Source organism: Echiichthys vipera (genome assembly GCF_963691815.1).
Source record: "Echiichthys vipera genome assembly, chromosome: 2".
Lineage (NCBI taxonomy): Eukaryota > Metazoa > Chordata > Actinopteri > Perciformes > Trachinidae > Echiichthys > Echiichthys vipera.
In genome coordinates this window covers 16,078,941-16,142,099 of record NC_139827.1, presented here as the reverse complement: position 1 = coordinate 16,142,099, position 63,159 = coordinate 16,078,941, and the positions used below count along the sequence as shown (strand labels likewise).

At 40.9% G+C, this 63,159-nt stretch overlaps 1 protein-coding gene across 1 annotated transcript; it reads right to left on the bottom strand.

Moving 5' to 3' along the window:
- Positions 1–5,327: 5,327 nt before the first annotated feature.
- On the bottom strand, positions 5,328–51,294 carry plppr2b (phospholipid phosphatase related 2b; the record flags this gene model as incomplete). The annotated part of the gene is made up of 7 exons (XM_083935715.1): positions 5,328–5,436; positions 6,591–6,721; positions 7,820–7,996; positions 9,543–9,793; positions 10,342–10,462; positions 35,045–35,233; positions 51,184–51,294. The coding sequence occupies 7 exons, from the start codon at positions 51,292–51,294 to the stop codon at positions 5,328–5,330; spliced, it is 1,089 nt and encodes a 362-aa protein (XP_083791841.1).
- Positions 51,295–63,159: the final 11,865 nt, after the last annotated feature.

Genomic DNA, 63,159 nt, shown 5'->3' with positions numbered 1-63,159 from the left:
TCATTTTATACGTTTAATCTTGATTGGTTATTTGATGCTATAAAAAAGGGGTTGAAACGTGATGATTGACTGTGACTGACTTGGGCGATTGGTCGGGAGGGTTTTTGGATGTCACTCTTATGATGTGACTCCACTGGCCATCCCTTCTGCAGCGCCCATATCTGGGATATTTTGGCTTCACTTTTGTAGGAGTGGAAGGAAGTGCAGCCTCTTCACCCATCATTATACAGTCTATGGTTCTACCTTACATAATCCTATATGTTTTTTTCTAAAAGATATGTACGTACTGGCATAAGTTCATGTGATACACATTACAGTAAGCTTTGTCATGTCTCTCTAATTTAATGATTTTGACTGTAAAAATAAAGGATTAGTGTGATCCAAATAACTGACATTGTGAATAATGCACATTGCTCTTTTTTGGCAGAATAGTTAATGAATGTAGCAAACTTTTACACTTATTGCCACAGACTTTTGCACAGTAATTTAAAAAGGGTAAGATTAGTGAACAGTAGAGAATTCGGAGTGATTTGTGATCCAGAACCTGCCTAACTCTGAGTAATGCAGAAATGCTTTTTTTTCCATCATCCATTTTAACCTCAAGAAATGTATCTTCATGGACTTGTTTAAAGTGTACCGGTTGTGACGTCTCTATGTCATCACATTTAAAAATGTTAACGCCCTCTACTCTGAGGTGGGCAGCTCACCCTCCCCTTGCCCTCTCTCTGCACACTTTGTTGCATTTTTCAAAATGATGCAGTGGGCGGAGTTCTGATCTGTCCTGATGGTGAAGTTACACTTCAATGTGAAGGCAACCAAAGCAAACACAAATCTCTTCTTTGAACATTTAAAGTATCAAATGAAGAAAACATTAAATCACTAGCAGCAGAGGCAGAATTTATAATTAAAAGCTAACTATACTCAAATTTAGGTAAACATTGTATGAACCACCAAAATGAATTTCTCATTCGTCTCTGACAAAAGTAAACCCGGCCTGTTCACTTCAGTGACATGGCATTTATGAAATATCTTGTTTTCCCTGTGTGTAGCTTTGAGAGAGAAATACTCATGTCCAAAACACTGATTTACAAGAAACAAGCCATTAGAATAACACACATAAATTATTAAATTGAGTGGGTTTGCACTCTGATGCAGAACTTTAAAATGTCAGTGATTCATACTCTAACGCGAGTGGAAGGATGCTTGTGCTGCTTAGTAGACGGTTTGTGGGATTGAGAACGGGTAAGCTGGCAATCAGGATGGAGAAACTGTGTGTGTGTGTTAACAAGAGATACAAATAGGACACACAAATAGGAACAGAGAGAGAGAGAGAGAAAGAGAGAGAGAGAGAGAGAGAAGAGAGAGAGAGAGAGAGAGAGAGAGAGAGAGAGAGAGAGAGAGAGAGAGAGAGAGAGAGAGAGAGAGAGAGAGAGAGAGAGAGAGAGCAGGTGCATCACTAATGGCTTTTTAAAAAGGTTACAGCGTAGAGCTCTTCTTTTCTAATGGGGCTCCGGCTGTGCTTGAGAAGCAATTTCCGGAAAAGATAATGTTGTCAAGAGAGTGCAGAGAGTTCTCTGTGTGTGTGTGTGTGTGTGTGTGTGTGTGTGTGTGTGTGTGTGTGTGTGTGTGTGTGTGTGTGTGTGTGTGTGTGTGTGTGTGTGTGTGTGTGTGTGCGCCTCATCGTTAACAAGACTGACAAACACAAACTCAAAGGAACACAAAGAGGGGGCGGGGAGACACTGGGGCAATTGAGAGAGAAACGAGAGAGAGAAATTGCCTGTGTCTACATTTCAAAGTAATCGTGCCATTACATTACATTTATTAGCTTGATGAATAATACCTAATGTGGGCCAACGGAGGTCTCGAGTGAAATATATTTTAAAACCCTCTTTTCTGTTTTAGCATATTTTTACATTCCTAATGTGCCGTTCCATTTCATAAATATCATAACTGGGGATTTCTGAAATAAAAGCCCTTCTTTCAGTTTCCCTTGTCTTCAGGTTAACATGGTAAACACTGACACCTGGTGTCCACAACACATTACTACAACCTTGACGAGGTTTTCATGGAGTCTCTCCAAAATCATATTGAGTACATTTTTTTCACAGCTTTCCATCACTGAATCCATTTCAAATGTCCATGTCAAAATAAATTATACATATTAATTTTTTCCACACTTCATCTTGAAGAAGAATCTGGCCATTAACAGGCAGTACCTTCCCATTAGTGTGTCTCAGTTCCTGATTCTACAGTAGCGTGTCTACGTTGAATACAGACTTGAATACAGTGTTCATGGCTACTGTATGTTGATGATTTGGGCATAAAGAAACAGAACTGGTATACTTTTCTGAAGTGTGTGACAACAAATCAAGGAAAAATAAATAAATAAAAAACATAACTAATGCAGTGATGTGTTAATTGGAATTTATTTTGGTAAATAAATACAAAACAGAGACATTTTGACATGAAAATAATATTATTTGGATAGTTATCGTGTTCTCCACCTCTTCAGTTGTTTACAAAAAAATTCAGACTGAAAAGTTTTACTGTAGGTAAACTCAGAGCTATAATGAGCACCTTCTGCTATAACAGGCATTGTTAGGACGCCTTGGCAAGGGTCCTTTGAAGGCCTGTAGTTACACACAAGCACAAGTGTGTAATTATAGCAGCTACTTTTGACAGTTTAACTTAAGAAAACAGATTGCCAAATTAACAGTTATGCTGCCATATGATGTGCTCATTATAAACAAACACACAAAAACCAAATCTGCACACGCACACGCACGCACACACACACACGCACACACACACGCACACACACACGCTTAATAAGACCATAGCAATGTCTTCTTTATATAACCCATTGTGTACTCTCCTAGAATAACCTGCCTGCAGTGTCCTTTTGAACTGAGCAGAACCAAAGCGAGTTGTGAGCCAAACACACCGGATGCTGTTAGATTTCACACACTTCTTTACCGCGCTACATTCCTGCTTTAGACCAGGCAACTACTCATGTTCCTACAAGACAGCTTCAGGTAGCTTCACATTGATCACACAATTTAAACATAATGATAATGTAGTATATACTGTATAAATAAACCTATATACTGTACAAAACTATACAAAACTCAGAGATCTTACCTCTGTGTAACACACTGGTCTGTGCCATTGGTTTCCTAAAGTCGGTGTGAAGAAAGGATGGTGGACCGAAGCAGGAAATAACTGAACAGGACAGATGGATAAACAGTAGCATCAACAACTGACGCCAAACTACTCATTTGGAGTGGTTTTTGGAAAGCAACAGGAGTAAATACATTAACATCTAGATACAGGTCATTTAAAAGGGACCTATTGAGTCCTTCACATACCAGGGGTGTGACAAATAAACTGCGACATGGGAATATTCAAACCAGGGATTTTCTCAGCCTGCCAAATTGGCTCAACAGTGAAGCAGTCTAGGGCTTTTATTGTGAAAGGTAAGACTAAAGAGTGAAAGAGTGGAGAAGCTTCAGTGTTGTTGTTTTATAACCCTCATGTCTGTATTTCAGTGAGAAATCTCAGGAAATCAACCTTTTTCCAGAAAATAATTAGTTTTTTTATCACCACATAATAATCGTGTTCTGCGTAAAAGCACTCATGACAAAAACAACAGTTCGAAAAAATATATGGACGTGAAAATTAATTGGATGAAAAAGTGCCCCCAGTGTGTAGAAGCCTTTGTGCTCATTTTCAGGTTCATGTTTGTATTTTGGGTTTCTACGAGAACATGTTTAAATGCTTTAATTTTCAAAAAACACATTCTTTTTCTTGTACTGCTCATGGCTGCTGCACCTGTATTCACCCTCTGAATCAAATGCTTTGTTTTAGCGCCTGTCTATTTTAACTCCTCTCCCAAAAAAGCTCAGTCATGCTTTGATTGGACAGCGTTTCCAAATGCTCTGGCCATTTCTGTTACTGTCTGTCATTGCAGCCTTGGACTGACTGTACTGTACTGTGGAAAATATAGCGGTACTGTCTACTGTGAAAAATCACCAGTAATGGCTTTTAAAGCAAACACTACACAACCGGACATGTTCCAGCAGGAATGGGATCACAAACTGGGGAGAATTGACCACATCTGCACCAAGACAGGGTTTTGTATGTAGCAGTATGTAGCACATGTAGCAGTGTATGTAAAATATTATGATATTATAATATATAATATAATGTAAACACTGCAGTAACGGACAGATGATCATATACAGAAATCCAGCACGGGTTGAATAAAACTGTTAAAAACAGAGCGTTTAGAACTGTATGAAATCTAAGGTTTTCGATCACAAGATTTGCTTACTTTTATGAACGTCCAACATTTTATAGATATGACAGAAAATAAGGAAAAGCATAATAGGCCCCCTTTAAATAAAAAACAAAGAAAAGGCAAAAAAGTGTTAAAGGGAGTATTGGAAAAAGAAAGTGAGACATTTATGCAAAGAATTTAACATGGGAATAGGAAGTAAGTCAAAATATATAACCTTCCAAATATTTCACAGCATGGAGATACAGACCAACAGACAGCTGAATATTAAGTAGATAAAAGATACTTGGAAAGTTGAAACAAATGCGGTATCACAAACACAGTTCTCATGTATCTCTCTTCTGCCTCTTCACACAATATACAGCACAATGTTATATCCCCCCAAAACAATGGGTAAAACAGTTTAGTGAACACTAAATTGGTTCATCTGTGCTATAATTTACAAAGGTGCTTTCCTCTTTGACTGCATCTCTACTAAAATAAAAATGTGTACCGTAATAATACTAGAGGGTACCTGCATTTTGATTACATAAAGGTCTTTGTTTTTAATCTTGTCCCTTTTTCCATCGTATTGTCCTGAGAGTTGCACAATGTTCTGTGGGGAAGATCCACCACTGAATTTTCTTCAGTCCCCAAACCTTTTTTTTGATCTAGTGTTTTATCAAGTCATCACCAGCCAACAGTCTGTAGAGTCACTGTCAAGTCTTTGTGGAAATCAGGACAAGGAAAGAGGACACAGTATTGCTTCAACAGCTCTGGCCTTGGCAGTTCTTTCATTGGGTCAATTACACCTGAAAGAAAAAGGAGGCCATCCCAGAGGATGCACAGGACAGAAAAGAGAATGACATGTATCTGTCTCCTATTGGTCCTTAGCAGATGACAGGTTTCAGCCATGATTGCCAGGCCCCCGTGTTGCTGCTCTGCCTCCTGTGACTGGCTGACCCTCAGACCTGCGTGGATTTGACTCGTCTGAGAGCATGTCGTCCTACTGGATGGGCAGGGCAGAGCGGGGGGCATTCAGCGGGCAGGTCTAAACTGCGCTGGTGAGGCAACGCCGGGAGGGGAGGAGCACATCGGGAGGGGTGGGGGACGGGATTGGCTGATGGTCATGTGATCTCAGAATACGGTAGCCCTGGAGCCTAACAAGAGGGAAAAGGACAGAGAGAAAATTAGGAGAGATAGAGGGGGCTTGTTGTCGCCAATCCATACAGGAAACTGATTTGTTCAGGCCCTATACCCTGACCAATGGGCTATCCTTTGTTTTTAAAACAATATGTTTATTGTTTTTCACTAAGGGGTAGCAATACTCATTCCTCAAGGCATTTATATGCTAGCATATATATATATATATATACATATATATACACTTACCATTTGACCCCAATGTCTAACCTCTACCATCTACTCACATCTGTAGAACAAATTGGGTTTCCGCTAAGTGGGAAAAGTCGAGTATAAAACATTTCAAAACATGATGGGATGTTAAAACCTTGGGGAACAGAGCCGATAAACCTTACTTGACTGAGACAGCGAGAGACAAGACTGTAAAATGATGATGTCTAGACAAGAGATAAGATGTACATATATCAGAAAGAAAGAAGTATAAATCCAGATACAATGATACAATCAAGATTATCAGTTAGGGCAAAAAAGAATCAAAGAGATATGCATACACATTTAAAAACAAATCTGAAGGTCTACAGTCATGCTAGTGGCTCTGAGAGGCTGTACTTCAGGTAACATCCTTATGATAACATGGTCAGTTTATCATGTTAACATGCTATAACCAAAATCTAACAGCCACGTCACCACCACGGCAGTTAGGCTACTGATATTTCAGAGCCATGGTAGGGGCCATAGATTCTAATTTTGTACAAACCTCAGTCAGATAAAGGATCAATGAATAAGGCAGATTAGACTAAAATATTAATCAAAACAACTCCTCTGCCCTGCAGGCCTTTCTGCTATTAGGGGATGGAGAGGGGCGTGGCAGGTTAACAAGGGCTAGTTGAAATATTTTACTCAATACCACAAATGTCAACCTAGGGTAAAAGTCAGGCAATCACCAAAGTCAGAAGGATTAATCTTCTGAGGAACACAAATGTCCAGTAGAGATATTTCATTTTGGACCAAAGTGGTGAACATATTGAAATAGTATTTGCTCAAGATAATACGCTTTTCAGTCAAAGACAAATACATCATGGACACAATATGCTCCTATAGCTTATTTAAACTATTTTATCAACGTTTTACCATAATTTTCCCCCCAACCCTTACCTGGGGGCCACTTAACTTTTCAAGTGGACTCTCCACGCGGGGCAGGCTGAGGAGAGGAATCCCTATCAGGGGTTCTGTGCGCTGTGGAGGTGGAGGAGTCGGCATTCCTATCTGTGTTTGCTGGAAATTGTTGATAACACATGACACCTGATGGAGAGCATAGAAAAGGTAAAGGAGGGGAGACAGTCACAGCACTGCAGTACAAAGATGTTTTTGTGGTGCATGGGGTAATGAAGAGGACACAAAATCAAAGGAGAGGAGGCAATGAAAGAAAGTGATTAACCACAGGGAGCACTTAAGAGTTAACACAGAGTTTTTCAAGAAAATCTGATTTAGGCCAAGAGGTCCCAAGACCAAATGACACCGTATGAATGTGCCCCGGTACATTCACATTCATATGTGTGACAGTGTGTGTGTGTGTTTGTGTGTGTGTATGTGTCATCTATCAAACAGACAGTAAAGCTCTTTCAAGCCTGCTTTAATCATCAGTTCATCCGCCCACCATCTCTCCTGCACCCACGTCACACCAACACATTCTTCCCTGATACAATCCTTCTCTTCTTCTCTCCTCTTCATCTATCATGCAATATGAAGCCAAAACACAGTACATGTAGCTAATATTTGGCAGAGTTGGATTAAGAGTTCACTTTTTGGTGTCTGTTTAAGAATATAATGACGTAAAAATGAATCACTTCCATGAAAACAGCATGAAAAATTTAGCAGTAGCTTAAACTCTTCGTCACATAGCTAAAGCAAATTCAAGCTAGCTGGTCAGATAGCGACAACTAGACTAAACTAGTTTCCTTATTGATTTGCCCCAGCTGTTATCTGTAATAGAAAAAATATCCATTTTAATTCATTAAAATTGGTCAGTTAATCCTCATGATGGAGAGAAACCCCAGCTAAACTCCCAGTACAACTGGTATCTCAGCTTTTGACTCGAGTGAAATACATGCCAATTGGTGTTATTAAGCTATTTATTTGTAATATTTACAATAACACCAAATGTATTATATTGACTTATAAATATTAAGTGTATAGAGGCAGACACCTAACACAACATATATCCTGATAAAGGGTGACCAGACGACCTCATTCTCCAGGTATAGTTCCCGTTTTTGGCTCCCGGAAATGTCCCCATTTTTTCTGTTTTCTATCCATTTACCCACAACCCACTATCTCCCCCTTTCCTCCTTTTTTTCTGTTTCCACCTTCCTTTCCCTCCCTCCATCCTCTCCTTCTCACCAGGAAGGCAGCGATGGCTCCTCCAGTGACAAACCCAGCCAGGACATCGTTCCAGTGGTTTCTGTGTTCAGTCACCCGCACAACCCCCACCAGCACGGCTAGAGACAGCAGCACAAGACACAGGGTAGGCTTGGTCAGACGGGTCCCTTTGGTCCGGAACACTAGGGTCACATACATCTGTAAGACAGAAATATATTTATAAATGTATTAAAAAAAAAAAAGTCTTGTTACTTGTTCATGGTGAGCTAAGCCAGGTGTTGCATCCACAGGTCTTTAGTCAGCCATCTGAGATTAGTCAGTGAACAGCTTGAATATCTTAAGAGGTTGAACAGCTTGAATAAGCCACAAGAGGCCGCACTCTGCAGTGATTTCAGAGCAGCTGAAGGGTTTGATGATGAGGTATAAAAGAAAGCACCATAAAAACCCTGCCATGTTTGTTTAATGATTCTAAAAATGACAGGAACACGGCACAGTAATTAAAAAGAGAACAAAGGCTCCAAGCAGCAGTACTTTAATCACAGCTAAATGTTTCTACTGATGTCATAATAGAGACTCACATGGACACGTTTAAAGGAGGAAAGGTGAGAAGGTGATGACTGCCACACACATAATTGTAAAAGTCAGTATCCACATACTACAGTACTACATTAAAGCAGATGTGTATTTCAGTATGTAAAAATGTGTAAATCTTTGTAATGATTTAAAATGTTAAGCTTTTATTCCATTTAAGAGAATGTATAGAGATCAGATAATTATGACGCCATTAACTTAATGAGTCTTGTGTTTACATGTTTTTAAAGATTGTTCATTTTATTTATTTATTAGGAGAAGGGGGCAGGTACTGAAATGTATGATTTTTCTACTTCATGCTTCTTTTTGATCATGAAATTAGTATGATTTTGATACAAATTAAATCTGTACTAACTCCTATTTTGTATGTCTTTATTAGTGCCTTACATTCATCATTTATATGTATGACGTAAACTGCCCAATAAGAAATCACCAAGCTGTGGGGCTAGAAGCGGTCAGTCGAAAGAAAGCACTTTTAGCACTTTCACATTCTGCCCTTTCTTCATTTGAGGATCTAATAATGTCACATTATAAAGTGCTGGTAAGCTGTACATTATATTTTGATGAATGGTAAATAAATAATTTAAAAATATGGTTTATAAATCAGTTGAGAAGAAAGGGCTCTAATGTTGTGTGTGCTTTGGCCATGCAAAGGGATTTCAGTTTCTTTTAATGACACTGTACTCAATAGTCAGAGCATTAATATATTAGCAAATAACTATTTTCTATGTAAAGATATGGAGGAGTAATGGCCTCCTGAGCAGAGAATGAAGTCCCTCTCCCTCTGTGTGTTGTAATCCATGTTTCTCCTTTACTTGTTGTGATAGATGGAGCCGTGTGAAGGCAATTCTAACCAGTATTTCGAGTAGAGCTCCTTTAAGGTTGTTCTTCTCTTGACTATAAAGCAGTAGTAAATGATTTATTAACCATTAACAAACCAGCTTATAACCCCTTTATAAAGGTTTAATTATTTCAAAGTACTATCAAAACATTTGTTTTAAGTTATTTTACTTCTGCTCTGGTAAAATCTTAGCCAAGTAAATGGATGCTTAGCGGCATCCAGTATGAATATTTGTTTGACCAACACAACAGTCAGGCATCAACAAACACATCAGTATATCCATTACCCATTGCCGCCCCAAAAGTTCCCTACCACTGTGTAGATGGCTGAGTAAAAACTGAGCGCTGCATCTTTGGAGGGAAAGGATTTGCGGGCGGACGCCACTACGTATGGGTTTCCTGTGCAGGCTCTGCGCTCTGCGATGTAGTGCAGAGGAGACTGGCAGCCCAGAGCCGTGTAGTTTGGCCTGCAGGCGGACAGGAAGTGAGGCGTCTGGTTTCCTGTCACCACTTGACCTGCATTAGCAAAGATGGTGGTGGTGAAGAGGCCGAAGGAGTAGACACCTGGGTCATAAAAAAGAGAGAGAAAGTGAGAAAGAGGCAGAGTGTGCGTATGTAAACTCAAAATAAGTGAATCAGTGAGACTGGTAAGAGTCAGAAACATGTAAATTAGAATTAAATGTGTGGGAGTGAAAGGCCAGACAGACATAGCCTGTGCTTTTATGCTTTATATCTACAGTCCTTCACTCTGAAATATTCATAATGTAGATAAATCGAGGCTACAGAGAAGATGGAAAAAATCACACAACATCAACAGGACATGGAGAGAGAGGAAATTAAACTAAGTGTAGTAAGTTTGTTTGGATTCCCAACAAGTGAGTAGGTCACTGGTCTGCCTTGACTTTTTAACCAAATCAGTCCTAACCTCCATACTTTCAGGCCCAAAACAATGCATAACTCATGTTATTATTGATCTTGGGATGACTGCACAAGGGCTCTTTCTGGCCTCACGATAAGAGGAGTACTGGTGTAAGTTCAAATGAGCCTTGGTCCCCCAGACGCTCTATTTAGTCAAAGTTAAAGAACCTCTGATCTTTAGGACTATCACTGACCCAGAAAGCGTACGATCCTTCGGAGGAGAGGATTGAAATAACAGCAGTCGGCAGTCACTATGGTCTTCTCCTGAGCTCCCTCTGTCTTCACAAAGAAACTGGTCACTTCCCCGATCAGAATCTGGGACAGAAAGAGAGACAGAGAGAAACCACAGACAAGTGTCAACATAAAGCTCAAACTGTGTGATTAAGGATTGATCAGCTTCACTAAATATTCTGTCAGTAAAATATGGTGCGCAGCAAAAATATAAATATTCATGAGTGTTTCTCCCTCAGCCTCGCAACCATTACATTTTTTCTTGGCCAGCCTGCTTTTTAATTCCCTCACCATTTGGCTGATTTTTATGCAGCTTTAGTAAATCCCAACATTAACACCTCCCATTCAGTCTCATCAGTGGGAGTTTGTCGACCTCCATGTCTCATAGACCTTCCATCTCTCAGTTCTCTATTTTTTTTTTTTTTACTGCAGCGCTATAAAGCCGTGACTACACTTTGATTAACAATGCCATGCGAGTTAATAGCCTCAAAAGTGAACATTGCCAGATAGCATAAATCAAAACACATCTTATACTGTTTTCATGAAATATTTAACAGGTATTTACTAATGTTTTACCACACCTCCATAAAACCTCCATTATATTATAGCCTCAACACATTTTGAACACCCATTTAACCCCCCTCCCCAAGCCTCTGGCAGCCGTTTGAAAAGGACTTTTAAGAGTTTAAAAAGCAAGTCAAATCAGCAGGACATTGATCCCTTTTGACGAGGGAATGAATCCACTAAACACTCCTGGACACCGTTGCTCAATTCATACTGAACCTGTCTGATCAGGGGACCCCTGCTGATAGAACCAGGGTAGATGTAGGTTACATGCTCATACAATATGCATGGCCCGGAGCCAACAGCGTGGGACGGCGCTAATGCACCAAAGCTTGCTATGTTTGGTGTGACAGATGAAGGCTGAGGTTTACGCTAGCGTTGATGTTATGGACTAAGACCTACTGATGGACGGTTCAGTGAGAGTTGTTGGGGCTTGTGTGTCAACATAAATTATGTCTTTGGAGTATGATGCAACCTGACTGCTGCAAAGCTATGCAGCCCTGAAGTTGTGTGTGTGTTAGCGAATGAGGTTCTGCGTTTCCTTCAGATGTTATCACAAGGTTGTGTTTGCAATGCTCTGCTCACCTTCGAGCATTTGCATAGATTCATAGTAACACACAGTTCTTGCACTCCAAAAAGTCTTATATACAGGTGCATTGGATCATTCACTGACTCCGAAAACACACTGATTCTTGGGATATTTCATATAAATACACAGTGAAAGCCTGACCAGCCATATATTGCTGATGTTGCTGGGTTTGCTTAAAAGGCTTACAAGTAATACTACTATATGTGGGATCCTTGCAAGATGGAGGGGGTATGGGTATTTTTTTATTATTTATTCTTATCTGGAATTGTATGTTAGTGTTGATGCTAAAATGAGTCTTCAACAGTTGAAAAAAAAATGTTTAATCTCTTTATGTAATGACAAGTCTAGAGCAGCTGACACTCAGTGGACAAATGCACAACATAAACACTACATAGAAAATATAATTTTATTGTTGTATCACTTTTTTCAGTCATTTCTTGGGTCACTCTTGTTTTTTTAAAGTTTTTTTTTTTACTTCTGTTGGGCAGGGACTCGTAACGGTTACCTTGCCAGGTTGGTTTCTATAGGATAGATTTTTTTGTCAATTCATCTTCTTGTGCATTGCCTCCTACTGGGGCTCAGGTAGTAGAGCAGGGTGTCCCCTGATTTCAGAGATGGCTGCTCAATCCGCAGCTCCTCCTGTCCTTGGGCTAGACACTGAACCCGGTGATTGGCCAGCACCATGCACAGCACCATGGTAGCATGCTGCCATCAGTATGTGAGAGTGTGGGAATGGGTGCATGTAAAACTGTAAAGCGCTTTAGATACAAATGCATGGATTTGGATAAATGCAGTCCATTTACCGGAGAGTGATGCCTATCAGTCCCACAGTTTCCTGTAGTATTACATGAGTAGTACATGAAAGCCTTATATCTACCCCTTACCCAGCAGTTACTGTGAATAAATGGCTCTTGTCCCAGTTAGCATATGCAAATCTGAGTAGGCTGCTCAAACCTAAATAGAGACTTTGATTGCTTTCTCTCAGTGATAATAGAAGTGTGGTCACAATGAATTCCATTGAGAAAGAAACTCTACAGAGGTTGGTCTGGCAACACATGATTTCTGAAGGCCACAGATTGTGGAGGCTGTTTCAGAGCTTTGGGCTTCATGAAACGTGGGCAGAGTTCCCTCGGTTCTTGAGTTGGTTTTAGGTATGGTTTGAAATTGGACAAGACCATAAAAAGAGAACACCATGAGTAAAGTATAACTGCAGTGTCTCTACAGCAGAAAACTATGTGGAAAGCAAACTTTAACAAAAGAGTGATGTGCGCTCTCATCTTGACTCAAGATAAAACTCTGGCAAGAGTGTTATGAAGATATTTTTGCCGTTGTATTTCTGGGAGATGCTCTTTTGAAGTGAATGTGGGGGAGAAGAAGAGGAAGAAGAATCTGATCTAAGATTACAGATTAAAGAACAGAGGATGACTGCAACATTATTAAAACTATCAAAACTCTTCTTTAAACCTTCCCAAACTGACGTCAACATCTGCAACAGAAAGGTGCCTACAGTCAAAGAGCTTGAGAGTTACCACTAGCATAACCTAAAAATGGAAAAAAGAAAAGGTTTGTTGGGTTTGTTAAATGACAAAATCTTTTCATGAACAAGCCGGCATTCATGCTTTTCACTAGGGTTGGACGAATGGATGAATATATTGGCTATCTGTGATTGGGTGAACCACCAGTTGTTGTTTTGTTAGGTGACTTTTGGGGCAATTTTGTTTACTGCTAAAACAAAATATGGAAATAGGGCTGGCTATGTGAGACTACGCAGCTCGCTCTGCTAGCACAAAGAGGCCTTCAGTAGAAAGAGACATTGGAGAAAGCAACATGTAGAGCCAGCATATTTTCCAATGATTCAGCCATTATATCAAATTGAAGCAGCTACATCGACCACGGCACACCTGTGCACGGCTTAGCTTGGTAATTTTTTCTTGCTGTGCGTGCGGCTATGAAGCCCTGAAACGCGTAAAAACAACTCAAAACTGTGTAAAAAAAGATTAAGACACACACCTCATTGTACCAGAGGGTAATGTGAGGCAGCACAGAATCCAAACCTGTAGAACCAACTGCATTACAACTCAGTGGCACACAGAGAAGCTGGCAGCTACTGTACCAACAGAGTCTCTGCAGCAGGTAAAAATCCCTGCTGCTCCCCGCCTACAGATGCTGCGCAGCTGTTCTTCATGTAGTCTGGCTATCTTAAGCTCTCTTAAAGCTATTCTTACCTTTCTGGCATGTTAACGCTTTTCTTTTGTAATCTATAAATGTTCCTAATAAGCGTATGGCACACTATTTTTTAATTTAAAAGAAATCCACCAGGTGTTAAAACTCATCAATATTCAATTCTCATATATTTCTGATAAAAGTCTGACCAATCATTTTATTTGGTCCGAATAAAATCATTTGCCAAGGTTATTGCCTGTCATCCGTCGCTCCATTTCACTTGTGCTGCTCATGCTGCATTCAAGTGCCAGGGGAAGTCCAACTAGGCAAAGTGGACTGAAATGCCTGTCAAAGTGGAACCTCCTATTAGTGAATGCGGGGGAGATCGACCTACCCCAAATTCACTGATAGGAGGTTCCACTTCCACTTTCAATCCCACTTACACATGAAGGCAACATTTCTCTCTCAATGCATGTGTCTGGGGAAGAGGGAGCATCAAAGGTATGGCAGGGGGAAGAGGGTGGGTCTTGGGACTGGAGGGAAGCGCAGAGTGCTCTAACTGAGACATACAAGAAAGATAAGAATTGGGAGAGACATTTCACAGTGATATACAGTGGAAGCTTCTGCATGACGCCGACTTGTTGAAACATGCATGTTAGGGTTTACATTTTAATGCATAATTTATTTTGCTTTAAGCTTGTATGAAGCTACGGACAATAATCCTTCTTGGCTATGTTCTATACTGTGATTGAGAATGAAGTTGACGCCTCCATTAAGGACGCGGTTGTCTTGTCTTTAAAATTTGCTCAACTTTTATCAACGACTCCAAAGCCGTCGTATTCACATCGACATCCGGTTGTGGTGGGATCCCACTGAGCTGTTATATGCTATATTTTTCCCACAGCCATGTAGTCAGAAGTATCCAGTGTCAATACTAATCCTTTTTTATACTGATCTCACTAAAAGGTTACTTCCTGCAGCTCCACTTTAATCACAATAAAAGGTCCATAATGGAAAGACATATAAAATGTATTGATGGCACCGGGCTTTGAAGGAACCTCGGCTGTCTCCAGCAGCTTGTAATTCAGAAATCTCTGTGCAGGAATCAATATTCATGCAAAGAATACACAACAGCAACAGTCTTTTGGCCTTTTGCTAAAATATTATAGACTTGCAGATAGGGCTGGTTGATACAGTATGACCAAAATCTCCAGATACAGGTCGTTTCAGGGTTGTGATATAGGCCTGATAGAGGTGATTTTGTATCCAATTATTATATCTGTATGACGACATGGTTATCACAATATGTTTCTTGTAATCTAATAAATAATCTTTTAATAATCACATGGTAAAGCTTTTTTTGTATACTTTAATAAGATAGAAAAGATACTGAATATTTTCTCATTTTACTGAGAAAGTCAGTATTTGCCTGTTATTATCACTTTAGATGACGTAATTGTGTATCACTGTATATAGATACTGTATATTACGATCATAGACTTTATAAAAAAAATGGACGAAGCCTCTCGGTCGGGGCACGTTCTCTCAACTTGATCCAGCGGATATTACAAAGGCTGCGCGAGTTGAGGCAGGCAATCCCGTGTCAGTCTAGTGGAAAACACATCGACTGGGGGAGTGAAGTGCAGGCAGCCAGCATTTATGATCTATGATTTAAACTGATATTTAACACAGTACCATGCCCATAGACTGTAAAACACTGACCCACACAGCCCAAATCCTCCCGATGCTCCAGATTATTGCGAGTCATGGTGCAAGTGCAGCTTTTTAATTAGCATATTCAGTTCCTAAACCATCTGTTTGTACAGTCGATCGAAAAGTAAATCATCTTGTCACTTATGGTAACACCACCACACGAATAACCGCAGTCCAGGTCGAGATGACGGAGTTAGCAGCTAATCCTGAGGAGATGTGAGGGCCAGCAGCTAGCTGTCACTCAATAAGCCGTGCCCCTAATTATTCATAAACTTTAACCTCCAATAAAATAAAAACTAGCCTGGTATAAAAAGATTCACCCCCCTAAGTGTTGTCATGGAGATATGACCTGAACATATAGACTGGAATGATTTTTTGTACCAGACCTTAAGTAGGTTTAATTATGCTGTGAACACGGCCTGTTGAACATGGGGATCAATGAGAAACTGCTCTATTGTGCAAACTACTCCTAGTGGACATTCGGCGAACTGCAGTTTTTGGCACTTCCGTATTGGATCAAACAGGAAGTTGCTGTGGTGGGGGCTTGTTCTGAATACGATTTCCCTGAAAGACAATAAATAAGCATATCGAATTATTGCCCAGCTCTACTTGCATATGTTTAAGAGATACTTTTATCGCACCTCTGTAGTTAATTTGATATCTTAATAACAGTCAGGTCAGATTTTCACGTTCTGCACCTGATGCTTACAGTTTTCTGAAAGTTAAGACGGGAAGACTGTCCCTCTGTCATCTAATCTCATATCTCTCCCTCGTCCTGTCACTTTTCTTCCCAGGTACATTAAGCTGTCAGCTAATTGTGGGTGGGTCACCACTTCAATCTAACATTGATGGCCTCAGTCAATCAGGCTGTAGCTGTCAAAAGTTTAAAAGTGGTCTCTCCTTGATGTCAGCTGTCATTCCAGGTTGACAGACGATGGCAAGCACCCGCCTCCACCCCATTCACCTCCAAGTCTTCAGCAGCATCTCCATCATCAGGACTTCTCTCCAGTTTCAGTCATCTCCTCTTCACCACCGGTGTCTAGACTTCATCGGGGGTATTCTGCTCTACCCTTGGTTCCACTACCCCTCTAACATGATGTCACAATGGGGTCTAATCGCCAAGGACTCTTATGCAATCAATATTTAACTGTCACACATTTGTAATAAATCTTTATTTTCACATCTAAAACTGGAATCTCTCCCCCGATTGAAATACCTTGAATTCATATTGTTCATGCACACTTCTACATGTTGTCTAAGCCATCTAAATAAAGTTGAAAAGACAACAAATAACACAGGGTATGAATCCTATTCTTTCACTTTTTAAACAGAAATCTCGACAATGTGTTACTGAACAGTTCTCCAGCCTAGCCAGTGAAAATGTGTAAATAGGCAACGACTTAACATTTTCACCAAACCAGCTTTATGTGGTGGATGTAAAAAGGATGTAATCCTGTGGTCTTTTGGCCTTTTGCAACATGCAGTCAACATTTTGTTTCAAGTATTGATTCTGTAGATTTTAAGGCATCAGCTTGTTTACTTTTACATTTTACTTTACTATACAAAGTCTGTGTAATGTTCAACTGAGCCCATGTGAATAGAGTAGGTCACTGTCTGGAGAATTCACAACAAGTGGATGGGCATGTTGATTAAATTCAATTCAATTCAATTTTATTTATAGTGCCAAATCTCAGGACACTTTACAGAGTAGGTATAGACCCCACTCTATGACTTATTTATAGGGTTTAATTGTGTTGATGATGCTTCTATTATACGGCTGGTGCAAAACTGGAAGAAAAAAAAAATCCAAGGGTGAAGAAGAAGGGTCATCTACACAAAGACACCAACAAAAATGTCTTGTTGGAGAGATGACGAGATTCTGGAACTTCTGTTGGTAAGGGCCAATGCTGAAGTCATCAGAAGAAGAAAGAGACATTCGGACGTTTATAACCAAACTTTGAACCTGCTCCATCACAGCTGTGTGATCAGCGTTATGTTCTGCCACCTGTAAGCTCTACTCAGGCCCTACCTTCGCCTCACCTACAACACAGTATTTCCAGTAAGTGAACACAGACGATCTCCTGTTGTGTGCGCCATGTGTGAAAGGGCAACTTCAGACTATGTCCAGACATCACTCTCAAGACATTGTCCGGAGCTCATGTCCGGCTATACTGAGATGTGACTAACAAGAGGAAGTGAAACTACACAAATTTAATGCAATACACTTGGCAGAGAAACACAAAGCAAAGAAAGGTCTGGCATACAAACAAAGGGTTGTATGTACTAATAGAAAGTTAATGAAAAAAAGGTATGAGTTTTTGTGAATGTGTGAGAAAAGGAAGAATTATTAAGAGACAAGAGAATCAGACAAAAAGTGGACAGAGATTGGAAAACATGCCACAATTTTGAGGTGGAAGATGGATAGACTTTAAGCAATGCTGAAATAGAAAACATATTTCCTCTGCTACAATAGCAATAGGCTGCCTCTAATGGAGGAGAGGATGTTAATTTGAGTATTTTTCAGGGCCAGAGGAGTGCAGAGTGGGGACTGTCAGTGTGCCAGCGTGTAGCCCACACAGCTGAAATACACTCTTCTGTCCATGTCCATGAGGTGCCTGCTGTCATCCACTTGTATTGCATTGTATGATATTTGTATCATTAGACCCCACCATTCAGGCTGTGGGTATCACTTTTAAAACAGCGCATGGTCCAACTGTTGTCACAACACAATCTTCAACCAAAAAAACAACAACACAGCTCACACTTGTTATTGACTAAATAAATGTTATGCTGTACAAATGTTAATGTTGTTGTGTCAGTTATATTTTTTAGAATCTGGAATTAAATTAACAAATTACACAAACAACTAACAATACTTACAAAACAAAACGGACCTGCCTGTAGCTGATTAACTTTAGTGTAAGACGATAGAATAGCGTAGCCTACGTGTTATCAGATGATTGAAGTGCTTCTGCCACTGCCAGTGAGTTTTATTCTTGTTTTCCTCAAACTATGATTATACCTCCTTTGGTGACGTGAATGTACTTAGTGGGTTATTGAGTTTATAAAAGACAGCCCTAATTTGCCCTTGTTTGCTTTAGAACACATCATGCATATTGCATTTGCAGTCAATATTTTTATTTGTGTGTGCAATGTTGAATAAATATTACATTTTTAGATCTTAGTGCTATGCAATAGTGCAATGCCTTATGTTGTATTTATTATTTGTTTTTTTTCCTCACTTGTTTAAAATTAGTTTTTCATTTTTTGGATCCTTTTTAATCTAAACAAAAAAAAATCTCAAAGACAGACCAAATAATTTTTTCTTTAAGTAATAGGCCTATTTGTAATGTAGAAAGAATCAGAATTGTGGCGGATAGTTACTGCTTTTTAATTACAGAGTGACGAGCTTCATCCATGTTCTTTTGCATTAGCTCACTGTACTATCTTTGGCATAATATTAATATTGAATTCAATTGAATTCAATTCAAATTCAATTCAAAAAACGTTATTTGTCCCCGGGGGGCAATTCAGGGCAATTGAAACATATAACTGCCCACACAACAATATGAACATTTTGATGCGAGGGGGGCTCTCGCCAAACTCTCGTCTAGGGCGCCAAATTGGTCAGGGCCGGCACCTTCTGTTATGATACTTATCCACTGCACGGTACGGCTCAACTTACTTTTTTTTGGTTTTCTGTTAGCAAAAGTAGTGGATAGCACCGGGTACCTGGTAGTACTACCTGTTCTACTACTTTAGCACTACCTCGGTCATGATTCCAAGATGAGTCGATACAAAAGTGGAGTTAAGAGTGTGTTGTTAGATTCAACCTATGTCTTTGCAGGAAACACGAGAAAAAGACCTTTTAAAAGTGTTAAGCTACCGAGGATGAAATCTATCCATGACAGCAACAGCAGCCCTCAAGACGCTAAACCCAGAGCTTTTTAGAAAATAGTGACAAAATCAAAATGGGTCATGATCCTAGTTCTGTTTGAATTCCCTGATAGCAAAAAACAAAAATATTCTAGTCATCAGATTGTGAACTAAAACACTGAAAGTCAATGTTGACAGATCAACTACCTCCTTGTTGTTGCTATGGCGCCGTACTAGGTGGCAGCCTGTAAAAGCAGCTCCCGTGGGTTTTTAAAAAGTAAAAGTTTTAGTTTTGTTTGTTCTCTGGTTTTTGCTCAACTTTTGGCAACTCTTCTCCGGAGACTGGGAGAGGATGAACATCTTTCTTTTTTTTCTTTTTTTGAACTTTCACGGCACTTTTTGTGATGTTTTTGTTTTTGTAATGGTTTTGCTAACAATAGTAACGGAGGGTCAGGAGCGCATCACTGAGCGCATTGTTTATACACGCGACCAGCTGATTGCGCTATGTGAACCTGTACTGCTGCCTGGAGCCAGACCTCAGGTCCTGGAGGAGCTGCAGAGGAGAGGCCGTGGCTGCAGAGCTGGAGTGAAACGGAGGGTGAAGAGGAGGAGACACAGACCGGCTGTACCGGGGATCATCATGGGAAACGTGAGGTCTCTGGGGAACAAGACGGACGAGCTCGCCGCGCTGATAAAGGCTCTGAGGGAATATCGTGAGTGCAGTGTGTTGTGTTTCACGGAGACATAGCTTCACTCACACATCCCGGACCACAGCGTGGCGATTCCCGGCTTCAGCACAGGATGAGTAGACTTTACATCCTGAGGAAGCTGAGATCCTTCAACGTGTGCAGCAAGATGTTGGAGATCTTTTATCAGTCTGTGGTGGCCAGTGTACTTTTCTTGCTGTGGTTTGTTGGGGAAGCAGCATTGGAGCCAGCGACACCAACAGACTCAACAAAGTGATCAGGAAGGCCGGCTCTGTGATTGGCTGCAAACAGGACACTCTGGAGGCTGTGGTGGAGAGGAGGACAGAGAAAAAACTGTTCTCCATCATGGATAATCCTCTTCACCCTCTCCAACTCACACTGGTCAGACAGCGGAGCACCTTCTCCAGAAGGCTGCTTCAGCTTCGCTGTCGTAGCAACAGATACAGGAAATCTTTCCTGCCACAATCCATCACTTTTTATAATAACTCTCTCACCTCTGCCTGACAGAGAACTCTGCTCTCTCTACTGTTTTTTTTGTATATATTATTATTGTTATAGTATATTTTGCATATTTTGTTGTATATATTATTATTGTTTATTGTTTATAGCACACTGTGCACTGTATATATACACTATGTATATATTGGATTCTATTTATGTTATGTATAAAGTGTTAATTGCTGACCCACTACTGCTGTTACAAAATAATTTCCCAGTCTGGGATCATTAAAGTAATTCTTTTCTATTCTATTCTATCCTAGTTAACATGAGACACTTCACTCAGACAGACGTTGCTGTTTGGTTAGGGAAATAAAAATGCATCCACTTTCAGAAGGAGGGGCTGTGATAGTATCAAATATACATCTAAATGCACGAGGCAGGTATGAGGGCCATGCCAAAGAGGTCAACTTTCAAAATGTAAAGTCTTTGTGAAAGTTTTAGTCTCTTCTGGAAATCAACTAGAACAAGGTGAAAAATCACTTGGCAGCCAATTAATTATGAGCAGATGTTGACTGTGTTCTGGAGGCAATCGCTATGTTCTTTTGGGCTGCATTAATTTCACCCATGGAAAGACAGAGGGATAAAGAGAGATCTCAACAAGTCATAGGAGATGGTGGGATTAAAACTCAGGCAGACGTTTGTGTGCAAATTCCTGTAGAGAGAGAAAGATTTGAGACAGAGAGACGACAGAGAACAGAAAATAGGGTGAGTTAGAGAAAATGGAGGAGTTGATGAAAATCCAAAATAAAAGAGAATAGGAAAAAGGGCAGATGAAGAATGATTGACACAAACTGCCTCAGAGAGCAGAGATGCACATCCTTTCTCGACAAAGGAGGCGCACGTATTCGTGCACAAACGTGTGTGTGTGTGTGTTACTGAGACTTTCTCGTCAAGAGGGTAGAGACTGGTTTTTCCAACTCTGACAACCAAAGGTAAGTTAAAAGGATGAGGGGCTGCACAGAGGAAGAAGAAGAGCACATGAACATGTCTGTGGGAGAGTTATGGGAGAAACTCAGAGAGTCTGAGCGAGTCTGATTTATTAGGCTTTCTTTGATTTTCTACCTTTTGTGACACGTTGGCATTCAATTGTAGGACATTATTTTTGCTTTTTTGAGCATGATTTCAAAAAAGGTGATCATAACATATAAAGAAGAGTCTTTCAGGAGAAAGACAATCTGTCATGATTCCACCATGGCAGCCCTGAGTTTTCCTTGTGTGTGTTTTTTGTGTCCCTGTCTGTATTATTCCTCCTGTGTCTCTCCCCCTGTCTGTGCTGTGTGTGCATGTGGGCGTGGCTTCTGCTCCACAGGCAGCGCCAGGTGAACTCACTCCACAATCAAGCCTCCCATAAAGCCACTGGTTTCTCTCCTGCTCATCGCCAGATCGTTTTGTCAGTCTATGTGGTTGTTTGGATCCTGGCTTCTTTGTATTTTTGCTCTGTGCTTAGCTTGTGAAGCTAATCTCCCTGTGTTTTTGCTACCTTGCTTCAGATTACTGTGTTTGCTGTGCATTCTTGAGCGTTGCTTCCTCCCTGCCTGCCTGTGGACCTGCTGCCAGCTTCCCGGAGCTCTCTCACTGCATCGCCATTACCCTACAGCGGACCTCACATCACGCCACCTGCATCTACGCACTCCTCGGTGACTTCACCTACCACGTAAGGATCCTGGGACCTCGCCCCAGCCCTCCACCTCGCACTTATTCTTGCACCATTTTGAACATTAAAGACTGTTTGTTGAACTTTGAACCAGAGTCAGGTCGTGCATTTGGGTCCTGATCCAACACAAACCATAACACAATCAGCTGAAAAACTCATTTTTCAAGAATGTGTAGTAAGACAATAAGCTTGGACTGTTCCCTTTACAGGAATTGAAAAATTGTGTTTTTTGTTTTTTTTTAAATAATGCTGGATGCTCATTCAACCATCACTTTCAATAAACAGCTCCTCTGCAAAGAAAAATACAACTAGCTTTAAAAAAAAAAAGACATCAACTCACATACAGGGATGTATACAGACACAAACATGAGGATATTATAGACACTGTGTACGGTGAGTAATACTAATCAGAATAGGAACAATTGATGCTGCATTACATTTGACGTCACAACTTATAAAAAGCATCTTAAGTCTAAGGGGGAGTGTGGAAATTTACGCTAGTGTCTCAGTGCAGTTTATACAGATGTGTTTTGAATTTGTTGTCCTTAACAGCTTGGGGATATTGTGGAAAAAAACCCACTAAATTTAGCTACGCATTTACAACAGCAACTGCTACATGGTGAATCATATCTGGCGCAGTGTTAAATTCTGTGTGTCTCTATGTGTGCCATTTACACACATGCATATTCTGAAAAGCAGGTCTTCAGTAGTTTTTGCAAAAAAAAAAACACAAAAACCGTCATTAAGATTACACCACGTCTACATAATGTTTACGTTTATACATATAACATGCCATTTTTTGATATTGCAAGCCAAGTGCTCTACTTTAAAACACACACACACACACACACACACACACACACACACACACACACACACACACACACACACACACACACACACACACACACACACACACACACACACACACACACACACACAGGCAGCCTTCTAACACACCGGCGATCGTAACCATGACAATTTAGCTGCTTCAGCTTCATTGTCACCCACTCTCTCTCCATCCATCCCTTTTTCTCCATCTCACCCTGCTTTTATTCTGTGATTCGCTCATGGCCCGGCAGCTTTCCACAGTCTTTGTGGAGGAGAAAGTAGGCTACCAGAAAACATTTCCCTTTTTTTTCTCTGTTTATGCCTCTTATTTTCTTTCCTGATGCAAAATACAAATTGTCCTTTCTCGCTTGCTTCTTGCTGTCTTTCTGAACTCAGTAAGATGTGAGGTATGACCCCATTAGTCTTCTCTTCTCCCTGCATTCCCGGTTTCTTTCCTTGTCTCTTTTTTGCATTTTCCTCTTTTCCCTGGAGTCTCTGAGTCTCTATCTTTATCCTGATTACCCTCCATCTCTCTCTACCTCCTCATATTCTCATTTTCCTCCTATTAGTTATATTTTTTCCACCATCTACCTCCCCTTAAAAAGACAGTTCTGATTTTTGAAGTGGGGTTGAATGAGGTACTTATCCATAGTCAGTGGACAGTAGACGGCCGTTGTCACGCCCGCATTCATTATACCTTGCACCATTTTACCTTGCACGGGAGTTGCTTGTTTAAACTCCTGTTTTTTGCTTACAATGACTGTTAATGGAGTCTTGTGGTTTATAAGTGCATAGATAATGGTTTCAGTTCCCTCACATAAACTCCACAAGGCAGGTCTTCTTTTAGCTGCGGCCCCCAACAACAGCAGTACACGGCTTAGCTTCCATGTTGGTACTCCTGCCTGCTTCTCCAAACTCGGGGCCTGCCGACTGTCATCTACTGTAGATTATACCCCGACTATGGATAAGAACCTCATACAACCCCACTTCAAAAAATACACACTATCCCTTTAAGAAGAAACAAAGGGATACTGGATCCGTGTGGGAAGAGACCTTGCAGCTAATCTACCAGAGTGTGAATGTGAGTGTACTGCTGGATTAGAGTTCTCATCTATGGGTTAGAGCATGTCTTACAGACTGTCACAGTGGGAGCAGATAGCTGGTCAGGCGTATCGACATGAAGCCACATGGTCTGCTGTCTTCATCTCTCAATCCGCTATCCAGTGTGATTGGCAGTGACAGGATAAAACCGTGCTTATCCCTTATTATCCCTGCCCTTTTTTCACTGCTCCGTCTCATAAGCACGACTGCTGACACACTGATCTGTCTGTCTGTCTCTGATGTACTCTCTCTCACACAAAGGAAGAGATAAACATTGATGGACAGATGGACGGGAGTTGATGGGCAAGGGCAAAAGATTATACCAAATATGGCATTTTTTTTAAGATGGGTATTACATTTTCCAGCGATATCACAGGATCACGGGAGAATCTCCGGATCACATATCTCTCAAAAGTCCATCTTGTTAGGCTTCAACTTATGCGTTTGTGTTTGAGCCATGGTGATCCAGCCAATCGGCGCACTGTGAGGAGCTACTGGTAGTTGAGGGGGGTGGGGATGACAATATGGTATATATTGAAAATATGAAACTGTTCATTCAAAACAACAATGACGGCTCAAAAAGGGTTAGTAGATGCTGCAATAGCATCAATGTAATCAGAACTGGAGAGTTTTTCTTCATTAAAGGCAGGGAAAAAAAATGGCACTGAAGGCTTGTTCTCAATGGAGAAGATGTTTTCTCTCTTCTCCTGACTGACTTTGACAGCCCGTGATAGACATATGGGTCATCCAGTCATCTGCCAGGTATGTTTTAAAGGCATCTGCCTGTTTACAAACTCTTCAATGATGGCTTCTCAGATGGTTGTGTCACAAACCAACTGACTGCTTATATTAAATTAGCTTATAATAATAATACAATGCCAGCAATCATCCTTTCAAAATTCTCATTTGAGAATGAAAACTTCTCCATTCAACAAGAGCAACATGAAACCCGGTATTAATTTATTTTTACTTATTTCCTCTCACTAACCTCAGCTCTGTTTATTATTTATTATGGGCCTTTCTCAAACAACCCCTACACCCTTTCCTTCCAGTTTGAGAAAGGCCCCGCAGTTGCTCTTCCTGTTGTTTAAGGGAGTGCCTACTGTACACACCTGTCCCTCATTCCTCTAATCAGCTCCTAAAGAATAAGGGAATCCTTCCCCTGCCCCTGTCCCTTTATCTGGTTCGGAGTGCCCTCACAATCTTTTCTACTTTACTTTGGACACAGTAGATTGTGTTTTAATTCAACCTGTCTGAGTCATGCCCTTTGGCCAATTGCCTGTTTAACTTTGACATGTGGTTGTCAAGGCTAATCTTCCATTTTCATGAGCAGAACAGTAGTGCTTGGAATGATATCCCCTCAAAAAAATCACATCTGATTTTATAGATCTATAACGTAAAAGGGGGATCATTTTTTTTTTTAATGAAAAAAAGTTGGGCCCAATGTAATGCTGGCTTGTAGATACCGGTACCCTTAAAGTGATACTGATACCAGAGTATGTCATTCGATACCCATCATGTGAATGGGAGCATCTAGGCACGCTGAGCTGCCAACTCAATCTGTCACCACACCACATACTGTTTGGGTTGCAGCTGGTGCGGTAGTGAGCCATGATTGGCTGCGAGTGAAACAATAGAAAATGTTTTTTTTTTCTAGATCTGGGTACATAAGAATCAATTGTAAATGATGGGCAATGGAACAGCCGGTGTAAGTGTGGAAACGTTATCTGGTTAAAGGAAAAGAGCCCTGTGGACGGGAGAAGAAGGACAGTCATAAAACCATTCTTTCTACTAAGCTCAGTAAGTAACAAAACCTGCCTACTTATTAGTACTATTGGCTTTTACTCTGCCTTTATCACACCGAGTGTTTCATCCTTCTTTTACAAAAGCACTGAGATTGGGGTTTCTGGTTCAAATTGGTGTACTTACAGTGGAGTTTTGTTCATGTTTATGTGAAAATCAATGGACAGAAAATATGTATTCACCATATCTGTTGCGCACTTTGTTTGAAAACAAATGCAGTGTGTGCTTTGTTGTTGGCAACGTTAGCTCAGAGGGAAACAGAAAGTGAAACTTAATTGGCCGTTTTTGTGACAGTAGCACCAACAGTACCACTTGAGAACGCTAGTGGGGTGGAAACCCGTCTGTTAGCACTTTAAAAAGGTATTAAAATACAGATACCTGGCTCTAGCCCAAAGACTATGTATGTTCCTCCAGGGGTCCCTGAAATAATTCTCAGAAATAAAACCAAGACGACCATGACTTCTAACGGATTGCAAAGCACAATGTCATGTGCTGCATTTTGCCATGCCATGTGAACTCAGTGCATGTGATATCGTCTGGTTTTTCACCAGCTGGGAGGAGGCCTCGGGGAAGACCCAGGACTAGGTGGAGAGATTATATCTCCACACTGGCCTGGGAACGCCTAGGGACCCCCCAGTTAGAGCTGGTTAATGTGGCCCGGGAAAGGGAAGTTTGGGGTCCCCTGCTAGAGCTACTGCCCCCGCGACCCGACCCCGGATAAGCGGTTGAAGATGAGTGAGTGATGAGTGAGTGTTTTTTTCACTTTTCATACATACACATGTAAAAGCTTTCGCAGAGTACAAGTACATTAATGTGTTGACACGCAATGTCTTTAGTGGCATCTATACTAACTCACTTTTCACATCACATTTCACACCAGCACCAAAATCACTTTTGTCTTCTTACTCTTCTACAGAGGATATGATCAGGGTAACTGATCTCTCCACAGTTGAAAAGAAGAGTTTCAGTGTGACACCCAAATCTTTTCTTCTGCTCGATTGCACTTCCTAATCCTCCTCTGTCTGTCATATGTGACTCCATTATTCATGAAAGATTGTCCCGAGGCTCAACAGTATGCAAACTTCTGGCAAATTTGCATACGGGCATAGGACGGATGTGTCTGTAAGGAGTCTGCTTGTGTTTGTATGCATGAACTTCCCCAGCTTGTTCGATGAAATACAAGGCTGACGACAATTGCAATCAAATCGAAAATGTCAGAAGAAAATGATGACAGCACGGATGAGCTGCCTGAGTTCTCCTGTTTCAAGAGAAGAGGAGACACTTCCTTTACAGCACAGATGTAGGAATGTGTCTGTGATTGCACGTCTATGAATGTGTGAGAGCAGATTTTCTTTGAGTTGCTTGTCAAAGATGACAACTCTGATTACAATAACAATAGAAGGTAAATATAGAATGGCGAAGGGCGAAAAGTGAGAACAGGAAATGTCTGGATTTTCTAAACTACATGAATTGTTAAACATTAGCATAACAATAGAGCTGTCATGGGAGTCATCTTAATACAGGGGAACTGTGCTGTAGCAGGGCTCACTTCAGTCTCCCACCACCAACCAAAGTGTCTACCACAGACACCCTAGCAGGCACTAGAGAGGTAATGACGGAGAGGAGAAACGGGTCTTATATCTGAGATCCAATCAAGAAGATTGCATTTTGTGATTTTGCTGTATGTTACCACGACTGCTAGAGAGAGAGAACACATTTCTAATAACTAAATTAAAATTGAAATAACAGCAACCATGTTGATCGTTGAGGAAACTAGAAACTCCATATTGGAGGTAATTATAATTTCAGCTGTGACACAAAATTGAATTCTGTATAACCATGCTGAATTAGAAGCAATAAGGTTCCCCCCTCTTTGTATCCATTTTGCAACTTATTAAATCAAACACAGCCAATATAGCCACTGCAAGTTGAAGGATGCACACATGGATTCTCCTGAATAAATTTGGCGTGACCTGGCATTTAGACCGCAATCATCATTTGTGATTCTTTTAGTTATCATGTTGACTGAAGGGGCGTCAGATGCAAACATAGATATGAGGCAGTATGGCCCTACTATACCTCCTAGTTTGCTCAGTGGGCCGTTTATCATCTTGTGAATTGGTGAGCTGGATCCTACAGCCACGTCTCTCCCAGCTGCTTGACCGCAGAGCTGTAAGATGGCGGAGAATGAAGAGCAACAATGGTAGGGAGAATTAATGGTGACTTTTTAAGCTAACTTTCTTAAATGACATTTTTTAGTATTTTAACCCAAACCACAATCTTTTCCTTAATCTGACCACATAGTTTTGGTGCCCTAACCAAACCAACATTAATTTTGTTTGAATTCACAAATTCACATGATCAAATACAATTTCTTTTCTTCCTAATAGCGAATATGATACCTGAACTTGCATATAGGCTGATACCAAGTAATGATCCAATACGAGTGCGTACATTTTTATATATATATATATCATTTATTTTGTTATTAAGGATGTGATATGATTGCTATCATTGTGTATGGCCTAGCTCAGGTTAAACCCTTTGTAAAACATGAACAAATACAGGGAATGAATGTCACAACATTTTCTTTTATTAAGTAGTTTGACATTAAATCATAATGAAAAAAAGAACATAAATAAATTACTTTAAAGTAGATTTCTTTCAGGGCTAAATTGCGTAGTATCAGATCGATGTAGACTTGTGTACATGCAGATACCAGCATTTTAAACAGTATCTAAGGTATTAATGATACTGATTTTGGTACTGGACCATTTCTATCTACAAGGCTGGTGACCACTTTTACGGCCATCCAATTGAGTGATAATGTCCGAATCGGTTGATATGTTTTGGCTGTTTTTCCTTGTGATCAATTGAATCTCCTGTTAGTGGAGAACCTGGTGTCTCTGCCTCTTCTTTATGGATTTCCATCAGCATGGTTGTTGAAATTTGGTCCAAAGAAGCACCACTCTTCAGACCAGGAGACCTGAAGTTTGCTGTTAATGTCAGAGATATAAAAACTATTTTCTGCTGGCTAACTCCATAGTAGTAGCTCTGCCAATATCTTCAAATGACTTAAAGTTGTACTCCATAAGAATTGAGAAATGTTGTTTCTAGCGGCCTCATTGGCAGTAAGATGTAATTGCAGGCGAGCCTGTTCTTTGAGAGCCCTCATCTTGTCACGTTCATGTGTTGACTATATATTTATTTCGGGTTTTTTTTCTCTCTTTTGTAAAGTTTATTGACACACATTCACCTCTCTACCTCCAGTCTGTCCCCTTTATGTTGCCCTCTTTGATCCATACACACAGACACACACACACACGTTCCTATTAAACTTCTGCCCTTACTACAAGCCTGACTCAGACGTTGTGGTTGCCGATTTCCCATTACAAGTAAACGCAGCATATCCGTTGATGACGATCTGGGCTGGCAGACCAACCGCTGTCAGTAGCGTCACTAACATGGCAGCTTATTTACATCTAGCCTGGGACTGTCGCCACAGACATAGATATTGGAATATTCTGCAAAAAAGGCAAGTAGAAGTGCTTTCATTAGTGGGTCATGTAATCAATCACCATTGTTTTAACTCACTCTTTGATAGATATGAACTTAAAATTAAATAGATGACAATCTTACAGAGCACAACTTTAATGTCATCCATGTTTGTCCAGGTATCTGAGGAGGGACAGATGAACTACCGAACAACAAAATGAACATGCCTAAAAACAGAGCACTGCTTCCTCCCTCTGTAGCTCACCCTGACCTTTGCCTTCTGGGAGGCAAAAATAATCCACTTCCTTAGCATCCTGCATTTACTTAAATCTGCATTTGCTTTACTTTTGTCAGTCTTCCTCTTCAGCTCTGAATATTGTCCCTCTTCGTCATTTCCCATTGATGTAAGACCGCTTATCAAACTGTCCACGCACAATATTGCTTTGACTACATCCAGTATCTGTTTTTGGAGATATGACGGTAACAACAGCACAATGCAGTTTTCCGTGTATCAAGAGCTCTCACTTAATAAACTCTGGCATGAATGGATGATTTGGTCTGCCTCCATGGTTTGCTCCAGTCCCCATCTTTCTGTCACATGGAGCTGCATTATGCATGAAGGCTATTTTCCCAAGGTTTAACAGACTGCAGAAAACAAACTTTGAGCAGAACCGGCACTGACCGGCATGGGACCCCCTCTTCCCTCTCCTTCATTCTTCCTCCTTTAGCTGTCTTGTTTTCTATTTTTTTTCTCTTGTTTTTTCTCTGATACCTCAGTTTCTTGTGTTCCTCATTCTCTCCCTTCCTCCCATTATGTGCTGAATTTTCAACCCACTCCGTCTTTCCTCTCTATGAGTGCCGCTGCTTTGCTTTAACTTACGGTTTGAGGGGCTTATATTTAGCAGCATTATTACAGGGCTCTCCAGGGCAAAAGTATTTTAGCATTATGCTCCTGACCCACATAAAAAGGTGGAGAAATAAGCCTCTATATTCAAAACTTAATTCATTCACTGCTCCATACCCCATTGCTTGAGTGTTTGTGTGATGCTGTGAGCCTCTACGTGCTGTGAAGGCCCAAACTGTGCCACATGCGTCTTAAGCCTACAATTACCATTTGATCCTGTGATTGGTCACAGCTTAACTGTATCCACTGATGGGTGGGTTTGTAGTGTGCAATCAGCACACACAGTCTCCATTAAATAATACACACCCTCACACACACAGTTCAAATAGCACTCTACGCTGCTTTCTACTAGCTTGGCATGATAATTGGCATGAGATGATGTCACCTGTATTGTGTCTGGTGCTTATACAGTATATACACTGTATGTATGTGTAGTGGTGGAGGAAGTATTCAGTTGCTTCACTTGGGTAAAATACCACACTGTCAAAATACTCTGTTACAAGAAAAAGTCATGCATTGAAATGTTACTTAAGTAAAAACTAAAAGCACAAAAGGGTTCAACATTATTATAAATGGAAAACCAAAATAGAGCCTTGCCTGAGGCTACTCCCCTCTTTTCCCCCCGTTTTTGACCGCACTTCATTGTCAGTTTATCGGTTTCTTCTACAGAATCCTTTTTTGTTTGTTTCTCATTATAGCAAGCCATTCAGGTTGTTATACAAACGCATATTGCGTTCAAACTAAATCTTGTTTGTTACTGAAACATATCCGATCTCCATCGCTTTTGCTTTGAATGCAATACAGAGTGTGTGTAACTGCATACATCACACCAGGAGCCAGAAGGCAAGTTTGGTTCATAAGTTTACCTTTTAAAATGGGCTTTTTAAGTATTAAAAGTAAAAGTACTCAATGTATAAAAATCCTCCCATTTGAGAAGCCCAAAACATGATCAAAACTGACTGAAATGATCAAAACTAATTGACTAATGGGCTAATTATTTCAGCTGTACTTGTAGAGCTATATTATTAGGTAATTCAATTTAGAACAAGACATCATACTTTATACTTAATATATTTTGTATGCATAAATCTGAATTTGTAAAATAGCTTAAGCTGTTAGATAAATGTAGTGTAGTAAAAGATTTAGAGTAAAAGCAGAAAGAAGCATTAAAAAACGACTCAAGTCATGTACCTCGAATGTATACTTAAAGCTATTCTTACCTTTCTGGCATGTTAACACTTTTCTTTTGTAATTTAAAAATGCTCCTAATGAGCGTTTGGCACACTAACATGTCAAAGAAATCCACCAGGTGTTGAAACTCATCAATTTTCAATTCTCATATATTTCTGATAAAAGTCTGAGCATCATTTTATTCGGTCCGAATAAAATTATTTGCCGAGCTTCCTGCCTGTCATACTTCGCTCTGTTTCACTTGCGCTGGGGGTTGGTCTATCTCCCCCAGGTTCGCTAGTAGAAGGTTCCACTTTGACAGGTGTTCCAGTGCACTTTGAGGTCCAAAACTTCGAACTTCCCATAGCACTCGAACGCAGCATTTCTCTCTCACCGCACGTGTCGGGGGAAGAGGGAGCGTCAGAGGTCAGGCAGGGGGAAGAGGGTGGGACTTTGGAGTGTTCTAACTGAGACATGCAAGAAAGGTCATTGTTTGAGTAAAGTACTAAATGTACCTGTTACATTCCACCATTGTGTATGTCTGCACAAATGGAAATAGCTACAGTTGTGTGTGTGTGTGTGTGTGGGGGGGGGGGGGGTCATATACATCGCCTGCAGCTACTCAGCTTCCAACACTAGTCAGACACATGCACACGCATACACACACACACAACTCCCACCTGTACACGCAGAACCTGTTTTCAGCGGCAGTGGAGGAGAGGATGTGCGCCGTCATCCACCCACACACTTACCTTCACTGATCCACTGAAACTTACAGCACATTTGCCAAGTACCACACAAGTGCTTCTATTTCACTCACCCTTTCACTTCCCCTTCTCTCTTTGTCTCTTTCTGCCTCGCACACACAAACAATATTCTGCTTTAATTCAAATCCAGTAACCACATCAATACTCAAATGTGGGTATGTGTTACTCAAATCTCCCAGGTTCAGTTTGACCACTGCTTTTCAACATGATCAGTTTTAAGACTTTTGATCAGCAGTGGGTTCTGTTTTAACCTGCTGCGGTCCAAACCCATTTATGATAAAATCCAAATTTTCACTGTTCAATGGCCTATGAGTGACAAAAGCTGTTGCACAATCGATTGCTAACAGCTTTCACACTGTTGGCAATCAACAATATCTTATCACTGCTGATCATCATAGTTGTTCAACCTTAAATGTATGAAGGATCACAAAATATGTTGGGGCTCAGAGGTCAAGCGGGTCGTCCTCCATTCGGAAGATCGGCGGTTTGATTCCCAGCTCCTCGGGTCCACATGATGAAGTTTCCTTGTTTAAAGGATTAGAATAGAAAAGATTGGCTGATTAGCTGCCATCAGTGTATGAATGTCTTTTCATGAATGGGGACAGTCAGTCAGAAATCCAGGTCCAAGTCCATCTGGTAAATATGCTAAGATCAAGGTCCACTGAAGCCCCTTTCAACACTCCACACACACATACACACACACACATACACATACACATACACATGCAATCAATCAATCAATCAATCAATCAGAAATTCAACTTCAAGGGTGCCCTGTGGAGTTTTCTTCTTCCATTCCGTTTACATATGTTATACTGTAGTCTCGCACAGCCAGCCCTATCTCCAGTATGATTCGGCTACACCGGCTAAGATGAATTCCATAATCTTCAGCATATTAAAGGAAAGTAATTTTCCTTGATGTCTGAATTCGCGACAAAGATGTCAGGGCCTATGATATTGTCCATCCTGGAAAATGTGGGCATGGTAGTGGATGCCACAGTCTATTAGTGGTGCAGTGCTAATTGAGTCGAAGACGTTTCTAGGGGCACTCCACTGATTTCACTCATCTTGGAGAGTACTACTCAGCCTGTTAAAACTGTCCACTGTATAGTATCTTCCCTGGTAATGTCATCCTGGTCATCTCTGATTAGGCTTGAAGAAATACAGATTTATAACAAAAATATTACACCACAAACAGGAGGTGTGGACTAGTATAACCTGTCTCCAATGGTATGTCTGGAGCATTGTTTTAAATGTTTTAACTTGAGCAAGAAACTGCAGTTATCCTGAGTTGTAGACAGCACCAAGAAGAGAGAGGGTCTGGAGCAAAAATAAGATAAACCGTTGCAGTTTCTGGTAAGTTTGAAAAGTCAGTTTGAGCTTTCACACACAGACACAAAGTCGATTTGTTCGTGGCTAAAAATCTGAGTCGAAATAGAGAGAAAAGAAAGATGAATATCTGCTTTTTTATTGTATCTGAACAGAGGCTTGTGGGATGGAGCGGTATCTGCAAAGGAGAACACAGATGCTCTGACTTTCAAAAAAGCTGCTTCACACTCAGGCAAAATCACGCCTCACGGTCCCACTCTGCACAGCTCGCATACCCCGGTGCCTGCAGCCCCCATTCAGTGCATGTTCGGCTCCAAATAAACACATACAAACTGTCATACTGTCACATGTGTTAATTGCGACTGTGCAATTGTGTTAGATACAATCATTAGATTGTGCCTAAAGGAAGGCACAATCTCTGATCCAAAAACCTTGGAGATTGGTGTCTCATCTATACAGAAGCAAATGTCCCAGGACTGCCTGTATGTATGATTACGTGCATCTGCTTGTGTCCATGCTTGTACTTGAAGGTAGGTATGTGTGTGTGTGTGTGTGTGTGTGTGTGTGTGAGTGAGTGAGTGAGTGAGTGAGTGAGTGAGCGTGTGTGCATTTGTGTGTGGGTGCGTGCGTGCGTGCGTGCGTGCGTGTGTGCGTGTGCGTGTGTGTGCGTGTGTGTGTTTGCATGTGCTGCCCTGATATGTAGCACAGAGGCAGCCATGTCATAATGCCACTTAACTATAGGACATCAAAGAGGCAAGCCCTGGGGGACATAACAGACAGTCATGGAGACAGAGCTTTGATGAGGATGTGAAGCTATGTTTCATTATTAATAATATCCCACTGTATTTACAAGAAATTTAGCAGTTGTATTTTAGACTAATGAATGCCAAAAATTAAGAAGTTGGATATTTATTTTTGATTTCCTGCATGTTGCCAAGAACTCATGACCTACAAATTGCTATTCTGTATAGATGTTTAATTATTAAAGGCGCTTCAATTTGCATTTTCAAGCCTTGGATGAAGGACAGCCTGGTGAAAATAACAAAAACGGTGCCTCTCCTTGTGCACGAATAGGGGGAGCCTTTTAGAGCTGATGTTTTATTCTCTTTAGTACGGTGCAGTCTTGAAAACAGAACAGATTCTCTATGCTGTAGCTGTCTCTGACTGCTCTATGGAGGACAAATATAGTGCTCGTTGCCATGGTTATGACAGGGAACACATCCACACAAACAGAGCAGTGAGACCACGAGGATACACACCTACACAGCTCTCCCCTCTTTCAATTCACAAACACCACGTGTAGATAAGGAGGAACTGTGTGTGTGTGTGTGTGTGTGTGTGTGTGTGTGTGTGTGTGTGTGTGTGTGTGTGTGTGTGTGTGTGTCACATGTTTGGGGTCGATTATGTGTGTGTAGGGGTTTGTCACGTCTGTCGAGTGTGTGCATGATGAGCACCTGTGGAAGTACGTTTTTATTTTTACAAGTTGAACACAGACTCACCGTTACAGTGGGGATGGCAGTGACCAGGGAGTAGACGAGGACAGGCGGCGCCTTGCTGTTGTCCTCTGGTCCCGGGTACGGCTTGGAGTAGGCTTTGTCGAAACAGAAGAAGCCCTGGATGTGCACAGGGAATGTGTCTGTGTACTCAAAGTAGTACGCCAACAGAACGGTCCCTGCCATGATGACCAGCTGGAAATAAAACATATTGGTTTCAGCTTTAGGATTGGATCCACAGGAGAGTGCAGGAGTTGGGAAAAGAAAAGACCGCCGTGAAAAAGGAAGAAGTGGAAAATATTGTCACGGATAAAAAATAAAAAAGGAGAGATTTTTCCTTTCACAGAGAAAAATGATGGATGCTTCCGTAATGTGTAAAATGAATCAAGTGTGCGTGGAGAGATAGTGAGGGATGAGGATGAGAGGGGAAGGGAGGGAGGGATGTAGAGGCAGAGGGAGACAAATAAGGAGACTGATAGAGAGGGGGAAAAGAGAGAGCACTGACAGAGATATAGAGTGAGAGAGAGATCACTTCAGCGGTGTCAGTACGCAGAGTGGGAGGGTAAAGAAACAAATGGAGACCGCTCAAAGAAAATAACACTGTATGGAGGACGAGAAGAACTGAACGAAGATGGGAGGGAGGTGGGAGGGGGGGGGGGGGTTGACACACAGATGGGGTGAAAAAGAGCAGAGCAGAGAGAGAGGCAGAGAGAAAGAGAGAGAGAGAGAGAGAGAGAGGTAGAGAGAGAGAGAGAGAGAGAGAGAGAGAGAGAGAGAGAGAGAGGGAGAGAGAGAGAGAGAGAGAGAGAGAGAGAGAACAACCCTGGGAAAAGTGTGTGTGCGACTATCTGCATCGTTCTTGTACCACACATTTAAAATACCAGCTGTATATGCAAAGCACAGCATGCCATGAAGCATAAAATATGACCTTCATGACTATTTAAAAGAGTATCCGTGGCTACATTTATATTAGCAATTCATAACAGATTCAATGTGTGTGTGTGTGTGTGTGTGAGAGAGAGAGAGAGAGGGCGAGAGAGGATAATAAACACAGAAAACATTAAAAAATAATGCTATTCTGCACAAATGAGACAGATGCACACGTACTAATTATTCATTTATACTCAAGTAAACAGCACTCTCAGTCCTTTACCCAGTTCCCTACAGGAAAAAAACACATTTACAACTGTATAGCACGCTTGTCTGAATGAAAGCTGAGGACGTGTGCAGTATTTGTTTGCACTGCAGGAATAGGCCTGAAACAAAAAGTTAAAACAGGAATGTGAGTTAAAATATAGTGATCTGCTGACTAGTTTCATCATAATCTGCGGCCTGAATGTTTACTTAATGAACGTCTATTGTATGTGAAGGACACATTTATCGGCACAAAAGCATGAGGAGCCACTGCTGGCAGGCTGAGCTGGTCTGAGGCAGGAAAGAAACAGCAGCTGTTGGCTACACATTGTTCAGTTACCTTGAAGGGGTTACTATGTGTAACATTTGAAGGTTAATACCATCGGAAATTACCAGGTTAATAATATTTATGAACAAAAAGGATATGTCAAAGCCAGACCTCAAGTAAGCAGGTGGGTTGAATGAATCTTTTCCAGAGCAGACGTTTTGACTTGTCTGTCACAGGTGTAACTAATGGCATTATTAATTGGTTCTTTTTGCATTACAGTAATTGCTGGAAAGCAGACATAATTTCTGTTGTTCGTTTTACCTGTGCTCGTCCTGTTGTGACAAGTCAAAATGTCTGCAGTGAAAAAAAATCTGTGAATCTGATTCATTTAGGAATGATAATGGAACAAAAGCGCTCTCATGGTAACATCCTGTTAATGTGGAGTTCAATTCCTAAATCACACCAAGCGCTAGGACTATCCAAAGTGAGGGAAGCCTCAAAGGAATAGCATGACGATTTGGGAAATGCACTTTACACCATTCAGATTCAATTCCTGAAGTTTAGCTTAAAGACTGGAAGCAGGAGGAAACAACTAGCCTAACTCTGACCCAGGGTAGAAATATCCACCCATGAGCATACCCAAAGGCTACTAAAAACACATCATATCTTCTTTGTTCAATCTGTACATAAAAACTGAAATGTTGTAGTTTTATGGAGAGTTAAGTTGGTTGCCCGGCAACATTCCAGGAAGTCACCGTGCTGGTCAATCTTCTTATTTAATGCTCTACTAGGAGGGCAGACATGCATATTTCCCAAAAGTTCCAACTATTCCTTTAATTTTTAGCTTCTAACGTGATTTCAACATCTAAAATCACAGTTGTTTTATTTGCCTTAACCTTTTTGTGTAAAATGTAAAAAACAAATGGCAGAAGTTGAACAGTTTATTGTGTTGTTAAATAATATAGTGTTCACCTTTTAAGTTAACAACATGTTATCTGTCATCCACCAACCAACACACCATTCGCTCTCAGTGGTTTCTGAGACATGAGAAATACTTTCAAAATAATGTTTGAAAATCTGCCAACGCCAGTAAATGACGTAACGTAGTTCTGCTTACAGTTGAGAAGGCGGCTCTTCAATGTGGCCCAGACCGTATTCTCTTTCACACTGCAAAATGAATGGGGACACATGGCTAAAACCACCTCAAAATGTGGTCTGACTGATCCAATGTCAATGCAACCGGATCACTCAGGATGGATTTTAAAAACGTGTCTAGTATGGGGCCTGTGCTTGTGCTTATGTTATTTATTTAAAATTATATTTTGAAGGATTTGATGGAGATTCCTCTTTATGTTTTTGCGGCACTGAACAGGAAAAGCCTCTCAGTGGCATATGGCTGAACAAGTGAGACACCACTGAGAGAACCTCCTCCAACATGTTTATCCTCTTCAGCAACTAATGCTATAGGGAGGGGAAGGAGGGACTTGTTACACGTAGCACATTTCAGCTTTACACTGAAGAGTGATAATGAGAGAGGGTGACCTAATTCAAACTCCTTACATTACACGCTCTGCTGTCAGATCTGCTTTTCTGCATCCTTTACAGTCACTGACAATCTGTGGATGATTCTCTTTATGAATTGCAAAAAAAAAGAAGATCTGTATATTCCAATGGCAATGTGCAAAGCTAATCTCCTTCAATTTGTTTGTGGCAGACGTCATACTGTAGTCGTATTCTGTGACAACACACATGCCTCAAGCCACTTAAAAGCAAAATCCTGAGGGACACAGAAACACACGCACACACGCTGACAAACCATACAAACACCTCCAGCTTGTAGTTTATATATAGTCCAAGAACACCAAGCAGCTCCATGTTTTTTCCATGTTCTCTTCCATCTCCATACGCTTTGTGTGTTTGAGTGAGTGGGTGGGTGTGTGAGTGTGTGTGTTCGAATATGTCTGTGGGCATGTGGGTGCATTTCCATGTCTGAGGAGGAACTCTGACACAGGCACGCTGTGTTGAACATTTCTCTCCATCATCCATTCCTCTCATTTTGCCAAGCTACAGAAGGCTTGAGGGAGGGAGCGAGGGAGGGAGGGAGGTGTAGAAAGGTGGGAGGAAGCTAGCGAGGGAGGTCTACGAACACCCATCAAAGTTTAAACAAACATTTGAAGACAACTGCAGGAAAGCCTCCCTGGGAGATTATGCATGTCGTTTTGAATACTGTTGCACTACATAAGCGTTACAATTGGCTGAGCTTATTGACGATTCTGTCAGTCTGCGAGATCTAACAGCCGTGTGCGTGGAATAACACATTAGACGACAAAAGGTGTACTTGATAACACTTTCCATTCATTCTGGGACAAGATTACCACAGTAAAAAGTCTCAGTAAGACCGAAAATTCAAAAGTACCAATAAATGTAGTCATCTTATGTTTCATTAACACAAACAGATAATAAAGCCTTCCTCCTGAACCCGGGCATAGAGCTCTTATATTACTCCCTTCTCTCTTACATGATTAAATAAACCACTTTCTGTACACTCTGCAGCCACAGCCATTTTTTGTAAATATTAATAAAGGTCAAAGCAACTTCAGGTTGATGGCTTCTAATTAGCACATCCTGCACATATAACCTTGGAATATTGATTTGCATAATACATTATTGCTAAAGTATCATGGCTTTTATGAAACTACTGACAAACCTAAGCTGCAGGAGGGTCAAAAGCTAAATGACTCGTCTCCACACAGGCTGTTTATTCAGAGTTGTCACAACGCATGTGTATTAAGGTGTTTGTTAAGTCCCTTTCATACAGTACATGCACTGCAACGCTGATCTCAAATGTCCGAATCAGTCGAACCGGACATTAAAGGGACTTTACCCTGCCAGCTTCCTCGTACAAAGTCTGCCTAATATCCGATTAAGCCTATGTGTGGATAGAGCAGCTCATCGTTGGCGTGTAATCCACGTTGTGTCCTGCCTCATGCCCGCTCTCCCCAGGCGCCACCCCTCAAAACACAATGCAAGGTACTTTCTGTGCACCAAGCTGAGATGTGGCAGTGTGCTGAAACCGCCCGGTCTTATTGAGTAGCACAAGATTCGATAATACATTGTGGATAAACATTCTGAAAATATAGACAATTTCCCAAGCCTATACTTCTCAAATGGGCTGCTCAAATTGCTCTGTCTGCTGGGCGTGTAAGTATAAGGAAGTAGTCATCTCTGACTCTGAATGTGAAAAATAGCAAGTAGTGCAAGCATTAAATCTGGTTCATCAGTTCTTGTGAAATGAAAGGAAAGGCCATAGTTGTTTAAAATATAATTTAAGACTTTGCCCCACAGCTCTCTCTCTCTCACTCTGATTACAGAGTATCAGACACTAGCCCTGTCTGTCTCTTCTTTTTCTTCTAGCAAGTCAGTCACACACTCTTATCTTTTCCTTTTGAAATCTGTGTTATACAGGTGAAACAACGGCTTCTGTCCACACAGGGTTTTTCAAGAATGAAGAAAAAGAAAGCTACCATGTCTGAACGCACAACATACAATGAGGTGTCACAGACTCATGGATCACAATCTCCCACTCAAACATAAACAGCCGCGAAAACACTCAACTGAAGTGTGAAAAAAAGACACCAACTCGACAGCCCCATGTCTCACTTGTTTAAACTGGCTTTTGTCTCGTGTTTGAAATTATGTGTTTTTAAATCTTTTTTATCCATTTATATTTATTTTTTTGAATTTTGTTTGCTGTTGTACTTATTTTACTGTTTGGGATTTATTTTAACAATTTTATCATGTGAAGCACTTTGTTACTTTGTCTGTAAAAGGTGCTATATCAAATAAACGTATTGTTATTATTTTAGATTAGAAGTAGAAAATGTACTGTAGGTCACACTGACTGTAGCCTAATAATCAAATGTAATATTCATGTTATAATGTTTTCTCGGCCCGCCTCAGCTCCATTCACACTCCACCTCTTTGCCCATTTTTGGATTAGCGACACTTTTAGGCACATTTTATTCAGTCCATGGTGAGTTTGTATGATTCATACAGATCTGGTATTGCCCATTCACAGCCCAAAAGTCTGGGGTGGTTTCACCGACAGGCAAGACAAATGAGGGATTACAATGCAATTTAACCCAATTTGATTTATCTACTAAAATCAGCATACATGTAGCCACAGGATGAAATCAGAGTGAACAAAATAAGGCCCATTTAAGATGATGACCCCTTTCTAGCTGACCCCGTAAAGCTACATGCCGTGTAATCAAGACTTATTGCTCATACCTCTGCGCTTCAAAGGGAGTAAAAGCAAGAAAATCAAAGAGACTAATATGGTACTGAAGTGAAAGAAACAGAGGATAATCTCCTGACCTCAGAAGCCCTTTATCCAGAAAAGGAGAAAATAAAATGTGACAGTGTGTCCTGGGGCCAAACTGTGAGCTTTCACATAAGTGTTGCATGTCCACCCTCGGCCTGTGTGGAGCGGCCAGATGGCAGAAAAGTCAACTGATAAAGTCGAACATGTTTACAGAAGGTGAGAATGTGTGGATGGAGGCTGGTGTTGAGATGACAGCACCCTGCTGGGAGACGATGAATGTCACAGTGTTTGGGGTGAACAGGAGACATGCTGCTTCATTTTGCTCTCAAAATGTCTGATGGGTTTTTAAATGAGAATAAATTAAATTATGAATGAGTCCTACTGAGCACACAGGAGGCTGGGCTAGGATGGATTAGGATTAGAAACACATTATTAGAGAAAGCCTACATTTTGATGGGTTTCTTAGTTACTTAGTTATAATATGACATAACATAATAAAATAAGTATATGATAATAAGTCTATCCTGACTGAGGATTGAATACCAGCTGTACAGCAACACTGGTATTGTTTTCACGTTGTACGTCTGTGTGTGTGTGTGTGTGTGTGTGTGTGTGTGTGTGTGTGTGTGTGTGTGTGTGTGTGTGTGTGTGTGTGTGTGTGTGTGTGTGTGTGTGTGTGTGTGTGTGTGTGTGTGTGTGTGTGTGTGTGTGTGTGTGTGTGTGTGCGTGTGTGTGTGTATGGGTGTGTGTCATGGCATAATGTGGTCCTGGAGGACCAGAACTGTAGCAGGAACTACCACAGAGGCAGTTTTGTGTTTTTTGCCAGGTGTTTATATATTTATATGTTTGTCTCTCTGTCTGTGAACAGATTTTGTCACCACAATCGCGTTGCAACCATAAAATATACAGTCAAAAAAACGTTTACAAACAGGTTTGTAGTTGTGATCAAAATGAAGGCCTAGTTCAAAGATCGGTTAGGTCCGAGCAAGGGAGTGGAAGTAGGAAGCAGGTACCATTTTACGCCCCAGCACGATTTGGTGTCACAGCTGGTGTAATCCCATCGCAAGACGGTGAACAGCGGACTAAGTCTTCGTACATCATCCATATTTTATGTACACTTATTTAGCATATAAGCAGTATGTTAACAATTAATAAATGCTGTATCTTCATTCATTCATTCATCTTCCACCGCTTATCCCGGGGTTGGGGTCGCGGGGGGGCTGGAGCCGATCCCAGCTGACATCGGGCGTGAGGCGGGGTACACCCTGGACAGGACGCCAGTCTATCGCAGGGCACATAGAGACGAACAGAGACAGACAACCGTTCACACCTAAGGGCAATTTGCTGTATCTTGAGGTTGTCAAAAGTATTGATATTTTTTGCTTTTTGCTACTTTCTTTCTTTTTGTCGTGGTATCAAAGGAGATAGAGTATGTTTTTTTTATAGTATTGTGTTAGTTTACCACACACTATAATGTAGTTTTAAACAGATCAGTAGAACATGTTTAAGTGTTAATGTAAAGTATTTGTTAACAATTATAACTTCTTCTATGAAGACGGATTTTAAATAATTACACCTTTTATCATTTATTATCTGACAGGTAAGCTTACATGTTTATATAATGCTTATGAAAGGTGGACTGAAAGTTATGTGTTGCCCAACATTACCAACTAACTGGACTCATAAATAACATTGTTCTCCCTTCCAACCATACTGTATTTTACTAAATATGTTCATGCTCGTGGATCAGCCACAGATTAATTGACAAAATTAGAAATATGTCTTCACAACAGCATGGAGAAATAAGCACAGAAAACCTTTTATTTAGTTTCAGGCTGGTTTTAGACAACTACATAGATATCCTCACAGCATTCAGCACAACAAAAGCTCCATGGAAATGAGCATGAGACAAGGCTGCAACGCCCCTCCTCCTTTTGAGTGTGATTTATTTTCCTGAGGAGTTCATATAATCACACTCGTTCACATGATTAGAGCCGGTGAATATTTCACAGCAGTTGAGGTTTTATCCCTTCATCACAGGGTCTGATTTTAGACCACCAACAGACAGTTGGAAAGACACAAACCACTGTACATAAAAGAACAACACACAACATCCCCTCAACTCACTCACTCATGCTCATCTGCATTAATCACATGTCAAAAGCAAATATATATATATACACTATATATATATAGGTGTATATTGATATATATTGATATATATATATATCAATATACTGCGTATCATAGAATCATAATGGATAACAGGCAAATGAATGGGCTTGGCTGCCGCCTGGTGTTATCAGGTTGTATTACAACACGCTGAGCAAGTGCAAGATAGATGAGTTAACTAATAGAAGAAAGTGGACGAGCCAGAGGGGCAGAGCCTTAAAGAGAGGAATGGGAGAGACAGCAGAGGGAAAGTGGAAGAAGTTAAACAGATGGATAAAACATTTAATAGGACATTAGTATATCACAGAACACGCCAGGGTAAAGTCGAGTTTGCCGCTGGGAAATAAAACCGAGGAAGGCAGCCGCAGAGAAGAGAAAAAATAAGGGCAGAGGAGGTGAAGGAGAGCAAATGAGGATGTATGAGAGGCTGAAGTGGAGAGAAAAATACAAAGAGGGAACAAGGGAACCGGAGAGGATCAAAGCAAGCATTCATCTTTCCCTCTCTCCTCTTCTTCCACCTCTTTTGTTTGTCTGGTTGCATTTTCTCAGCATGCCTAGTTAATGTTGAGCTCGTCATCTTTTCCCCCCTTTCGTTATCTGCCAGAAACATCTTTACCTCAATCATTTTCAAACCCACGCTCTCCATGTCTGCCCCCTTTCTTGCTGCATTGCCCTCCATGTCTCTCAATCACCCCCAGCTTCAAAACTCTCTCTCTATCCGCTCTCTCACACACTAACACTTTGTCTGTCTGGATCTGCCTCTTTTTCTTGTCCTATTCTTCCTCCCTTTTCTATTTTCCCTCTCTTTCTTGCAGCAACAATCACGTGATTCTACAAAATCCCCAGTCCTCAAGCAAACATGCCCCCGCATCTTGCAAACAGAAGAATAAAAGTAGGCTCACACACAAACATGTTGCCTGAGTAGAACACTACAGTGCAAATAAACATTTAACTCCTGCGCTCTTTCCTTACATACCGTATATAAACAAGTATTAACATGTATTAATTCTTAAAATAAACTATTGTCTTATTTGCATTTCGGTTTTTTTTTTAGCAGAAATTAAGAGGATCGATGTCATTTTAATGTGTTTTTCTTGCAGGACAGGCAATAAAACCATATCACTGTCAAGTTCATCCAATAATCCAAAATGCTGAATATCTTGAAACTTATTTAGCTGACAAAATTCAGAGCAACATGGGCAGCAGCAAGAACTTCTGAATCCTACATGCAGCTCAAAAGGAAGAAAGAACAGCAAGATTATATCTTACATAAGTAATTTTATTATGGAGACTTACTCCAGCAAAGATCTTATATTTCTATTTCTGATAAGATAATTTGGCAACAGCGCTGCAACCTAGATAGGCGGCTACTCTGGGCCTATATTGTGCTATACGGGGTGTTTCATCCCTCCATTCCTCTCCGAACAGGTGGGAAGCAGCCAGCTAACAAGTGTTTCAAACATCCACCCAGAGTGCAAAGAAATCCCAGCACAGCAGACAGGCAGGCAGGTGCTATTCCTGGAGTCTGAGAGATAATGAGGGGGAAACTAGGGAGAAAATAATGTGAAAAGGAACTGTTACTGTGTCTTTGTGGCGGTGTTCAGGGACGTGATGAATTATTTTCTTTTTGCTCTGTAGTTGAGAGATGCTGATAGTTTATAAATTGTCCATAAAGAGGTTAAAGATAGTCATAAATTGTATAATAAAGGTCTCACATTATGCTCATTTTCAGGTTCATACTTGTTTTTTTGGTTCCTACTAGAACATGTTTACATGCTGTAATGTTCAAAAAATACATTTTTTTTCTACATACTGTCTCGCCGAATAAACCAGTATTCACCTCCTGTCTGAAACGCTCCATTTATGCGCCTGTTTCTTTAAGCCCCCCTCCCGAAAAAGCCAAGTCTGCTCTGATTGGTCAGTCAACAGTACAGAAGTCCTGATGGCTCGTTTAAAGGAAGAGTTTCTGTATACGGGCAATACGAGTGCATTTCTCTGTCGGTTGAGCGTTTTGATACTTTCACAATATTTATATTGCACCTCAACCTGCTTTAAAAATGTCTTCAAAAAAGACATGGGTCAAAAACAATCTGACATTTTATCTGTCTTTAAGTCTGACGGAACACCTTTTCAAAATACTATTTCCGGGTCCAAGCGCTTCGTCAAACAAAACAAACAACAATTGCCAAACCTGTGAACCTTTTCTGATTACTTCTTTCTTCAGAGAGACTCTTTTTATCATTAGGAAAGCTGTAAAATGTAAATTACATCATTTTTTCCCCCTTTTTTCAGATAATGGAGAACACAGCAGTGCGACATTGTTGAAATACAAGGCTTGGACCTGCTTGGACCTGGAAATAGTCATTTGAAAGGGTGTCACGTCTTAAAGAAAGAATAATATGGGATGAATTGGCTAAAGAGGCTGCTGTATGAGACGTTGAGCTGCTTCTACAACTATATTTAGTCCAAAAAAATAAGAAAAAATATGTAAGGTAAATCTAGGGTTGGTATGGAAATAAGCACTATTTGAGTACAAACTGTACTCAAATAGTGCTTGTGCTTGTGCTAGTTTGTATTAGGGAGGGGGGTTATCTTGGTCCTGGCACCAGTGAAACTGTTTAGAACAAAACATCTTTAGAAAAGAGTAAACACATGCAACAAATGCATTGCTCAGGGGAGGAAAATATACTGAGGCAGTCAGTATCAAACCCAGCATGGAATATGGATGAAGTTAGCAGATGTAGAGAGATACAAGGCTTTGTTGAAGGGAAATGTAGGCCTGATGCATTGAGGGCGATGTTCATTACTTGAGCAACTGATTCTGTGCTGCGTTCAACCAAAAAATGGTGAAAAATGCAAGAGGCAGGCCGTGCTCATGCAAGTAAGCCATAAGAAGAAGTTCACTTCATTGGTCTTTATACTACTACCCAGCTGCTAGATTTTGATAGCTGGTGTGCAGAGTGAGTAGGGTTTTGAATGAAAAGGCTTTCTCTACATACACAGCAACACGTAGGCTGTCAATAAAAGGTAAGGTGTTTTCTGAAGTCGATGCACTTGGCAGCAAAATCCTGCACTAAAAAGCCTATGATCAGCAACAAGACAGGCAGGTGAAAGACAACAGAAGTTTGGTCCGTAATACTTTACAGCAACCCTGTCTCCTAGAAATGATATTTCTTATCTTGCCAAATTCATCATGTCGGAAATATCCTCATTGGATTTTGCTCAGTGGCAAAACTTTATCAAAAAGCCGTATCTGTGTACCACACACAAGTTATGGAGTTAGTCAATGTCACACATTGGGGAGTTCTCCTTGTGTCTGCGTGGGTTTTCCGACTCCCCCCACAGTTCAAAGGCATGAAAGTAATAGGTTAATTGATTACACTGAGTGGTTGTCTGTCTCTATGTGCCCTGCGATAGACTGGCGTCCTGTCCAAGGTGTACCCCGCCTTAATATCAGCTGGGATCGGCTCCAGCCCCCCGCGGCCCAGTTAGGGACAAGCGGTTGAAGATGGATGGACATTCTTTTTTCTTGTCCAGACCTGGTGCCTACTTTACCCACAATGCAACTACAGGCCAACAGTTTGGTCACATAATTACGTGTGTTACGCTAGTAGTAGCTCATGTAGCCTCAAGGTCTGGTCATTTTCTAACTTGCTGTCTTCAAACCTAACCGATGCTGATTCAAGTGACATCACTTTGACATCACTCAAGCAATGTGTGATACTTCACGCATCTCCCTGTGGTGGCTCTCGCAGCCACAATTCAATTCAATTCAATTCAAAAAACTTTATTTGTCCCCGGGGGGAAATTCAGGGCACACAGAGCAAGAAATAACGACAGCGGCGTTTACACAAGAGGCGTAACACAACCTTTTTCACATATGCAGCAGTACTTTCCGAGACCTGTAAACAGACTTTGATTCCCCTTTAACCAAGTGCCTTTACAAGACCATAAAAAAGCTCAATCTTGCTTCAGTTGCTACAAGCAGATATATTGCAAAGATGGATATTCTAGAGAAAATAAATGAATATTTTGCAGATTTACATATCCACATTTTGGAAAATGTTTAACAATGTGTCCTCAGTATTTTGATAGAAAAATGTAGTTGGGACACAATTACTTTTCCTTCAAAGCTTATTTGCTGTTGCAAATTAGTCGTATGTAACTGAGAGGGACACCTATGCAGCAATTTTTGCGTGAAGCAAAAAAAAAAGTCAAGGGAGAAATATTACTGACAAAGCAGAAATGACTGGGCAGGCACAAATATGAATCTACAGGGAACCTAGGCATTGAGAGAAGCAAGCAGACATGGACCGAAACCTTCAGAGCATCATCAAAAACAGCATGGGCCGTAGACCTGAAACATTATGTGGTCCGATGCTCAGCAGTCTGTTTACTTTACAGGAGTCACTGAGCCACAGGAGGAAGTAGCCAACGAGGCATGAGAAGGATTGGAGAGGAGGAGGAGGCTTAGCTACTCTGCGCTGGCAGGATGCACACAGCAAAGGCTGGGTGCCATGCAAAAGCAACAACAGCTATCCACTGTAATGATTATCACATCGTGCTATTGTTACAGCTGATACCACACATCTACCACTCACAGGCTGCAAGTTTTCAGCTCAGTGATATCCACTTGTTGTCTCTCTGAGTACTTTGTAACTCAGTACAGACTTTCACAGTCTGGCCTAGATCACACAAACTCACTACACTCCTTCCACCCCCCAAGTGTCTTAAGCAAGTCAGGAATCTGTAGTATCAAAATTACTTTTTAAAGAGTCCTTTGAAGCAGTGCCTCAGTAGGCTGCAGACCCGTCTCTTGTGTGGCTTTGCAGCGTGACGGCGGCGACAGCATCAGCATGGAGTGAAAACAAGCGAAAAGAGGACGACTTATCTGCTTTCCATTATGTTGTTTGTATCCTATGCAGCTAAGTGAAATTGTGTGAAATCTCCATGATTTGTATGTGAAACTGTTATGGCCAGTTCTCACATTTCAATCTAGTCGAAGAAGAAAAATACGACAAGACAGAGAAAATACAGTAGAAGGAAGCAACATGAAAAGTGGGAACTGACGGAGAGAGAGGGACACAGTAATGAAAGTTAGTAACGGTAGACAAGCCTTTAGATTAAGGGAGAGATGAACTGACAGCGGGACGAGATTGAGAAAGAGGAAAAAGGCCATCGTCAGAGATAAAATGATAGAGGAAGAGAGAGGGAGACAGAGTGTTAGATTGTGAGGGAAAAAATGGAAAGATAAAGGGAAGCAGCAACAAGATCACAGGCGAGGCAGAGGATTAAGACTGGGCGTTAGGATTGAAAAGAAATGGGTAATGAGATGCTAATGTAACAACAAAGGAGTGAGTGCCCTCCGGGGGGAGCTATGCTACAGCAAGCTGCTTCAGTACGAACACATTAGAGGGAGGAATTTAATTTAAAATGCCCTTTATTACACTACTGCAAGGTACACAGATTCATTCAGGTGCATATATAGTGATTCAAGTCAAATTAGATTTACATCACCCCATCTCTGGCCCTGTTTGAATAAAGCAATAGATGCACCCCTGGAGAGAGGGGCAATTAAAGTGACAAAATGGGACAGAAACTTCACCAAAAAAAGTGGAGACGTTATCAGTTTTACAAAACACCTCCTCCACACAAGTGTAGATGTTCATGTCACCTTCCGGTGTGTGATTACGAGGTGAACGTGAGGACAAGGTCTATTTGCCCCGAGAGGAAGGGATGAACAAAAACAAGAGAAAAAAAATGAAAGCAGAAATGACAGAGTCCCATGAGGGAACATGAAACTGGAGAGGAGGAATGAAGAGTAAAGGGGGTCTTTGCGATGGCAGACAGGCTTTTGAGTGGGAGGAGATGAAGCAATGTAAAGGGGAATAATGGAGAGATCCATGGTGCAAAAGATGTAATTACTCATGGGAATAAGTGCAGGAGTGGAGTGAAGTGGAGGATCTGTATAAAAAGAGTGACTGGGCAGTACTCAAGAGACCGTCAAAGAGAATACTGGAGGAGAGGAGGAGTAACAATGACAGATATAAGCCTAGAGATTAACTATGGACTATGAAAAAATTAGAAAGCTTGAAAATCATTATAACAAGTCCTCAAGAGGATGCTGAGAATGAGCCAATACTAAAGCACAATGAAAGAAAAATAAAAGCAAGCTTAAAAGCTGCAGGGATTGTGGGATATGTGTGCTATAAAGAGATGCAGCGGTCACAGAGGTGTGTGAGTTGAGTGTGAGAGTATTGGCTTCATGTTTTGGGTGAGGCACAAAGAGCAGATGATAAAAGCTGTACTGTGATCTCAAGAGGATGTTGTGAATGAGTGAATGAGTACAAAGAAAAGAGAGGAAGAACAATGTTGAAGAAAATCCTTTCCAGTTGAGGTGCTACTGCAGGTGCAAAAAAAGACAGTTTCCTAAACACACTAGAAACTTAAAAAAAAAAAGTACAAACAAAGTTTACTTAAAGCCATTCTTACCTTTCTGACATTTTTACACTTTTCTTTTGTAATCTTAAAATGCTCCTAATAAGCCCATGGCACACTAAAATGTAAAAGAAACTCATCAATATTTAATTCTCATATATTTCTGATAAGTCTGACCAATCATTTTATTTGGTCCAAATAAAATTATTTGCCAAGCTTCCTGCCTGTCATCCGTCACTCCGTTTCACTTGCGCTGCTAATGCTGCGTTCAAGTGCCATGGGACGTCTGAAGTTTCGGACCTCCAACTAGGCAAAGTGTATTGGAATGCCTGTCAAACCTCCTACTAGCAAATTCAGAGTAGGTCAATCCCCCCTGAATTCAAGGGAAGCGCTGAGTGCTCTAACTGAAACATGCAAGATGGCTTTAAGTTTGTTTCAAAGAGTGGGACAGAAAAATATCCACTTCTATCCTCAGCTCTCTGGTTTGCCTGTAGGCTATATCTTCTATTGCAAAACCTGTCTACGTAGTGAACCTTCTATGGCACCGTTTGTTGTTTCACCAACTTCAAACTTTAATTTTAACCCATATACGAATGCCACATCAAATGTTTAGTGTGAATTCAAAAGCAAAGACTATTAAATACTATTGAAAAAAACAGCTAATTCAGCTATTGCTGCCATACCTCAGGGGACCTGCAGGCCTGGAGTATGTAAGCGATGGCATGAGCTAATTGGGTCTCCGTTCTTAATTAGGCCAATTAATTAGGAAATGCAGTTGAGGCCATGAGCACTCCATCAGGTCATTTAGGGATTACAGGGAGAGAAGAAGAGTGGTGGGAAGAACAGAGAAGCGGAGGAAAGGAATGAAGCCACTCGAGAGGGCCTTTGTTGCAAGGAGGGTGATAGACCCCTTCACCCTCCTGCTGAATGTTATCTTTAAATGATTCATGGACTGAGGGTAATTACCCATTTCTGACAATTCAGTCAAATCAATTACTGCTTTTGGGAGTCAGAGAATTGAAAACAGAGTCTGCTAATTCATGCAATTTCCCAAGTGACGCTCATTGTTGTTAATCTGTAATGAGATACATTTGAAATGACGAATGATGAAAAAGAAAGAGATGTAGGAAAAATGGAAGGAACATTCACAGGCAGAAGACAGTAAAATGTGCTTTCATGTGTCCATCATTTTTACTCTGTGCTACTCCAAGTTCCCAGAGGTTTCTCATCCTCCAACACCTGCAGAGTACACAGCTGTCTATTCGTTTCTGCCCACTTTCACATACAACCAGCAGCTGCACAGCATATTGCACATTACTTTGCCCACCGTAGTATATCAGCACATGAAAGCCTGATATTTAGGTTAAAGGGGTATTTTGGATTTTCTGAAGTGAGGTTGTATGAGCTACTTATCCATAGTCAGTGTATTATCTACAGTAGATGAAGGTCAGGAGTACCAACATAAAGGCTAAGCAATGTACTGCTGTGGATGGGGGTAGCAGCTACATTTATTTTAGCCACCTACAAAAAAAGGCCTGTCTTGTGGAGAGAAGGCCGATAAAAAAACTCCAAACTGAGGATGTGCCGACCGCCATCTGCTGTAAGTAATACACCGACTCAGATACGAACCTCATATGACCACACTTCAAAAAAATCCCAAAGATCAGGTCAAATATGACAAATATTGCCTTGACTTGAAGTTTCCTTAGTATAAGCAAGGAACAAACTTCTTTTAATATGACTTTCAATGTTCAGGTCAGGCTCAAATGTTCTGGTCTCTTTTTGAACAAAATGCGTCCAAAAACTCACCTCCACAAAGAGGAAGCAGGGCACGATGTAGGTGCTGGTCTTCTGCAGGCCGCAGTCTTCGGGAAGGCTCCTCATTGTCCTCCTCTGTGCTGACAGCTGACTGTCCATCATCTGCGGAATCAAAGATCATTGCAAAGGTTATTAGTTAACTTTGTTCCGTTTGAATCAAAAGGATATGCTGGCTGCAGAGCTACTGCAAAGTGAGAGCACAAACTACTTCATGTTTGGCAAATCATAAACTTAACTTCATAAAAAATAGGCCCAGACAAACATAAAGATCATTCATAAATACGTGGATCAAAGTTTATGAAGTTGTGGACCATTTTGAATGTATTGTTCATAACGCTGCACTATAAATTAAGCTCAGCAACTCTTTTTATGTCCTCATCTATTCACAATCTTTTCAATTCACAGCCTTTTAGACTCTGGCTCCTACTCAATCAGCTGATTATGGGTGTTCACTCATGTTAAAGCAATCTGCCATGGTTTCCCTAAGCCTATCAAATAGTTGCTGCCTAACTTGAACTCTGCTCTCCTCTCTGCCGCTGTATGACGCCACTATCCTGCATCCCATTCACCTCCAGTCTCCATCACATTCAGAACCCAATTTGGCTCCATCCAGATCTTCGGCCAACTCTCTTCTCCACCACCACCACCACCACCACCGTCTAGACCCCAGGGGGAAATATTCTTAAACTAACCATATCATCACTTACCTCCTTATATATTACATCACAATGGGCTCTAATCGCCAAAGACGCTTTACAATTAACTTATTGTGCACCATATAATACATTTATTCTTCACTTTAAGTAAGTCTCTCCTGATTGAAAGGCAGTGTGTGCTGACACTGTAACAGCAGTGTGATTGACTTTTAGGCGTAATAATAAGTAAAAGATAGAGGGGAGGCTATGTGGATAACACAGTACACTACTTGTATTGAGACAACTTATTCCTGTACTGTAAGTGTGGCTCTGGATATTAATTGGCTTGCCTTCCTGGTAAGGAGAGAGACCTGACTGGCACCTTGATTCGGTCACAACTTTGTGACAACAACGAGTCACTAAACAGTCGTCTGAGTTCCAACTGATACAAGAATAAATAGTCTGTTTATATTCCATTTTAGGTTGAGGGTTTCATAATCTGTTGAGTCGCAAGAGGAAAATAACAATTTGTTGAGCAATTTCTTTGTCAACTGAAAGTATTTTTTGAGCCAATTGAATGCTTGCAATATTGTCCAATGCCATTTGAGGCCCATCTCAGACCTATAATTAACCTTACAGTACAGCTAATCAGTGATGAAATGTAACTAAATTACATAATGAATTAACTAAACATTTATTCAAGTACTGTACTTGCAATTAATGCAGAATGAGAAGGATTTTTAGGCTGTTGTTTGTAAACACAACATTCAAAGCTAAATGGTGCCACGGTTACAGTGCTCGCCAGTGGGTGAAAGCCAACCCGTCTTGTTTTGGAACGAGCTTTGCCCACTTGGCGTTTCGCGTTACTATAATTTAGTTTTTTTTGCGCTGTGTCTGCCATTTGCGTAGCTTCTTCTTGGATGTGTGCTTATGATCTGACACCTGGTCACTACGTTTTTATAGAGGCTGAGGCTCAGAAACATCTCAAACACTGCAAAATAAGAAAATGCAAGCAGAGGGCAGGGTCTCTGTGTAGAAAGACACCAACACACACTTCTGGTGGGTCATAAATGATGACTGAGAAGGATTCTTTTTGTTGAACCATTGTTGTTGTTTTTAGAAAAATCCTCCTCATTGAGTGTTTAAGTACAGTTTATAGGTACTATCAACTAATCAATTAGTTATCAAACACTGAAGAAATCTCCAACTATTTTAATAATCGATTAATCAGTCTGAGTCATTTTTAAAGAAAAACATGTCCAAATTATCTGAATCCAGCTTCTTAAATGTGAATGTTGTCTAATTTGTTTATTTTATGACAGTAAAATGAATATCTTTGAGTTGTTGGCATCAGTTTGGGCTTTGGGAAACATTCACCTCATTTCACCATTTTCAGACATATAGACCAAACACCTAAGTGATTAATCCATGAAAGTAAACATTAGTTGAAGCCCTAGCTACTTTTCGCTTTTGCTTCTTTGCATTTCACAGGGACTTATTGAAGTTTTTACTCTCTAACAAGTTGTCACTTTGCAGATTCAGATTAAAGTGTAGATTAGACACAGTGTGTTTTAGCATCCTGGCTTATTGTTATTGTTTTCAATGATAATAATAAAAATAATAATAATAATAATAAAGTGGTTACTTTGCATTGCCAAGCTCCTCGCTGTTTTCTGCTCTTTGCTCCTCGAATTTTGCACGAGGAATGCTGAAAAAAACGTAAAATTTGAGCTGAAAAGAGCCTGGCGCCATAAAACTTTACAGCAAGACAATGGTAAGCTGAGGATGGGTGATTCAGTGGTTGCCTAGCAAGAAAGAAAAAAAGACAACTGACAATGCCTATATGAGTCCCAGTATATTTTCTGTTGCAGTGTATGTGAATTACATGGGCTGACAGGAAGTAACGTGGACCCAAGCTGTTGCCTAGCAATGCAAATATAGTGAAACGATACCAAATCAACTAGTCAATTTCAATGTACGTGGCATATCATGTGTTTCAATCCTTCACAGTAAACAAGAGAAGCACCATGTGTCCAACTACTTAAGATCTTCAAACATGATGAGAACTCTTTACACCTGGAGGACATAATGTGTCATTCATCCATTAGTAAACCAGGGACTTTCAACACCGCTGAATGAATGCGTACGCCATGTTGTCAATTTTACTGAAAATCATGCCTGACCACAAAAATAGAATCCTTTTATCATCTCTCACCAGGGTAAAACACATTTTTATGTACACACATCTACTGACAAACATGTACGACAAACACAAACTCCCCTACCCATATGCAGAGATGCCCGCAAAGATACATTCTGTATCAAAAATGCACACGTACAGGTGCACGCACGCGCACACACACACACAAACACACACACTCGCACCAGTGTGTGTGTGGGCAGGCAATCAAAAGAAAGGAAGTTGGGGGGAGGGGGTGAGAAAGGAGGTTGAAAGGAGGAGAAGTAGAGTGGAAACAGAGGAGCCATGATCAAAAATAAAAGCCTGACAGAAAGAGATAAGAGAGAGACAAAGTCATGATGCAGACGTTCGGAGACTCTTTAGAAGTAAAGAGGGTGGGGTAAAAACCAGCCTACTCAGCAATGGGAAATAACAGCAATCGGGGGATAACAGGTAGACGCTGAGGAGAAACAGCTTCAGTCCCCAAAGTGGAAAACAGAAAGAGGCAGGGGAAGAGATGGTGAGGGAAGTTAGTGCAGGAAGGCCAGCTTATGAGATGCTCAGGGGTTTCTCACATGCAAATGACTGTGATCATGCAGAAAATGTCAGCTTCTTTTTAAGTTTAGGGATGCCTCAAAAGCATTCAAGTGTATCGTCTTTGAATCAAACAAGTAGTGCAGTTTCTCTAAGAACTTTGAAATCATGATTTTATCCTTCATAAAGAAACTGCCCTCAGCAGTCTTCAATCTAATTTTATTCATTCAAGCACCAACTGGTTCTCCTCTGATATTGAGCCTATTCCCACATCTCCTTGACAACTATTATCTCGCTGACTTTATGGCTGAGGGGAAATCTCTGCCGTGTCAGCCCTTTCCACAATCATCTGTCGTTTTTGGTGTGACGGAGGGAAGTCACAAGGTTGGAATCATCAGTGATGTAAAATGTTATATTTGAAACAAGAAACAACGACCGGAAACACAATTTTAATCCTGAATTTAATCTACAAAATAAACCTTCACTGTCATTTGTGATGAAGACACAAGGTTTATATTTGCATGTCAGGAGAACAGGAAAAGGAACATTACAAAACTAAAGCATTAAAGATGTATTACTCCCAGTAACCTAAATTCGCTTGGATCTTCTCTCATGTGGAACAGTTTAATCTAACAGAGAAAATTAACATAATATCCAAGATTACTAGACTGATGAACCAGTGACAAGCTGAGATTTAAAAAATTATTATTTCAAAAAGTTTATCATACAGCTTTGTTGAATACTTGATTCTCAAACTACAGCATTCTACGGTCTGTTATCTCTGAATAGCAGACCATCGCTGTGGACGCAGTCAAGATTATAGACTCTGGAGGACCGTTTTTAAATAAATAAAATCATTCTTAAATCAATATTTTTGTCAAATTATTTAATTGCTTAAATAACCGTGTAATAGGCAAAATGACGTGGAGAGAGCTTGGGTCATTATCGCAAATGAAAGCCCTTCAATCTGGGTTTAATTTGCAATGATCTCGCTCACTCTACATTATCCCTTACTTATACAAATTATAAAGCAAGCTGCACGAGAGGAATGTACTGTAATACAGAGTTACTGACTAATGGTTCCTTTAATTTAAAAATGTAAGATGTTGGGGATTATCACATAATTTCTGCAAAATCACCTGAGGTGCTGTCTAAAAACTTGAACTTTAATTATCTGACAATGAAGACCCTCTTGGCAATTGGTGTTCCACATCATAGATTTGTCATCCTGTCATGGTCCTCTGTTTATAGCTTCACATGAGACATATTTATGGCACGAAGGGTTGAAACGTCTGAAAAATGTCCATCAAACATCTTGGTACAATGTGCATTTGCACAAGCCATACATGCAGCCTTTCTGTCTACAGATTGTACAATGTTTATCTGGCATGTACACAGACAGACAAAGAGAGAGAGAGAGAGAGAGAGAGAGAGAGAGAGAGAGAGAGAGAGGGGGGGGGGGATAAAGACTACACTCACTGTGTTTAAGTGTGTTAATTATTCATGCCGTGGTTCATATACTTGTTTTCTTCACTATCGCATGTCTGCCTCATGGGAAAAACTATCCCGCTATTATTCCACTATTCCAATATAAGTACAATCTTCTACTGTAGTCGAGCCTCAGCTCAGTAGCTTTGATAGAAGAAAGGACATTCATTGATACAAGGTAAAGAGAGAACAGGCTGTACAAGTTGTGTCGTAAGATAAAGGAATTGAAAATGCACACAAGCACACACACACAAACGCACACACACAAACACAACACACACACACACACACACACACACACACACACACACACACAGGAGCTTTATGTGCCTGTCTTCCAAAGCAGTGGAAAGCAATCAGGCATTAGGTTGTCATGACTAATTGTCTCTTGTGTTGCTGTCCATGTTGCTCACTATGATGTGCATCCTTAAGCCCCGCACTGGCACCACGGCCAGACCCACACTATCTCACTTGCATACAAGAGTGCACACACACATTTATAGAGATGAATATTCACACAACTGTATGCACAATATCATTCACACACACACACACACACACACGCGCGCACACACGCACACACGCACACACACACACACACACACACACAAAGTGTGACCATCATCACAGTATTCATTACATGTGAACTTGAATGTCAGTCCAACAAGTGGTACTGCACAGCTGATGCCTGTGTGTGTGTGTGTGTGTGTGTGTGTGTGTGTGTGTGTGTGTGTGTGTGTGTGTGTGTGTGTGTGTGTGTGTGTGTGTGTGTGTGTGTGTGTGTGTGTGTGTGTGTGTGTGAGACAGAGAGCGACAAAGGGAGCGGGAGAACATCCTGCACAGATACCCCGCCGTGCTGCACCTCAGGTTCAACAATGTGGGTCGCAGAGATGCACAATCACACTGACATGCCCACATAATCAGGAACAACTCGTTCCTTAAAAAAAGAAGAACTGGGGGAAACCAGGGCAGTAACTCTCACCTTAAATCTCTGTATGTTGGAAACAGTGCTGCTGCTGACTGATGCCACACAGTGACCGCTGCCTCCTCCGAGTCTCCGTCTCTAGGAGGACTTGCTCCTGCCGTGGACTCCCATTCTGCGGTTGCGTTGTGGTCTCTGCTCCGCTTCTTTCTCTTTTCCTCCTTTCGTCTCTTTCAAAGCAAAACCACCCCACAGTTCCGCCGCTCCGCCACTAAGGAGCCGTCGGCACTGAGTGAGAATATAGAGAGAGAGAGGGAGAGAGAGAGAGAGAGAGAGAGAGAGAGAGAGAGAGAGAGAGAGAGAGAGCAGAGAGCTTGCCCACTGCCAGGCACCCAGCCTCCAGCCAGCCTAGTCTATATCTGTCTGCACTCTGTCGCTAAGCTAAATATGACGGTCTTCAACAGCACTTCAAGCATAATTAGTCAAGTGAAGGGATCCCCAGGCTTAGGGGAAGGGAGGCTTCTCAGCGAGTTGCCGGTGGATACGAGAAGCGAGAGAGACAGTCAGAGAGAGAGAGAGACAGAGAGAGATGGAGGGACAGAGAGAGAGAGAGAATATGTGTGTGAATGTATGCTTGTGTGTGAGATAAAGAGGAAAAGGGAAAAGGAGGAGGAGAGGGAATAAAAGAATGAGACTGGAGGAGACAGAGAGCAAAAAAGTATCCTGAATGTGCATGAGGGAGAGTGACAGACAGACAAAGAGAGAGAGAGAGAGAGAGAGAGAGAGAGAGAGAGAGAGAGAGAGAGAGAGAGAGAGAGAGAGAGAGTAGTATATGTAACTATGTGTGTCAGATTCTGAGGTAACATAGTGGCTAAAATGGGAGACACTTTGGTACTGGCACTACATGCTCTATAAGAGAGAGTACACAGGTGTCTTTGTGTGTACACAATTAAGTCAAAGCAGGAGAGAAAATAATGAAAAATCTGTAGGTAAGGTGGCAGTGGTTTGTGTTTGTGTATTATTAGATAATAATAACAGCATGAGCTCAGGTGAGCTGGGACCGCAATCTGGGACCACAATCCAGCTCAGCCCTGTGGACAGTAGACAGTGGTTTAATGATGCATAATCAAGCGGAAAAGTGGGACTCATCCTGCACATGGCCCTATGTGGGTCAGAAGCTCTCAGTACAGGTGCAAGCTTGCTAACAGCTTTTGGCTGTTTGTGTGTGATTAATTTGGGGACATCTTGACAAAAGAGTCCCCAATTGGTAAAAAAAAAAAGCTGATTTTTGGGTCAGTGGTTAAAGTCGGTGTAGGTTAAAGTCAGGGTAAGGTAAGGGTTAGGCAAATAGTAGTTTTGGTTAGAGTTAGGGTACGTCTCCAGGAACTCCAAAAGTCACTCCAAAGGTGAACCTTGAAGCAACAAAACTAACAACTGTAGTTAGAAACGAAACGGAGGAAGCAGAACAAAAACATGAAGCATCCGAAAATAATCCTGTGAATGTTCTCATTTGTCCAGGTTATAGTTATCCCCAGAGAAATTTCAGTCAAAAGCAACTGGACTTGGTTATTTGTCTAGGAAGATGTTTTACCTCTCATCCAAGAGACTTCATCAGTTCATGTACACATCTGACCAGGCCTGGACTAGTCCAACCGACTTGTGTGGAGATCCGGGTATTTAACCTCTTACAAGGCCGATGATGTCACTGGAACCCTTTGTGCTCCAAGTGCCAACGACCGTCGTTAGAGTGACAGTCGTTGGTGGGAAGCAGGTTTCGACTTCGTTAGTACTCTATATGGTCTTCATGACAAGTTGTTGCAGTCACAGTCGTTGGTGGGAAGTTGGTTTCGACTTTGTTAGTACTCTACTGTCATAAAGACAAGTCAATGGAGTCACAGGAGGCCCTTTGTGAACAGTTGTTCTTTGAGGTTAGATTGTTTAATCTCCTGGGAAGGGATGAAAGGGCAACATTGTAAATTGGAGATAAGTGGTGTCTCAGACCTCCTCCTCTTCTGGCTTATTTTACTCCTCTTTCAAACCATCTGTCCTCTTTGTCCAGGATGTGGACATTGTCATCAAATGAGTGCTCTTTCTCCTTGAGATGTAAGTGGACAGTGGAGTCCAGGCCTGAGGAGTTAGCTCTCCTTCGTTGGGCCATGCGTTTATGCAGTGGTTGTTTTGTTTGTCCAATGTAATGGAGATGTGACTTCAGAAAATAATCAAAAATAAATATTGTGTAAGGGAGCAACATTTTAAAAGCAGCCCAGTGTCTTGCTGCACTCAAAACATTCACAGCTGGAAAGGGCACTCACAGTAAAATTGTCTTTTTTTCGGACTGAATGATGGATACAATCACGTGGTGTCATGGATGTCATAGTTCCCATGGCAACCCCCTGGATTCATAAGCTGAAATGACGAGCAAGGGAATGTGCATATGCAGCTTTACCCACACACTTACACATTTAAAAGTGCACATACAATGTAGAGGAAACAAGTGTCCCTTAAAAATGGCATTGCTCGCAAAATGTGCATTCCCACACAAATAAAAATCACCTAATGTAACTGGCGTGACTCAATGCTGTCTGAGGTGCGGAGAAGTTGAGGACAAAGAGGACTTAAAATAAGCTCAATCAGTGAAAAATGACATGTTTTTTTAATCACTGTCAATGTGATCAAAAGCTCAAAATTTAGATAATAAGCCAGTATCCTTTCAACCCAGTTAAAGCACTGTGATTTCCTCTTCTTCTTTAACTTCTTATTGCCATCATTACTGCCACTTAAATAAACCCTCAAAGTCCTATAAAGCCTTCCCCCATTGTACAGTTTCAATAATGTGAGGCCATAAGTGACAATCTCCCCAGATACAAGGTTTGTATTTAACAGCATCTGGTTGCTGCAGTGACACAGAAACAACTGCAGTGTATTTTTGTGACTATATTAAAATTTGTCTTTTACATCCTCCCAAAGGGCATCTATATTTTCCTCTCCATCACTCACACTCTGCAGGTGTGTTGTTTTCAGTAGAATCTCTTCCATGATGGTTGATTTAGATATGCCTTACTGGTCTTAAATATGTTGTATGTCTTATATATCGTCATACATTATAGGAACGTTAAGAGTGAGATGAGTTGTGAAAGTTAAGGATGAGACAGGGAAGGTGAGATACTGTAAGACTCTGTAAGTACACAGCAAGTACACAATAGTTTTACACACACAAGTGCAGCCATGCATATACTGTATGCACACACAGACTGACAAACATTACACATTTCCTCTCTTGACTTTCTTTTTCACACACTACTTTCAACTCAGTATCCAGGTCCTCCCTCACAAAATTACCCCATAGGTCGTTTGTAGAAGCCGTTTATTAAGACACATAAGTTTGTAGTGGTGGCAACCTCTGTCCGCCTTAATAATTATGACGGAAGCAAAGGAGGAAGTCAGTTGACAAAGTATAAAGAGCAACTTACTAACTACTAACGTAACAGTAGCACTGTTTGTGTGAGTGCCTGTTAAAGACAGAAATGGAAAATAAATTAATCTAATGGACATAAAAATGATATAGAATGTAGGATTAGGATATTGGTCTTTTTTCTAAATCTTGGGGGCAATCTTTGCCCCTTGATCATGTTTTTTAGGAGCACTCTCAGATTTCTTGGGGGCATTCATTTCTGACTTTCACATGACAGCTTGTACATGCAAGGGTGACGGACCGACAAAGAATTGTGACTATTGCAGAATTTTTTTTACTTTCCAACCTACAGTAGTACAGTTTGGTTCACTATCATCCCTATCATCGGTTGTTTTCAGCAAAAAAGAGTTTAAAATACCACTATAAGCTACCAAACAGCAGACAGACAAACTATCTGGTGAACAAAAGTTTTGTGTTTGCTGGATGTGTGAAATAGGCAACTGTCAACAAGTTCACAATATCAACTAAAAAGGTGATGATATTTCTGTGCTGTGTCGCTTGTTTCCATTTCCAAAAGGCAAAAAAAAAAAAAGAGGTTACCTCCGCCAGGGAGGTTATGTTTTCGTCTCAGTTTGTCTGTTTGTTTGTTTGGATTACAGAAAAACTACTAATTTGATTTTCATGAAACGTGGTGCATTGTTGTAGCAAGGGTCAAGGACGACTCGGGATACACAAATTATTTTTCACCATAGTTGGCGAGATAGGGCATTTGTGCTGCATTCAAGCGGTGCCGGAAAATCCATCCATCCATCTTCAACCGCTTGTCCCTGTCAAGGTCCCCCCAGCTGGGGTTCAAACCAGGAACCTTGTTGCTGTTGACAATGATAACAACCACACCACCGCCCATGTCGGAAAATGAACCTCATATTAGTAGCCACTGATCTCGGTCGCTTTTTACATGTGCATTGTATGCACACGAACCCAAACTCGCAGCCTTTCTACAGTATGCCACAAAAGCACATACAAACAAAGAGCGGGGTGTAGAAGGTGCTGGTACTCGTATGCATGAACACACAGGTACAAAAGCACACGCATGCAGTATTGTAAAGGAAAGGCTACCCCGTCCAGCACGCACGCACACACACACACACACGCACACACACACACACACACACACACACACACACACACACACACACACACACACACACACACACACACACACACAAAAAAAGACAGAGAGGCTGTTTTGCCATATTGTTAAGGGAAAGTTGAGCCTCCGAGTATCTGGCTGTTCCCTCTTGTCTTGGAGAATCAGAAGTAGGCCGAGTCAGTGGATGTACTAATTTCCTACACTATCACTGTGAAACACAGCCAAGGACATCCTCGCTTCAAATGGCAATGGTGGGGAATTTTAGCCATAAAGAATTAATCAGAATTTTAGCTAAATGGGATTATAAAGACAGAAGATACAGCACAGGTCAGCTAAGCTGTAATTAATGCGACTAAAACACTGACCATTTAAAGACGTTGTTACGATAGTACTTCGAGGTTCATACCCTATATTGGGTAGATTAAAAAAGCAATTTATCATAAGACTATGAGCCTGAATTATATTGTAGAATAAATTAAACATGAGTAAGTTATAATAAAATATACATTAAATAATTATCTTGGCCTAGTTGTATTTCATGGAGCTATCAAGTGCCTTTGTGTGTCCTTGCTGTCACTCATAAACAAAACTTTTTATCTTTCCCACACCAGGGTCAATGTAGGTACTGTGTGACATGCAGGATACTTCAAGGACCTGTTTTGTGAGAGTTATACTCTCGGGCAGGATCGGCTTGCTCTGGCCACACGTAGCGAGACAGTTGCTTTTCTCCACGGTCTTGATGCATTGAAGTAATAGACGTCTGGGTATAACAACAGCAAAACTACATTAAACCATCTGTTTACAAAGTCTCACACAGCTTGTGAAGTATAATCCATGTCTCATTCATCCAGTTGTATGCTCAGTTGTTCCCAAACACATGCATTTTCAGTCAACCCTCAGAATTCAACAACACTTCTAGTATTTGTCCGGGAAACTACACTCATCTGTGTGTGAGACTGTGAATGTGGAAGTGTTTTAAATAGTAAGGATAAATGAGACCTTAATTATACTGCACGAGTTGTATCGATTGTTAAATGCCAAGAATTCTGTCAGTTGTTTTTTTAATTCTTCGTTCGTCATAGAGGCAAGCAACAAAAACAAACTTTTCTTCACAAATTCAAGGACACACTCAGTGAGTGATTGATATACAAATGGTCAGTTTGCAGGTGACGTATTCCTTCAAGTTAGACTGATCATTTAAAATTGATAAGGAAAACGCCACAAAAACCTACCTTAAGAATATGACAGGTCTACCCTGAAAGGTGGCACAGAAAAGTTTACAGCTCACTCTTTCACAGAGGACATCCACAGCACCAAACTTGGATTTACAATGGATTTTTTTACACCTGCATCGCAAAGGGGAAAAAACCTTAAAAGAGGTCACTGTTCAAACCACAATAGATGGCGGTCAGCATGCCCCTGGTTTGGAGAAGTAGACAGGTGTCTGTACATGGACGCAAAGCAATGTACTGTTGTGGATGGAGGCGGCAGCCATCTAAAAAAAAGGGGCACCTATAATAATAATAATATAACTTTAGGGCAACACTTTATTTAGAATAGATGGACGATAGATCGATAGATAGATGGATGGATAGATAGATAGATAGATAGATAGATAGATAGATAGATAGATAGATAGATAGA